The 72089-nt window shown below is 38.7% G+C and overlaps 2 protein-coding genes across 2 annotated transcripts; both read left to right on the forward strand.

The window, feature by feature from the left end:
- Positions 1 to 7568: 7568 nt before the first annotated feature.
- Positions 7569 to 13209, forward strand: LOC128861435 (protein bride of sevenless). Its single transcript, XM_054099575.1, has 6 exons — positions 7569 to 7920; positions 10020 to 10120; positions 10189 to 10617; positions 10699 to 11148; positions 11230 to 12692; positions 12763 to 13209. Exons 2-6 carry the CDS (start codon positions 10072 to 10074, stop codon positions 13018 to 13020), a joined length of 2649 nt encoding a protein of 882 aa, XP_053955550.1. The 5' UTR covers positions 7569 to 7920; positions 10020 to 10071; the 3' UTR covers positions 13021 to 13209.
- A 3010-nt stretch (positions 13210 to 16219) lies between these two features.
- LOC128861445 (uncharacterized) lies at positions 16220 to 26562 on the forward strand. The gene is made up of 5 exons (XM_054099586.1): positions 16220 to 16481; positions 18764 to 18929; positions 19007 to 19629; positions 21281 to 21691; positions 21747 to 26562. The coding sequence occupies exons 2-5, from the start codon at positions 18836 to 18838 to the stop codon at positions 25209 to 25211; spliced, it is 4593 nt and encodes a 1530-aa protein (XP_053955561.1). The 5' UTR covers positions 16220 to 16481; positions 18764 to 18835; the 3' UTR covers positions 25212 to 26562.
- The last annotated feature ends 45527 nt before the right edge of the window (positions 26563 to 72089 follow it).

Genomic DNA, 72089 nt, shown 5'->3' on the forward strand with positions numbered 1-72089 from the left:
GACCGCTACCAAGCTGCTTGAAGCAAACAAAATCCGAATAGGCCTTGTAATTTGTCGCATACGAGAGAAAATAGAACCAAAAAGATGCTTCAAATGTATGGAATATGGGCATGTGGCAGGAAGTTGTAAAAGCCCAGCTGACTACTCTAGCGTCTGCTTTAAATGCGGCAACAAAGATCATCAGGCCAAAAATTGCACACAAGCAGCAAACTGCATAATATGCAAGAAGAAAAATGTATGTGACACAGGACATGCGATGACCAGCAGTAAGTGCCCAGAAAACCAGAGAGCTCTGAAAGAAATACGACGGAAATGAAGATCCTACAACTAAACCTTAACCACTGCGAAAGCGCGCAAGACCTACTCACGCAGTCTATACGGGAAAACAAAATAGACATTGCTGTACTCAGTGAACCCTATAAACATCAAGAAGGCAGTGGCTGGGCCTCTGATATTACTGGCAAGTCGTCAATCTGGAACTGTGGGACACATAGCTCCTGACTTATGAGCGTGAAGGCAGAACGCGGATTTGTACGAGCGCGTATTGGGGAAACATACGTCTATAGCTGCTACCTACCACCCAGCTTAACTCTGACTGCAGCTACCAGCATCCTAGAGAATCTCGCCCAAGATATTAAAGACCATAGACCTGTGGTCGTAGCTGGTGATTTTAACGCTTGGGCTGTGAACTGGGGATGCCCGCGAACAAGTCCAAGAGGTCAAGCCCTTTTGGAAACCTTCGCCATGTTAGATATAGTCCTTATGAACACAGGAAACCAGCAGACATTCCAGAAGGCAGGAACGGGATCGATAATAGACCTTACCTTCATGAGTCCCAACCTTGCTCGCTCCACGAAATGGTTTGTTAGCCAGCATTATACCCGGAGTGACCATCTCGCGATAATTTGCGAAATAAAGGAACATGGCGAACCAAAGGTGCCATATACATACGACGCGAGATACAGGGTCGACTCAATGGAGGCGGAGGTAATTGAAGTCATGCAGGCAGATGTAACACTCACTGGTGATGCAACTGAGAAGGATACGCAAGCTATGAAACACCTAACTAAAGCATGCGACGCAGCCATGCCTAAAACAAGGCATAACAGTGAACCCGTTTACTGGTGGACAGCGGACATTGCGGAATTGCGTAGCGAGTGCAACAGAGCAAGGCGAGTTTATCAACGTTCTAGGGGCACGCACAGTTTCCAAGGGAACCAGCTTCAGTATAAGCAAAAAAGGAAGGCCCTGAAAAAGGCAATAAAAGGGAGTAAACGACAATGTTTCCTCCAACTACACTGTGGAACAAATTCAGGTTAGCAAAAATTAGGTCCATTCTGAGAGTGGCAGGTGAAAATAGAGGCGAAATTAGAAGACCCGTATCGCGCCGTTTGTTTATGTTAGTTCGATTTTTTTTTAATCGGCCTTCGAAGTTTGCAGTCAAATGCCGATTTTCAGTATATTGTTTATATGGTTTTTTGGCTATAACTCGTCGACTAATTGATATTTTTCAATCTGTAAAAGCCAAATTATTGCTAGAGACCTGTGCAACAATTACAATTTTTGAAAAAATTGATTTCGAAAATTTTTATGGTACTTATGAGGCAAAATGTTGGAAAAATTATTTTTTTTCATGTTTTTTGAAAATATTTTCCACAAAACTAAGTGTTTTTTTACTTTTTTTGTGGTCTATAATATGCTTCTCAGTTTCTTTATTGAATTTCATTTGAAAAAAAATTGTCTTAGTCGATAATTTGCGCTTTAGGCATACAGTCATAATACAAAACTTGCGTTTTTTGAGCTTAATATTAATTTATTTCTCATTTTTTATTTACCAATTTTGTTCAGTGTTGGTTTTGAAGAAACATAGGAAAAGGAAATATAAAAATATGGAAAAAAATATAATTTTGAAATGTTAATAATGAAAAGTTTTAAGTAGAAAAATAAAATAAATTAAATTAATAATTTGGCCAGCTGCCGTTTAGCAGGCGGCTGTGGATCAACATCACTGCTCTCTCTAATGTCTTGGTCATCGTCATCATCATCAGAGAGATCGATTATTTCGTCCAACAGATATTCTGGATTTTCATCTGTGTCTTCCCCTTCTTCCTCTGTTTCCTCGTCTTCCTCTTCTTCAAAGGTGTTTTTATACCACCAACAAATTTCAGCGAGTATCGCATCTGGAGATTTCTTTCCTCTGTACCTGAAACGAAAATAGTTTTCAATCGTTAACATGTTTAAATTGTGCACTCTGACCAAGATATTAGAAAAATCTAGGAATTCAAAATATGCACACCCTATAGTTACCTTATTTCAAATGGAAGCGCAGTTTGGTGATGACGTTCGCCTTGCTCTTCAGATTCAGTTGGCAACTGTTGAGCGAGTTTTTCAAGATGCTGATGCAAGAGATGAATTTTGTATGACATATTAACCCCAATTTCAGCGAAAGCTGCCAACATGTTTGCAACAGATTGCCTGTAGTTTTCTTCGCGTTCTTTACCCAAAAGTCCTTTGATGACTGCTTTCAATGCGAGCCATGCATTTAATTCTCGGTCTGTCAGAACTTGCTCAAAATCTTGACGACTCATTAGTTTCCGTATGTCGGGACCATTAACAACCCCTTCCTGAATTTGGGCCTTACTTAGTCTTGGGAAAATATCTTTCAAGCGGTTGAATACTGCTGGTCTTTTTGCGATACATTTCAAAAAATGTTTAGCAATGCCAAGTTTAATGTGGAGCAACGGCAACAAAATTTTCATTTCAGGAACAAGACTTTCGTGTAGCCTATTGTCATTAGGCCATTTTCGCCCAATTCGACTACTCCAGTTATGTTGTTTGTACTGGTTTCTTCCTTTAATACCTTCTCCGTATCGTGAATCCCAATCGCACAAAAAACACGGATATTTTGGACGGCCAGATGCTGTTAAGCCTGTAATCAAGGAAACTACTTTGAGGTTGCAGCAAATGCGTCATTGGTGTTCGTTATATTTGACTACTTCCAGAATGTCTTTCAATTTATCGAAAGTTTCACTAGTGTCAGTGCTATACGCAATCGGAACAGAAGGCATTCTATTTGTCTTGTGCAAAAGCACAACTTTTAAGCTGATTAGTTAACTATCGATAAAGATAGTAAGTAGTACATCCTATAAAACATCAAAGGACCCAATTCTAATAACACAAAACCCATTGGATGGAATTATTGCAAATTTGTGTTTGACTCAGAAAAAATCAGAACGACTGGCTTCATTTTTGAAAGGAAATAATTTGCTGACGAAAGGTACAAAAGTAACAGCATATCGAAAACGCCAAAAAGAGTTACAAAAGTTCTTCAATGTCAATGATGCAAAAAATTTCGCTTATTGCAACGATATTGAAAAGTTAATGGAGGCGATAGGGTTAACCTATAAAAAAGATGATTGGCGTCTCTTTATCGATAGTTAACTAATCAGCTTAAAAGTTGTGCTTTTGCACAAGGCAAATAGAATGCCTTCTGTTCCGATTGCGTATAGCACTGACACTAGTGAAACTTTCGATAAATTGAAAGACATTCTGGAAGTAGTCACATATAACGAACACCAATGACGCATTTGCTGCGACCTCAAAGTAGTTTCCTTGATTACAGGCTTAACAGCATCTGCCCGTCCAAAATATCCGTGTTTTTTGTGCGATTGGGATTCACGATACGGAGAAGGTATTAAAGGAAGAAACCAGTACAAACAACATAACTGGAGTAGTCGAATTGGGCGAAAATGGCCTAATGACAATAGGCTACACGAAAGTCTTGTTCCTGAAATGAAAATTTTGTTGCCGTTGCTCCACATTAAACTTGGCATTGCTAAACATTTTTTGAAATGTATCGCAAAAAGACCAGCAGTATTCAACCGCTTGAAAGATATTTTCCCAAGACTAAGTAAGGCCCAAATTCAGGAAGGGGTTGTTAATGGTCCCGACATACGGAAACTAATGAGTCGTCAAGATTTTGAGCAAGTTCTGACAGACCGAGAATTAAATGCATGGCTCGCATTGAAAGCAGTCATCAAAGGACTTTTGGGTAAAGAACGCGAAGAAAACTACAGACAATCTGTTGCAAACATGTTGGCAGCTTTCGCTGAAATTGGGGTTAATATGTCATACAAAATTCATCTCTTGCATCAGCATCTTGAAAAACTCGCTCAACAGTTGCCAACTGAATCTGAAGAGCAAGGCGAACGTCATCACCAAACTGCGCTTCCATTTGAAATAAGGTAACTATAGAGTGTGCATATTTTAAATTCCTAGATTTTTCTAATATCTTGGTCAGAGTGCACAATTTAAACATGTTAACGATTGAAAACTATTTTCGTTTCAGGTACAGAGGAAAGAAATCTCCAGATGCGATACTCGCTGAAATTTGTTGGATGTATAAAAACACCTTTGAAGAAGAGGAAGACGAGGAAACAGAGGAAGAAGGGGAAGACACAGATGAAAATCCAGAATATCTGTTGGACGAAATAATCGATCTCTCTGATGATGATGACGATGACCAAGACATTAGAGAGAGCAGTGATGTTGATCCACAGCCGCCTGCTAAACGGCAGCTGGCCAAATTATTAATTTAATTTATTTTATTTTTCTACTTAAAACTTTTCATTATTAACATTTCAAAATTATATTTTTTTCCATATTTTTATATTTCCTTTTCCTATGTTTCTTCAAAACCAACACTGAACAAAATTGGTAAATAAAAAATGAGAAATAAATTAATATTAAGCTCAAAAAACGCAAGTTTTGTATTATGACTGTATGCCTAAAGCGCAAATTATCGACTAAGACAATTTTTTTCAAATGAAATTCAATAAAGAAACTGAGAAGCATATTATAGACCACAAAAAAAGTAAAAAAACACTTAGTTTTGTGGAAAATATTTTCAAAAAACATGAAAAAAAAATAATTTTTCCAACATTTTGCCTCATAAGTACCATAAAAATTTTCGAAATCAATTTTTTCAAAAATTGTAATTGTTGCACAGGTCTCTAGCAATAATTTGGCTTTTACAGATTGAAAAATATCAATTAGTCGACGAGTTATAGCCAAAAAACCATATAAACAATATACTGAAAATCGGCATTTGACTGCAAACTTCGAAGGCCGATTAAAAAAAAATCGAACTAACATAAACAAACGGCGCGATACGGGTCTTCTAATTTCGCCTCTATTTTCACCTGCCACTCTCAGAATGGACCTAATTTTTTCTAACCTGAATTTGTTCCACAGTGCTATGTGACGAAGTCGATAGTAACCCTTGGGGACTCGGGTATAGGCTAGTCATGAAAAAACTGAAAGTTTTCAAGCCACTCCCAACAACGTGCCCGGCCACACTGCGTAATGTAGTTGAAACATTGTTCCCAGCACAAGATGTTCTCCGAGCCAACAATTTGGAAAAATGTTGTGAGGGGGACCAAAATATGCAGTTGACTGACAAAGACGAGCTCCTGATGATCACTAAACGGATCAAAACCAATAAAGCTCCTGGCCCAGACGGAGTCCCCAACGAGGCACTAAAAGTGGCAATTCGAAGCCATACCGACATTTTTGTAGATCTCTACAATACATGTCTAAAAGAAGGCGCATTTCCAACTCAGTGGAAGTTACAGAAACTTGTGCTGATTCCAAAAGGATCTAAACCAGCGGAGGATCCTACAGGCTACCGCCCCCTTTGCATGCTCGATACCGCAGGTAAAATTCTAGAACGGTTGATCGCTAATCGTCTAGAGACTGCCATTGATGACGCAAGCGGTCTATCATCCTCGCAATTCGGATTCCGCAAGGCTCGCTCAACCACAGATGCTGTAGCTGCGGTTAAAACCATTGCGCAGAAGGCAATCGGAGGAACTCGGTGGTTATATGGTGGCAAGGAATACTGCCTAATGGCAACGCTAGACGTAAAGAATGCCTTCAATACCGCGAACTGGAACCAGATCCTGATGGCGCTTGATTGCTTCCAGGTTCCAAGGTATATACGAAAGATTATCCTCAGTTATTTCACTGACAGAACCCTTCGCTATAATACCGATGTTGGCGGAGTTCCACCATAGCTAAAGTACTACACCAAGCCGAAGCAACCTGCAACCAGGCTGTCGGCATGGTGAAAGAATGGCTGTGCAAGAACGGTCTAACTCTTGCGGATCATAAGACGGAAGCAGTGCTCATTAGCAGCAGGAAGAAGGTGGAGTCGGCAAATATAATGGTGGGCGAAAATACCATAGAATCGAAACCGTTCATTAAATACCTGGGCGTATTAATCGACCATAGGCTGAACTTCAGAGATCACCTATCATACGCAAGCAGAAAAGCGGCAGAGGCAGTAACAGCACTGACGCGCATAATGATGAACACTAGAGGCCCTAGGCAAAACAGTAGGAGACTACTTAATACCGTGGTCTCATCGATTTTGCTGTATGCAGCTCCAGCATGGGCGGAAGCAACTAATTGCAACTCATATGTGAGTTGTATGAAATCAGTGTATCGCCTGAGTGCCCTCAGAGTGTGCTGCGCGTTTCGAACGGTATCCGAAGACGTCATTATGGTTATTGCAGGACTACTCCCAATAAATTTAATGGCAAAAGAGTACGCTGAAGTTTACCAAAACAAAGCTACTTCAGAACGACAGACAATACGCAAGGAAGCACGAGAGCGTAGCTTGCGTTCATGGCAGGGAAAATGGAGTTCGTCCCTGAACGGACGCTGGACATACCGTCTGATTCCCTTAATAGCCAAATGGGTTAACCGTAAGCATGGACAGTTAGACTATTATCTGACCCAAATACTGACGGGACATGGGTGTTTTAAATCCTATCTATATAGGTTTAAACACGAAGACGACCCGTACTGCTCTCATTGTGCACCAGCTGTAGAAAACGCAGAACATGTTTTGTTTGTCTGTCCGCGATTTGTGTTCGAAAGGGAGGAATTAAGCACTAGGGTGGGGAAGCCAATTTCGGCTGATAACCTAGTGGATATTATGATAGAGTCAGAAGAACACTGGTCCGCTGTATGTAATATGGCAAAAATAGTAATCTCCAAACTGCGTCGCGCTGAGCAACAGCCCAGATCTTCATGAAGAGGCAATAGGCCGCTCCCCTTCCCGTCAAGTGATACTTGACGGTTGACGTCGCTGAACAACACAGCGCAAATTTTCAAGAATTGGCAATAGGCCGCTCCCCCTCCCGCGACGTCATGCCTAACGGTTGTCCCGCGGTGGGAGGGAAACGGAGCTGGGGTGGGTTTTTAGTGGGTGAGTCGAAAGGCAAGTCCCACACATTTCGGCTTTCAATGCTTTGTGCCACCTCAACAAAAAAAAAAAAAACAAAATACCCATGGCAACACTTAACCAAATCAAACATTGTCACCCACGCAACGAAAGTACTGGGCACTTAACGCTAGAAACTGAAACAGGTGCATACGGCCCGCTTAAAACTACCCAGTCACCATTGAAAACTGTTGTGTTTGGCCACGAAGAGACTGCTACCTATTTAAGCGACAAGCCATATCAGTTCGCGTGGTGAATTCGATGAAGTAACATAAGTTAATATTGACCATCGCTTTCGATGCCGGCTAACCCTTCTAGCCACATTCTAGTTGTGCGCACTTAGTAATTGTTATTTCCATATTTTTTCTGTGTGTTTTGTTTCGAATTTTGTTTTTTAACAAACGACCTTACAAAGGGTAAGGGAGCATGCGCTGTAACCTGTGCCCACACTTTTTAATTGAGCTTGAATTCGTTGAAGCGTTAAGTCCGACTCACTCAAAAAGTACAAATTAGTTGGCAAATACAGCGCAGAGTGATAATGGAAGCATGCCGTACAACAGTTAAATTTTTACTCCCGCTGAAATAGTACTTCATAGCACCTGGAGGTCCAGTTCGGTTGAAAAACAGTGAAGGTAACTACTTGGTGCTGATGTACACAGGGCTGTAGTTATGTGCTAATTTGTAAATATGTACATATACATATGTACGTGCATATATTCACATAATAAAAAAGTAACTTCAACGCACATCAGATTTAAAATTGATACATTCAGAATTGTCATTATTGCATTAAAATACTACTGACCCCCTCCCTAACCACGAAAATTATTGGATTGTGACTCAAGGGCTACCGACATTACAAACAGTAACCACATATTACTGAAATGAATGCTATCTATTGATTTTTAAATGTAACCAGAGACAAGTGGCCTACAAAATGAGGCAAATGTGAAAAAGTGCAAAAAAGAATTCTGAAAAATAAAACAGATTGGAAAAGTTCCTGTTGCAGTCTTATTTACGACATACAATTGAAAAAAATGTATATCTAAGTGCAAGTATACACACACCTACATACGCACATACACACGTACATACACATGCATGAACATGCAGGTGAAATTCATTAAATGCATGGACAAACCATGTCCGTTGGAGCAAAAAATTATCAGCTACTTGCGACTACGAATTGTAAATATGTACATACATACATATGCAAGTGTATTAACAGCAGCATAGAAAAATATGATTTACTTGAAGTACAAACATTTACTGAAAACCACCTACACCTCTTATTTCCGCCTTTTAGTTAAAAGTTAGTTTTGTCCGAAACTGCATTAATTACATCCGCGCAAAATATTTATTACTGTTAAAAATACGAGGGTAGATTTGCTGACTTAAGAAGTATTTTTAACAGAAATGTCTGATGGTCTGGTCTTTGTTTGATTAAAAATACAAGCATTGTCATACTAGGGCAGTAAAATGCAAACGCCAATCCTAAATGCTACCAATAATTTTATGCTTTATTAAGCAGGTGAAAGCATCTGCCCCTATGTGAGTGAGCCCATTTATGTATACATATATCTGCATGTAAGTCGTTACGTACTTGATCCACAAGTAGTTATTCCAATACTATAGACACTGAAAAGCCATATCAAAAAGTGACTAAATCCACTACTAAAATATATACAAAGAGATTATTTATGATCGGAAGCCTGTTTGGAGAGCAAAATGAACACGAGTAGGCACGATTTCTTCCACTTATAACAAAAATTGTTACTATCAGTATTGTTATTGTTTTATAATATATTCACATGCACATCAGTGGTGCCGCGAGGGAAAGGAAAATTACAAAGCTTTGGGGAAAAAGTCACACAATTTTCAGTCGCGAATTAACATTTCATTTATACTCGTTAAGGGTAATTAATTTTGCGTCACCTTGTATAAACGACGAGGAAGCACAAAGCAGCCACTAATACAGACTTTGTTGCAACGAAAAACCAAACAGAGGCCGTCGTAATTTGAATAAAACCCGACGGGTGGGCTGGACATATTTAAATTATAAATACTTATAAAATAAAATAAATAAATAAATAATGGGAAAATCCTAGAGTTTTTCATTTTACACGACGTGGAACATATCCCCAAAAATTACCACATGTCGCATGTCAGGCTTTTCTAAGGAACATATCTACCCCGTAAAAATAGAGTTGAGCGTACATATAATATATATTACAAATTTTATAAAGTTAAGTTTTGTCGTTATTTTTAAGTTGAAGGCAAATATCTTTAACTAAATTCGAACGCTCTGTGTATTTGACGCGTATGAACATATGTATGTAAGTATGTACAGTTTTATTTGTGTGCATTTGGCTTTGCACTTCCAATTGCTGTACTTCTAATGCGATTACAGTGAACAGTAAATCTGCAAAAAAACACGCATACACACGCTTTCATACATAGATATGCAGTAAACAAGGAAATAAAAAGAACCTACCTACGTATGTATGTTTACAAACGTTATTTAAAACAAAAAAATGCATGCTTTGGAGGGAGAAAGGTTCCGCACTAATAGAAAGAAAATACGCAAAGTAGGAAAGGTCCAAATGGGAAAACAAAAATTACAGAATAACCAGCACAATTTGCATAATTTAGTTAGTTGTGTCCCAGATCTATGTCGCACTAGTTGCTAGCAATATGAAAAGTTATTAAATGCTGTTCTTTACGTCCGTAGTGCCTTTCTTGAATGAAACAGTGACTAAATTTTCAACAAAGAAACATTACAAATGAGCTGGAAGTTCCGGGAGAAAAAAATTATGTTGGAACGAAAAGTTGGTAAGTGATCAAATTCATGCTTTACTAGGAAATCGATTTCTTTCGGTTGTCTGTACACATATTTTCAGTTTGGGTGTACCCCCTGCTGCTGGCCTCCATATTTTCTCTTCATCCAATTGGCGTTTGCGCGCAAGGTTCTACCCTGAAGGCTGGCCTATTGAAAATAACGAGACCAACACCCAGGACTATATACAATGGCACCTCAACAAGGGTAGTAGCAACAGCAACTAGCACTACCCCACTGCCGACTTCAATCACCACAGAGGCGAATGAGAACAGCTCATCGACTCCTATAATTCCGGGAATTTGCATACATGGACTAAAAATAGTGTCTTCTGACAAGGATCAGGCGCAGAGTGTGCGCCACGAAAGGGATTTTGTACATGTGATTGAAGGCGACGCGATGCTCAGCATACTGACAACGGACGTTGCCTCTGCCCTTTTTGTTGTAAATCGTATAAACCTAGTCAATCTGTTGGATGCAGATTTTGAAATTGGTAAGTCAAGCTCGCCACAAGCGCGAAAATGTGATATTTGTGGTATTTGTGGTGGTAGATGTCTGATTTGAACTTTTTCAGGAGCCCGTGCCATTCTAGTCGAAGATGAGGCTGTAGCTGAGAATTTACTTATGCAAGAGGTGCAATATCTGCAGCAGTGCATAACCCACGCAATTGGAATTTTTGTCGACTACGATGTCTACAAGAGCTCCGAACAGATCATCAAAGATTTGGAGTACAATATTTGGCCAATGCTTTCGCCGCATGGATATCTGTTTCCGAAGGTGGCGCATCTGCTACATCAAATGCCTTGGGGGGAAAATATAGCATCAGTGGAAATTCTCACTGAAAACCTGGAAACTTATAATGAGTTCATGGAGGCTGTACGCCATGAACAAATGTGTCTTATGCATTTTAAGAGCGAAAAGAATATCTACATCCTCTTCGGAAATAAGATGGCAAATCATTTTGAAGAAAATGGCACGATTTTCGCAGTTCCCACCGATCGCGCTGATCGTACATTTATATCAGGTAAATTGCACATAGTAAAATCTACGTTCTTTCTTCTACACAACGCGAATACTAATTTTCTGGAACTTTCTTTAATTTAAGATCTCCCGGATAAGTCCTATGTACTTATGGAACGCGAAATACATGCTGACGCAATTGATGGAAATTCCACTTTGTCTACAGTAGAGGAGGCACTGACGGGCAAATCGGTCCAACCATCACGTGTTTTTGCTTTTGCTCGACCTATGCTGGAGTTGGTGCGTTGGCTTAAAGGCTCATTAGCTCGTAACTGCAAGCGGGAGCAAAACATTTTCATATTAGAGTCATGCTTCAATTTTCTCACATTCATCGCCGACTGGCAAACGCCTGAGTATCGTCAGTATTACGAACCCTCAAAGATTCTAGAGTTATTGCATATGCATCGCTTTGCTTCTCTAATGAACTTTCAAATGTATCAAAAATTCAACGAAAACGGCCATGGAACCACGACCATTTCATCTGGCGAGGATCATATAGAACTTCGGGAGATTGCGTCGCAAAACTTCGTTACGAACATAACTACTTTCTATCACTACAATCGTGCCAATAGCACTAGCCTAGAGCTGAAACCGAAATTTGGCCAGGTTTTCAATTGCCAGTATAGTGCGGGGGAGAATGCCCGATATCCATTTCTGTTTGATGGCGAATCAGTGATGTTTTGGCGCATTAAACCAGATGCATGGGTAGCCACCGGAATGACTGCTGCAATTCTTGGTCTAATAATTACATTGGCCATATTGGTGTTTATTGTCGTGCGCATCTCCTTGGGCGATGTGTTTGAAGGCAATCCCGTTACTTCAATTCTACTGCTACTTTCTTTAATTTTGTTATTCATTTCGTTCGTGCCCTTCTCTTTGGAGTACATTGGTGAGCATCGTAACTCGCATGTGACTTTCGAAGATGCCGCCACACTCAACACCCTCTGCGCTGTGCGCGTTTTCGTTATGACGCTCGTCTATTGCTTTTCATTCTCGCTTATGCTTTGCCGGGCCGTTATGCTCGCCTCTATCGGTTCAGAGGGTGGATTTTTATCCCATGTCAACGGCTGTATTCAGGCGGTAATTTGCATATTCAGTATTTTCGTGCAGTTAGGTATGTCTATTCAGTTGTTGGTGATCATGCAAGTGGCCACAGAGAGCATATCATGTGAGAATATGTACTATGGCCACTGGTTGTGGGTTTTGGTGGCGTACGACTTCATCTTGCTCGTGGGTATTGTCGGTCTGGTTCCTTTCATTTATCGCTCACAACGGAATTATCGCGAAGGAATTCTCATTGTTATTGGTGCAGTGCTGACTTTTGTTATTTGGATCGTTTGGATTGGAATGTCATTCTTCGGCGATGAGATGCGTGATGCAGCTATACCTTTGGGGCTCCAGGCTACCGGTTGGGCTATATTGGTAGGAGTGCTTATCCCACGCACGTTCCTCATAGTGCGCGGTATTGAGCGTTCGGATATTGCTCAAGCTTTGCCCTCGCTTACTTCTTTGGCCTTCGCGCAGAATAATCAGTACTCTTCCGAACAGGTAAATAGTGATAGCTAAAGAGATTTTTTTTTTAATTTAGAGCGCTGATTATGCTATTTATTTACACTAGAGCGTTTACGAGTGTGTTAATCCAGCTATGCGTAGTTGTTCGCAGGCCGAAATGGCTCAATCGCCCAGTGAAATTCCAACACTTCCATTACGTGGTGGTGGACCCCGACGTCAACAATTTTTTGCCAACCTGCGCCAGGCCAATGCTAATATAAACCCTCAACGACCTCCTCCGCGCCCACAACGGGGAAGTCCCACACGTTCAGAGTGCTCTTCCTTGCCTGACTCCCCAGAGAGTAGTAAGATAACTCGATTCTAAACGGAACGAAAAATGTGGAAGAAAGAGTTTTTATATTACATAGAAAGTATTTTTAACTCTCCATCATCTTTGTATCTAGTCATTGTCTTTCGAAGACTGTTATTTTTATTACATTAAAACCAAACATACCTTATACTTTAGTATATTGTATTAAATAAACTATGCCTATACATACAAAAAATTATTATTATTTTAACCGTGGGATATTGAATTGATCTACCTACATAAGCACATAGGCAAACCACCGAAGTAAAATCATAAATTTCGAGGAGTTCGGCTGGCGCAATTATTTCATCTTCTAGGTGCTGAAGTTTACTCAGTTGAGCCTGTGTCTAGGATTACGCGAATGACGGCAATGAGAGGCTGTGCCACAAGATTTCCGCAAACTCCATGTGCTATGTATTTTGGATATTTATACATTTGCGACCAATTATGTAAATACTTCTAATGTACGCAAGTAATCAGCTAAGTGCTAATTATTTACTTTTTGTTCTTCCTTTGCGAGCCTTTCAACCAAAGTTTTTGCAGATGTTATATAGCATAGGGTAAAACAATTAAAATCTGGACGCAGGGTGAACAAGTGAATGTATCCTTCTTAGGACGCCGTCTTGGACCTCTACTTCGATACAATGCGGAAGCAGGCCCGGGGTTGAGGAAAAAATCCAAAAGAAGAGGAAAGGTGTTTCTAGTGGAATAATCACGACGGTTACTATCTGGTGCGAAGGCATTGAAAACCCAACCTCACTGTCTAAATAAACAAAATATTTTAAAACAATTACAACTAGTAGATGATGCTAACCAAACACTACACGACATAAATTAAAATATACAAAAACCATTAACCTCGCGAACAATATTGCTTAAGTAGTGCGATGGCCGCTGGGTTTGTTTCAAGACTTTGCTTTAGAGCTACCCCACAGAAAAAAGTCCATAGAGGTAAGATCGAGCGATATGTCTCATCGCCTTGCTAGGGAAGAAACCACGGAGCATTACCATGGTTTCTCTGGCCGAGTGAGGCGTAGCGCCAACTTGCTGAACCCATTTGTATATACTGAAGAAAGGATTTTGTTTTCATTATTGGCAGGAAACAATCGTTCATCAAGCAGCGATAAGAGACACCGTCCACAGAAATTGCTTGCCCTCGTTGTTTAAAAAAAGATGGTCCAATTATTCCATAGCTTGACATGCACACCAAACCGGTACTTTGTGGGTTTAATATCTCATCCACAATAGTTTTTGGAAGCCTCAGGGCAGTTGCTCTCTTGCGCACGAACTGACGCGGATTATCGCGCAAACTTGTAGTGACGAGTTCAATATTTCCATTTGTTCTCGATGCGCGGCTGGGCCCCGGTAGTTGTTGACTCGTCCACTGTGACATCGTGACTAAATAACCCGACGGAAAAACGAAGCTAATGTGGTACCTTCTCCATTTAAATGTTCAGCGGTTAGAGAGGCTTTAAATTTAAAACCGAATTCTGGCTTACACACCCATTATTTGACGGCGGAAAGTGTTTTGATTTTGTCGAAATTGACAAACAATTGTATTTGTTCATAATACTTAGATAAACGATGGAGAGATGTTTCTAACATTATTGAGTTAGACTTATTGAATTTTTGAGTTTTGATTGCAGTTTGGCTTCGTTCGAAAAAAAAACTTCCTATTTATTCAAAGTTTAAGGAAGCAGCAGCTATTCCTGCAACATTAGAACTAAATGCGAAAGTCTTTGTGGAGGCTGGAAAATGAATTTAAATAAGCTTTAAATAAGTCGAGAGCAGCAACTTTAACCCCTCAAACTATTCCAGTCTTTTCCTTTTGGGTTTTTTTTTATAATGAGTATCAATTTACAAACGAATTTATTATTAAAAAATATTAATATTATATTATATATTCATTGAAAATTTCGTTGTTTTGTTTTTGTTTTGTGTATTTGATTTTCATTTCATTTCTGTTTCTTGTTCTTTCGCTTTCACGACGTTTCATTTCTGATTGAACAGGTTTACTTATCTCATTAACCAGACTTCACAGAGTTGCATAGAGATACCACAAATTTATAGTCAATTAAGTATTAATTGGTAATTAATAATTTGAATTCCTGTATGGTAAATTAAGTAGGTGCTATTTGTACGTAGTATTAGAGTGCAGTATGCATTTTCTCAGTAAAAAAAATTGCTTTATCAAATGTTTATCGTAGATGAAACCAGTGGCTAATCAAAGATGTAATGAAATCATATTCCCTAGAAAGCCATAAGTCAAAATAAAAAAACTTAGTTGGTTTTCCAAAAGCCGGAAGCCAATCAGGTCTAGTAGGAAACAGTTATGCCAATAACAGTTTCCTACCCAAAGACGCGCCTTGACATTTTCTGTATTTGTTTAAAATACAACTATTTTGCAAGTCGACCAAATATTAGAACATATTTTTGCTAATAACAGTCGCTTCTCGCAGGCAATGACAAATCCCTGTGTGCACCTCTACTATGAAAAACCTTCTTATAAAAGCCATTAATCTTGCCCGAGAATGACGCAAAAAATTCGAGAAGCTGGGCCAAATTTCTAACTAGGATGCATGCCTAACTACATTTACGTATACAAATGCATTTACAAAATACCAGTAACGTACATGTTATGGTTTTTCTGTGAAAACGTTTTTTCTTAAGGGGATTTTGGTAAAAGGAAAAACGAATCTCGAAAGGGTTGTAGACGCAAAGAATTTTCAATTTTGTAATTGCTTACGAGATATCCAACTGAAATGAACAACAAAAGCATTCGTTAAGAAGCGACGCCATGTAAGCTTCATATGCCTGAACAAATTGCTTTTTAACGAAAGCTTTTTTGCAACTGGCAATACGCCAAAAAAGCTACCTCGTTTTTGTTCAGAATTGAAGATATTGCAACAATTTTAGTTGAAAGTGACTTTTTCACACATTTTAATTATAATAAAAACATTTTTGTGTAGGTATGTATGTATATATGGATAATAATATGTATATGTATGCACATCCTTCGCAGTTTGGTGTAATATTTACAAACGAGCTTTGGTGATAACCCTCAGGTTCGGAATCGAATTAAAAGTAACCTGGTAGCACCATTTTTCATTTCAGCTGAGCTCTTTTGGGTTCAATGCTGTTTGACTCACTTCGTCCAGTTTAGTTTTTGACGCCAACCCGAACAACTTGGACATAATTCCACTTCGGTGTCAGTGATTGTCGTTGCTGTCAAAAAATTTCTATATATGGAATGTAAAAAGAAAATGAAATCTTAATAAGAATGAAAACGTTTTGTGAATAACGCTTGAGTGGTGAAGTTTTGAAACTTGAATTGTATGAGTGATTTAAATTTAAATATTTCTGAATTAAATACAAAATAAAGTGCATCATGTAATTTGCAACTGACGTATGAAAAACTTTTTCATATGCAGAAAACTTTCAGTTCGGTGGACTTAAATTAAATTCCATTATCAGAGGTATACGAAATATTTGAACAACTTTAAAAGCTGGCAAAAAATAAACATTTGAGTAAATATTTTTAGAAAATTTTAATGAAGAAAATTGCCTCTTCTCCCTTCTGCTCCCGTTTCCCTCAGCTTTTACACTTTGTCCTCGTGACCCACCACCTTCCAACCCTCCGCACCCTCACACGAATTGACACATTTCAAAGAATAAGTTTAGTGCATATCCTGTATGCTTTGTCGCTCTTTGATTTTATCCTTTTACGCTCCCTGTGTTCGTTAAGTAGTCCAGATGACAGCGAGTACATATTTACATACAGATATACATCTGTACACTTATGTGAATGCAAAACGTGCGCCGAGTTTCCAAAGCGACTATCGCACACCAAACACACAGATTTAAAAATAGAATAGAGAATAGATGTAATAAAATTATTGCATTGAATTGGGTTTGCAATTTTGTTTTTTTCATAACGGCTATATATAAGTACGGTTATATTATTAATCCACCAAATTTGGCATCCCTCGATGCTACTTCGGTGAAGTATTAAATGCTTTCCAAGTGCCCAGCTCAATTAATTGATTATCTCACCAGTTATTTTGTACGTGGGACAGACGTGATTAGGACTATGAATGTGCTAAAAAATACAGGAACGGTGATATGATTCATGGTAGAAATACAACAAGAATAAAATCCACTTTTCATGTAACGGAAATGTCCCTTTATATCTTTCAAACATTATGAACGGAATGTGTTTGAAGACTTAAAGTTTTAGGAAAACTCTCCGCAAGGAGTTGGTATTTAATCTCCGCCAAATTAAAATAGTATCTGATATGGGAATGCTCGAAGTTTTCGCTGAGGATGGGCGAAAAAATGCTACACAAACTTCATGCAGATTAGCAAAATAATGTAACAAGCGTTGTAACTTTATATAATATGCATCCCTACATTTGCTTGTACGCCAGTATACCGAACCTAATTAACGTGAAATATTCAATATTGTTTTTATTTTTTCTATTTTTAAGAAATGCGGACAAAGTATGTCGCAGGATATGATTATACTCGTAACTTTTGATAGTTTGATGCGTACACTCTTACTTCACTTTTTCTATTGACTAATTCCAGCCCTTTTTTCGTCAAATATTTTTCGCAATATTTATTTCAGTACCCATTGTTATATCTTCTTAAATTTTTAAACAAGCCGAGATTTAAACAGTGCGTGCCACCCTCCCCAATCATCTAACTATAAATTAACCGAACATTTTAACTTAATAAATTTTTTAATTTAAATTGTGAGCGTAAAATGTTGAATGCCCCTCACAACACTTTACATTGGACATACATATTGAGGAAGAACCGTGCAATTTCCATGATTCTACTCGTACAAGACACTCCGTTTCAAAATGTGGAGTTAATCGGCGTTAAACTATTTATAACCTTCTTTATGCAAATAGATAATTATAGCTATTTTCATTTCAACGTCCAAAAACCTTTATCACTTATGCTTGTAATGTTGTTGGTTTGTACTTGCAAAATATCCATAGCAATAGCCGAGAGATATAATACGCAGAAATCGAAAGTGTAATGAATTTTAGGCGGTGCTTAGTTAAAAATGGACAATTAGCAGCAAATATTCGGAATTATTATTATGAGTATTATAATATTATTCAAATTCCACCAGCCAACCCCAGGTCAACGAAACCAGCACAACGACCCCACTCTGGGTTCCTAAAATGTGCTGAATTTTCTATATCTGCGTGTGTTTACGACACAACTTCCATTCATAAAATTCCTAAGCGTGCGTACGGCAAAAGGGCGACAGGCTGTGCGGCGCTCAAGTGTGTGTGAGTAGTAGTCATGTAATGAGGACGCATATTTACGGGTATGACGTGGAGCGTTCTGTTGCTGCGCGTAGATAAAATGAGAGCCAAGTGATTTTTGTTTACATAAACCTAACGAAACTAACCATTCACAAAGAACAACTCCGTTATGTGCTATTTATTTCGTTATTTTGAGCTTTGGCATATGCTCGGACGCATCTGTATAGACATACGTAGTTATGTATGTATTCATACTCAATGCTATCGCTAAATACAAGGACGGAAAAGTTTAGCAATTCCACAAAATTTTGTAAATTGTGATTGAAATATTTGGAGAAAACATTAAAAAAACTTTTATATAATATATTAGATTTCGTGGTTCCTGAACTGTTTTAGTAATTTGTCACAAACAGCTGATAACAAAAAATACAAAAAATGGTGCTAATTAGTTGTACTTACTTGTCTATGTATTTCAGTGTGTAACAGATTGATATATAAAATCTGAGCTCGGAAGCGAATCAATTCAACTGAAATACAACTTACTTTAGATGTTAACAAGCTGCTTAGCGATTGCCTCAACAGTGGAGATCTCGATTAAGTCCCCAAGTGATGTTTTCGCCGCCATCAATGGAAATCTAAATGGTATACCATACACACCACCGCACGCATGCATTTGCATGCTCGAATATGTGTTAATAATTAAAACTACTATCTTTCAGATGAGAGCTGTGCCACTTCACCAATTGCCGACGCATTGGATACGAAATCATATACATCGATGACAAAACAATTGACTTCCAGCTCCTCTACAACGAATCCCAACTGCGCCCTTCTACCCAGTGCAGCCAATTCAGCCGGATCTGTTGGCACGCTTATCCTATCGCCTCTTTCTTCGCCAGCATCAAATGTCGGTTTGGCACATACCCAACCCGATGTGAATGTCGTTGAGACGGATGGTTGTAAGGATGCAAAAATATTGCAGAAGAGTACCAGTAATTGCAACACGTTAGTGCCAAATTCTCTTACCGCTGGCACTTTGGGCGCTATTGGTTCGGTAAATGATGTGGCATCTTCAGCAAAGGCAGGCAGTGATGCCAGTGGGCGTTCGGCAGCGCTGGAGCGCGCCTATGTCCACGACGTTTATGAGCACTGTGAGGAGCCCACTGGGCCTATTCGACCACGAATAGCACAATTTCTCAACAACTTAGAGCCGGGGGCTGTCGTCTGTGATGTGGGCTGCGGCAGCGGTCGTTATCTTACTCATGGAAACCCAGCCATATGTACAGTGGGAGTAGATCGGTGTCATCGCTTGAGCAAAGTGGCGCGAGAAAAAGGTGGTGAGGTTAGTTCCCCTTTTATTTATATAATCCAATACCCAACTATTAAAATTTTAAGATGGATAACTAATGTTGGGAGTAAAGTGTAAACAACGTCAACAACATTATATTGTTTTCAAGTATCGGGCGTATTTAAGAGCTTGAGAACTTAAAATGATAGGTTAAGTTAGCCAGGTTGCTTGTATAAGACAAGACACTCGGTGACACTAAGACCCATTGTGATGTCTGATTTTGATTTCCTTCCTCTAACTAAGTTGCTTAAATCACTTGGATCTTTTCAAGAAGGTGACTAGTCTCGCCATTGATACATCTTGCAAAGTTCCCAGGTCGTCAAAGTAATAATCGACAAGAAAGTGTCAAAATAATAATACAAACAGAAATATTGTTGGTATGACTTACGGCGACAATGATCACTTGAATATTGTGCCGTCTTGCTGGAATCAAATGCCTTCGATGTTTAGCTGATTAATATTTGGAAACAAAAGTTCAGAAAGCATGCCTCTATAGCGCTCGTAATTTACTGTAACGGCAGCTTCTTCTTCATTTCGAAAGAAATAAAGACCAATGATGCCGCCAATGCTGTATGAACTTCGCGTTCAGATTTATTTTTTCCAAAGTAAATGATTCATGATGACTTGCCTAACCTTACTGAACGCAAATTGCAACACAGTTTGCCATTATCAGTTATCATGAAGCTAAAAAATCACCCGACACATTAACAACACTTTAAGATTTTCTCTCCCATGCTTATGCATCCATAGATAATCTTCATGAATGATTTGACTCGAAGTTTCAGTGGTATATGCCATGGATTTCGGAATTCACAGAGAGGTCGTTGGTTCGAATCTCGGTGAAAGCAAAATTAATAAAAACATTTTTCCAATAGCGGTTGCCCCTCGGCAGGCAATGGCAAACCTCCGAGCGTATTTCTGCCATGAAAAAGCTCCTCATAAAAATATCTGCCGTTCGGAGTCGGCTTGAAACTCTAGGTCCCTCCATTTGCGGAACAACATCAAGACGCACACCACAAATAGGAGGAGGAGCTCGGCCAAACACCTAACAGAAGTGTACGCGCCAATTATTTATTTATTTTTTTTATTGTAAACAAGTATTGACTTCTCCTTGGTGATTACGAAATACATATATGGAACCAGTTTAAGAGTAAAAAATAGATAATTTAACGAATAATATTTGGCGATGAAAAACGCTAACTTTATTTCGGATTAGAATAGGAATCTGGACCAAGCCAAAAAACAGTGCTGCGTAAAAGTATAGTGAATTGGTCCGCGGAGGGTTATTTGGAAGTGCAACAAAAGGTTGCCTGTTGAAATACTTTTTTTAACCACCCTGAAGTGGTCCCCTATTTTATGTTTTAAGGAATATCTGGACGTTAGCCTCCATCTGTCAGTGGAGGTGACTGATATTAGTCTGGATAGACAGGCAAACAAAAATGTAAAAATATCTTTCTGGTATATGAGTAATCTTATGCGCCTAAAGAGTTCCTTTTATTTCAAAATCCCAGGCATCCACTTCAATTGTATTTAAATTATTTAAATAAATACGAGTAGATGCGATTTTGTAATTTTATACAGAAGCACACAAATGTGAACGTAAGCATAAGAAACCAGTTTTTATCGATTATTATTTTCTTTTAAGGTTATGATGGGTGACAATTTGGAACTGCCATTCCGTGATGAATCATTTGATGCGGTCCTTTCGTTGGCTGTTGTCCATCACTTTGCTACCACTGAGCGCCGTGTGAGTGCTCTCCGAGAGTTGGCGCGGATATTGCGCATTGGTGGCCGTGTAATTATAACAGTGTGGGCACTTGAGCAAAGACATCGCCGTTTTGAGTCACAAGATGTACTCATTCCATGGCAGCCTCCTAAGATTCGTAATCTAAGCTGTTCGGATGAGGAGGATGATGATAGCTTCCTTCCACCGTATCATGCCTACACCGAGGATTCAACAAATTCAAGTCGATCAGCTGGTGATGGAGATAGCTCCAGTTTGTCTTCATCGTCGCCTGGTGAGTCGTGCTATAGCTTTGTCCGGCGTGCTATTCAAGTAAGTTTCTCAAAACAGTGAGTGCAGCAGAATTAAATGATTTTGATACTTTCAGAAACTGGCTAGTGGCCGAAGACACCCTTGGTTTCTGGACTCATGGACGTCCAAAGAAACAAAAAATGACAGCAGTCTTGATTTTGAAGATGTGAAAGACCTACCTATTGAACTTCGGCGTCTCGAAGACTCTGAAGATTTTCACGATCCACCACTTTCAGCGGGTCTGAAATCACGGAGTCTTGGTAGTATACTTAATCCGCCACCGCGCCAAATAGTGCGCTCCCGATCCAGCGTCCCAAGTCTAGGAGGAACTATTCTTCATGTAGACGTTAGCCAAAAGCCGGGAACGTCGGCTGCAACTTACTCCTTACAAAATGCTCTTCAAGCAATGGACAATTGCAATGCCGCTACAGGTATTGGCACCACAAACAACGTTTCACCAACGAAGTTAATTAAGGCATCCAATGTAAAAAGCTTGAACAGCAACACTTCATTAGGACGACGCCCAAAGTTAATCAAACAGAAAAAATCCCTTTGTGATGAAGAATATCAACTGCCAGAAAATCCATTTCATATGATAAGTACCTGTAATAGTAATAATAATAGCGTCAGCAGCAATTTGTACCTACGCAGCGGCTGTTATTATAACAGCAATAATGGCAACGTTAACAGCCAGACGGGAGGAGCAGCAGCAAACCTCCAGAATTTCCAACATCAATCGAGTTTTACCGCGCGGCAAATGGTGCAAGCAAGTATCTTTTTGCGAAAACAAAGTTCATTAAATGAAGAACTCATGGCCGTCAATCGATTGCGTGAAAAGGAAAGGGTTCGCAAACGTATTCAGAAACAGACTTCTTTAAATGAGGCCTTTCTTTGCCGATCCGCAATGTTCTCTAAGAAGTTACATGTCATACGTGAGAGTTTCACAAAGAAAATGAAAACTTCTACGGGCAGTTTTGAAAGAGCCACTAAAACGGGATTGAACAAGCTGGTGCAAAACCTAACCTCTTACATAACACCAGAAGCAACAAGTTCGGGTCCGTCAGAAAGAACAGTCGGTGAAACAGGGCTAAACAGTACCGCTCAACAGCCTGCGAACGCCCCAAAATGCAATAAGTATCACCATCATCACCATCACCACCATCACTACGTGCAACAGCAACTTCAACAGCAACAATCCCTTAATCTTCAAAATTACCATCGCCAACAAGGTGCTTCCATGCATGCCCTTGAAAAAGGTTCGCCCTCAACCAACTTGCAAAAGCAATTGTCACTTGGAGGCAACGTTAATAAATACGCTGGCCCGGTAACATATTGCAACAGTGCTGACTGCACCACCTCGGTTTGCTATTGCAGCACATACCACTATACAGGTTGCAACACGTTTTGCACCACTAACGATTGCCATGAAAATAAGGAGGAAAAGGCACGCCGACACTCGCGGGAGTCCGGTTCGGACTCCTCTAAAGACAGCAGCCTACAGTCGGATACCAGTATCGAGTCTGAAGATAGTTTCGCCTCGGTTATTTTCATTCCGAAACCTGAACAGCATCAGCAGCAACTTAACTACCAGCAACAGCATCAAAGTTCTAATTCGAGTTCGAGCAATTCGTCTTCAATCAATGGTGGTGACAGCGGAAGCGGAGGCGGCTGTCATGCATATGGAAATTGTTGCCAACAAAATAACGGTAATTGCAAAATACAATCCAATGGCAACCCTGTCAGTTGTATTACATGCCTTAAACATCAACCACATTCACACCAGCAGCGATTGCCCTCTGTGCCTACATCCCCTTTGATTATGCCATGCCCACCCACTCCCGCGCATTCTCCAGCAGCCATACAAGCGGTGGTTACTTCACCTCCTCGAACAGTAGCGGCCGTAACCGCCGCAATGGCTATACTGACTCCACCTTCAAACAATGTATGTGACGCGAAAGAAAGTCTAAATTCCAAAATTTACGCTAAAAATACCGAATATGCCGAAACCGCTGAGAATCGATTCAACTTCGATGAAGCGCACATCAAAAAACACGAAAATGACAAAGAGGAACAAAAAGAGAAAAATGACAAAGTTGAACGAAAGAACGAAATCGCTGCTAAAATAACCAAGCAGATTATCAAGAACCTGCCTCCTATCCCTAAATTTCGTAAGCAGCAATCCCTGCAAGCAATCCGTCAAAACTTTCCGATAGTACGACGTTGTTCAGCCACCTCCACCTCATCCATACCTAGCATACCGAAACTTATGTCTCTTGAGCTTTTCAACCCCGCCACCGACGATTTAGACAGCGACTCTAGCGAGGCGTCTACTCCAAACTCCATTGATAGCGTGATTAGTACTGGTAAATCGAATACGACAGCAATTTCCTCGGAACAAACCCATATGAAAACATCACCAACATCCGATCAATGTGAAGAATTGGACCTCAATAAAAGCGAAGAACCTGAATCCGAGCAAATAGCCAAAGGCAAAAAGCAACAGTATTGCCCTGCCGAGCTGCAAATTGACAGTGCGTTTCCTCATAACATATTTTTGAATGAAGAAGACAGTTGTCCTATACCTCCAGCTCAGGGAGGCGTGAATGCAAATGTGATTTCTGTTGCTAAAAAGGAGCAGGACTTTGCTGAGTTTGCTGAACAACTAAACGTGCAGTTATTACGAAAAATCGAGGACAAAAACGGCTCTGATGAGTGTGCAACTTCAGAAGTTAATAGCGAAACTGGTGATAATTTAGACTCGCATATCAGCGCGTCGGCAGAAAGCCTAAATAAAAAGCGCAACAATGAGTTGCGAGACTTGTCGTCAATCCGTGAGGAACTGCGAGAACGACGCTTAATGTTGGCGAATCTTTCTACACAACCAAGTCTGCAGCAATCTCCAACCTCTTCGACATCATCCTTGTCCTCGCAAACTAGAAGTTTCACTATCCACGAGGAAAACGAAGAAGAAAGTGATGAACGGAGTTACTCCCTGCAGCTGTATGAAAATTGCAAAATATCGAAAATTAATTACAAACGAAACCGGCCATACAATTTAAATCCAGAAACAGCTTATCTACTGCAAGATGAAGGGGACATATTTGAAGAAGAAGAAGAACTCGATGTCTTGCCAGTGCAAGCAGAACACCAGGAAACTCGATCTCAATTGAAATATCAAAGCCAAATCAATGCTCGGCCTAGCAAAAATACAATTAGGGTCGATTCGGGCGAATCTGGGATAGCCGCAGAGAAGGAAGAAAATACCAATAAAGAGAAAGATAAAGACATGGAAAAACAAAAATCACTCCACAATCGACAATCAACAGAATCGTGGGGTAATTCCAACAGCTCAACTGGATCTCTCGAAAGCCCCTCGCAAGGGGGCGCCACAACACACCACCGCTATTATCACGTTTTCCGCGAAGGAGAGCTCGATGCATTGATCAACCATCACGTAACCAGTCTACACATAGTATCTTCGTACTACGAACGGGCCAGTTGGTGTGTGGTTGCGGAAAAGGTTCAAGTCTGGACCATATAAACCAAATTACTGAACTACAACAATAATTTATTTAAAAATTACCAAAACTACTGAACTATGAGAGTCCCGGCTCAATATTTATCCACGCAATATCGAAAAGAAATTGCCAGTGTTGCCACACGTCGTAGCTCTAATTTAGTTATAATTCTAAGGGTAAACTCGATTTATCCTTTTCGCTTAGTGCAAAACTCGACGCGTACATACATACACTTGAATTCCTAAGCTTTTTACATCGAACCGAATACTTAGTCGCAACGAAAAATCAAACAAGTGGATTGTACTTTACAATAAATAGCTGCTTTTAAACCACCTTGCTTTCATATATACAAACATACATACGAATCCCTTGCTATTTTAGACGTTTTCCAAAGGCAAGCGCGCATACATGCAACGATTTTTTCTTAAAATATTTGGAATATAAATTATTGCATTGTACGATTATTGGTAATTAACTGTAAATATTCACACACATACTTATATACGCGTGATTTCAACTACGAACTAAGAAAATACATTAAATATGAATACAAATGTACACCATTTAATCACCTAGTTTTTCGACACTTCTGAATTAAAATAATTTTTGCATTAATAAGTGTATAGAAATACATATGAATGTACATTCGGAAAGCATTCATATACTCTTATAAATATTAACTGAAATACGTGTGATTATGCATACTCGTATTCGTCATACGTACAGGTATATCTTTCGAATAGGCCAATTAATTAGGTTAGATAGGTTTAACTGATGACTTCAATAGAACTCATATGTAAGTACATTTTAAGTGGTATTGGTAGGTTTAAGTGTGGATTTACATACATATACGAGTGGGATTAAAATGAAACATATTGAAACGTATTTGAGTCTTTCTTATCTACAATAAGCGAAGCGGCCAACGGCTATGTACTAACTCCACAAACCTACGCGCATGCATATATCTATATCATATGCATGCACTCGCCTATACATACATACATACATACATACATACACACCTACATGTTGATAGATTATTTTGAGATTTATAACAATGCCATATAAATTTTGTTTTACTGATTTGTGCTTGAAGCGATTAGGCAGAATACTTGAATGCAGTGTTATACAAATACATGTAGCACAAAGCTTATATTAAATGAAAACCAATGTTGTACATACCTATTTAAGTACACAAATACACGCATACATACGTAAGAAGTTCATAGCTAAAATATGATATCATATATTAACTTACGTCGCTCGATTAGAAGACATTAACGACCAGAAGTTCTTTCTTCGAATTTAATTCTATGAGAAACATACATATATATAAAATACCTAAGAACAATAATTAATAAATTGTAAATACATATTAATGTACCATATATATATATTGTTTTTGCCGAATAAATTCTTTCTTCAGTAATTCCGACTAAGTTTCTTATAGCTTTCGGTCTTATGGCTCGAATAAAAGTGATGGAAAATGCAATTAGGGGCAGCAAACCATTGGTCACATAGATCATAATTCGCCGTTTGTAAGACAAGGAAACTCAGTTCTACATTTTTTTATTTTTATTCCAAGCCGTTTTATTCTATGAGAGTTTTATACATACCTAAAGGGTGATCAATTTAGAGGTATCGGATTTTAATTCGAATTAAAGCAACGAAAATTCAAATTGATTGTGCAATCTTTACTGTTTTTGTGTAGAATCATTCATGACATTTATTTTTAACTAGCAACCCGCCCAGCTTCGCACGGGTATAAAATATATACCCTATGTCACTCACTGAAAAAATGATTAAAATCGATCCAGTAGTTTTGGCTTATTCATTACTGCCCGTGGCCCGCACGCGTTAAATTTGGAGTAAAACAATTCCCCTTTCTTTATAGCATGAAGATTTCCTGCTATCTTTGGGATATCTAAATTCATACCCTACATTTTTGCATATTAACTTTTTGCATTTTTACATATGTATTTATTTTATTTTTACAACAATTACTATATTACAGAATGTCTTTATATACAACGTTCATAGCCTTCTTGTCATTAGACAATACAAACATGTTTTCTCTAGAGGTTACTCTTGAAAGAGCGACATACAGTTGGCCATGTGAAAAACAGTCAACACTCAAATCTAAGCCTGCAACGTTGAAGGTTTGACCCTGAGATTTATTAATGGTCATTGTAAAAGATGTCTTTACCGGAAATTGTAAGCGTTTAAATCGGAATGGTAGATCCGATGGTATCAGAGGGATTCGGGGAATCAATACATCTTCGCCGGTACCACATCCTGTGAGTATTGTGCACTCTATTATGAAAGTTTTCAGTGATTTTACCAGCAAATGCGTGCCATTGCAAAGTTTAGGTGGATTTAGGTTTCTTAATAAAATAACAGGACAACCTATTTTCAGCTCCATTTTGTGAGGAGGGAGTCCAGACGGGTTCAAAGAATTTAGAAATTCTGTAGGAAATAGAACAGCTTCTTCCAAATCGAGAACAGTATCGACCGAGTAGTATATTTTCGTCGGCGCATCAATCTTTGAAATAATCAAGTTATTTACTTTATCTACTTGTTCGTTAGTTGGTGACAGAATAGCTCTTTCTTTAAACCAAGATATTGTCTTATAACTTATGTTATCAATGTCTGGATAGACATTGTTGACTAACTCTTGGATGTTGTCTATCAAAACACAAAGGTTTTCTAGGTTAATCCTTCCCTCACTTTGTGTTAATTCTCCATTGCCAACTTTTAGCAGCATCTCTGGAAATAGCCTGTTCTCACGTGAAGATGACGAAATCCTCATATTAGTTTTAAGCTCTAATTTATTGACATACGACTAAAGGTGGGATCTTTTTAGCGAAGCATTTATTTCGTCAGCACGTGTTCCTCGAGTCACAACTGGTAGGATTTGACGGAAATCTCCTGAGAACAGAATTGTACATCCACCCATAGGTGCATTTTTGTTGCGCAAATCGCGCATTGTCCTATCCAGTGCTTCCACAGACGTCTTGTTTGACATGGTAGCTTCGTCCCAGACTATTAATGAGCAGTCACGCATCAATTTTCCTGTATTGCTCTGTCTAGAAACACTACAGACGCTGTTATCCTCATCGGTGGCGATTTTCAGCGGGTGCTTCATTGTAGAGTGTGTGGTTCGGCCTCTTTCCAAAAGAGTAGCGGCAATGCCGGATGACGCAACAGCTAACGCAATTTTTCCGGTAGATCTCAATTACTAATTACTGTTGTAATATCTTGAAAAATATTGTTTTTAATTATATGCTGTAAAGAGCCATATACATAGATCTATATGAAAACAACAATGTATTTAAGGTATTTAATTGGATAAGGATTAATGTTGTACCCATTTCTTGAAATCGCTTCGAAAATAAGCTATTAGTTGTCGTAAAAAGTAAATGATAAAAAATGTTATTGTATGGAATTGATAGCAAACTAAACGCGCTCCGAATTAATAAAAACTATTCAAAAACTGTATTTTAATTACGTGCGATTTACTAATATAGAACCTGAAAATAGCGTTTTATTTCGCTGTAAAATTGTATGTACATATAATTACATGGAATTCAGTACATACATAGATACATATGTATGTACATATGTCCGAAATGAAATAATGCGAGCGATTCGTAAATACATACATACATACGTCACCATACGATGTAATTCAACATTAATGAGGTGTGGTGAGATTATCGCTTAATGCCTGTTGCTTCATTCGGTTGACAGCGAACACACACACAAACAGCTTTTTTTGGAAAAAGAGCTGCTTTTGTTTAAACAATTTTGGTTAAATAACAAATAAATCAATTATTTTTTTGATGCAGAACGAAAGTAAATATTTCAAAGTTAAACTTCAAGAAAGTTTCATTTTAATTGGTTGTTTCGTTTATGATTTATGGCCGTGAAAACAAAAAAATTATGTTTTTTTGCCACATTTTGACCGATTGCCACGCCCCCTTTATATATTTCTTCACATTATATAGATATGAACCTTCCTCTTCAATCAATCTATCTTTAAAAAAAACCGCATCAAAATCCGTCGCGTAGTTTTAAAGATTTAAGCGTATAAAGGGACATAGGGACAGAAAAAGCGACTTTGTTTTATAATATGTAGTGATGTAAATCTTATTTTTAATTTAACTGCGGCGTAATTCGGTCATCCGTAAATATCAATTTTGAATGACCCGCTGGAGGACTTCGGTCAGTATCTCGCGAATAACTTTAGTAATGTTGGCTTCCAATGCCTCAATTGAAGTTGGTTTATTCATAACGCATTTAGACTTTACTTACCCACGTAAATAAATATGCAAAGGTGTGATATTACATGATCTCTGATCCACTGATCCGAGACGAGAGAAAAATTCTTCACTGAAACGACGATCCAGTAAATCCATTGTTTCACAAGCTGTACTGCAAGTAGCGCCGTCTGGTTGGAGCCAAATGTTATGGAGGTCACTGGTTTCAATTGACGCTATTAGAAAGTTATTTATCATGAACCGATAGCGTTGACCATTCACTGCTGCACTGGCACCAGCCTGGTCTTTGAAGAAATATGGGCCGATAATTCCTTCAGCCCATAGGCCGCACCAAATGGTTGTTTTCGATGGATGTAAAGGCTGTTTTTGTGTGGCTTTGGGCTGCTCTTCAGCTCAAATACGGCAATCAGTAGCCATAAAGCCAACGCTGAACACTATATGTTGGGGTCCGACTTTCTGAACTAGTATTCTTCTCGGCAAGCTTGGTCTGGGAGACATCCGCTTTCATAATTATTATAATTAATTCGAGTTGCGTAAGCACTGTTGGACAGTTTAATCTAAAAAATTCACATCAATAGTCTCATTTGATTCAGAAATTTTAAATGATCAAGTAGAGGATGTAGCTTAGAGTTCCGAAAAAAAGCACGGAAAAAATTAAATTTGAAAATAGTTTTCTTAAAAATATATATGTATTTATAACTATAACAATTAAATACTGAAACGAGTAAATGTATTTCGAATGAGTTCGGGAATAACAGGACAAAAACAATATTCACAACCATTCGTATACTCTTACTTCTCCGAATTCAAACACTATTGAGCAACAGCTACCGAGGACAAACCAGTTGAACAGGTGGCTTGAAAATATATTTTATTGAATCAGTAAAATTAAAATTGCTACCGGATAATATTTAGCTTTCGATATACCTACATATCAATAATTGCATGTTTGGGCCGAAGAAATGTTTTCAATTGATTGCCGAATGAAATCCAACAGATAGGGGCAATTTTTCTATAAGTTTGATGGTTCAGTCGGCTTGGCCTACATGCATTAAGAGCTGGCTACCGCAGCCGTCTTAAAAAAGGTGAGCTTTATAGTATAAGGTGAAGCCCATCTCTCATATCAGTTAAATAGTTGTGAACGTTAATTTTTTTCCCAAGAATATTGGTGCTACAGGCTTTGGTGAACTTAGCATGGAGCGAGAATCAGTTGAACAACGCTTAGAAATTATGGAAAGGTGTATGAAAATGGTCGTTCTGCATATGGCGTATTGCGGTACATTTTAACCTAAGCGGATAAGTAAGCAAAACTGTCGCTGAAGATCCACATGCGATTCAAGAAGAAACTTAGAAGCAAAAACCTTATGATTGGGAATGGTGAACATTCCATGAGAGGGGCTTGCAAGAAAGCTCATGAAATTATTACCCTATTGCGAATAAAGTTCCCAGGGCGTGTTATCTGATGAAAGCACGATGTTAAATGACCGCCGAGCTCGTGCGATTTGACACCACTGGACTATTTTGTCTGAAGCAAAGTGAACTCCAGAGCTGAAGAAAAAAATCATAGAAGTTATAAATGATGTACAGCCCGAGTTATGCTAAAAAGTGAAGAAAGACCCTGTGTTTCCAGAGAAGTTATGGTGAAAATTTAACGGATATTGCACTCTTTACATAAATACTATAGACTGGAATAAAAAAATCAACAATTTCCAAAATGTTTTTATTTGTGAAAGAAAATCTGCGGTCTCATTGGATCACCCTAGGTTCTTGGCCAGGCTCCTCCTCCTACAAAGTTGTGGCGTGCGTTGACATTGCCGCTATTAGAAAAAACTTTTTTTTGCATCATTTTGCTGTTTCCTGCCCGGTTCGAACCTACGCATCCCGAAAAGTAGTCACGCACGAGCCTATTCGGCTAGGGCGGCGGTATATCTATTGCTATGTAAATTTGCATTTCCAAATGGCTAATAAACCTTACTTTTTACATAAGTCCTTTACTACCTTATACGAGTAAAAATTGGTTATTGGTGAAGTAAATAATTCAAATTCGTAGCATCAACTTCGTATATTTAAAATCTGAGAACAAGCGGAAAATGCCAGATGAAGTCAGCTAGTGATTCGTCCAGGTGATTCAAAAGACGTTATACTACGCATAATGCGCATATTCGCAGACGGGGACCTCTAATGTACCTTCTGCTCAAATATCAACGAGACGTTATCAATAAAACGGTCCGCGGATGACATATGGCAAAAATAAATTTTTTGTTTTTTGGTAGGACTGTTATAAGCTTACATGGCAAATTTCAGCGTGATATGTCACATAGTTTGTTTTCTGTGCTACTGTAAACAAGTCAAGCTCGAGTGTGTTCTGCGAATTCTCTTTTATGACTTCAATTGTCTCAAAATGGTATATGTTGGAAGAAGTTGTCTCCAGCCATTCGTAGCATAAATCAATGCTCTCCGCTTTCCGCCTCGAACCGCCGCCTCACTTTCTGCCACAGCCGCTCTTGCGTCTGTTGTTATGGTGGTTAAATGTTCTTTATTAAATTATTGCTGGAGTAGCATTGCAAGCAACAGCTGTGGGGCATTTGCAATTTTTCTACAACAATTGACCGCTTTCCTACGCTGCTGGGCTCTGCCGGAGGAGCGCAGCAGCAACTGTTGTTTCCGATGAAAACAGCGGTTGTGTGCAAGATGATTGGTTGTTCATGATATGGTTTATTCTCTGCACGCAAATTTGGTATTACAAACTCTCTTCGTCAATCAAATTTCTACCAAGTGCAAACAGTGATGAAGCACCTGCAACTGGCGTGAGTTTCGGGATATAAATGCCTATACAATTCTATGCGTTTGCATGGGTGAATGCCAGGTACAAGTGGCTCTGAATGCTCTTTAGGAAATTCGGAGGAATGTTAATGAATTGGTTGTTGTAACTTGCCTTCTCAGTCAGGAAGTGCTTTTCATTCATTACAATTTCTTGTATTTTGCGTGTTCGTTGAATTACAAGACCTGCAGTTTTAATGTATGCGTGCACGATTAACAAACCTTATATGTACACATGTGTTCACAATAATAGCAGTGCCGCATTTTGAAAAGTTTTGACTATCTATGTTTTTCTTATACAATATATAGTATAGTCCATACCGCAAAAAACGCATATCTTAAAGTTTGCACCTTTGTGAAATATTGTAAAATAATGTTAAGATTTTTTATTAAAGTTTTAAACTATTTAATTACAATCCTTACAAAAATTTCCCGTTTACAGTTTTATAATAATAAGAATATTTGGGGCATACACTCTTCTCGGAGGCTCGGAACTTAACCTTCAGCGTTCCTCTAAGTGAATGACCTGAGCGTAATCGGGGAAACCAATAGAAGGTGGGCTTTTATTACTAATTACAGGGTCATCAAAGCGATCTGGCCAAAGCTGAATCTTAAAAGGACAAAATGCCTGCTTGGATTCAACAGATCAACTACCAGCGCCCTCGCAGGTGTTATAACGGGTCGCTGTACTATTGGCGTCCTAGCCAAATACTATTTATTTGAACACCTGGGAAGTTTGCAAATGCCTTACTGGAGGGACTAGTTACCTTCTTAAAAAGATCTAAGTGGTTTAAGCGACTTAGTTGCGGGATGCAAATCAAATACAGGTATCACAAAGGGTCTTAGGACCAACGAGTGTCTAGTCTTAGACAAGCAACCTTGAGCTACTTTAAACTTTGCTAAATTCCTAATATTGCAAAAGAAGTCTTGGATCTTTGAGTTATATGATTTTTATTGTAGCATAAAATATTGTTTATGAAAAATAAGAAACAATTAAATAAATAATCAAACATTGTAATATGTCGCGCTGCTTTTATTGTGAGCACGAGTGCATTAATAGTATAACATACTTTAATTAACTTAGCTTTAACTTATAATAACGTAACAAAGGCTACGACTTGAAAAGTGGGAACAGTGTCGAAGCTATCGTAGTTTCGGCCTACCTACCCTACGGCTCTTTACAGCCACCTCCTTCGAGGGAGCTAAGAGAAGTGGTTAAGTACGCATAATCCAATAATCTGGGGCTAATACTGGGCTGTGATGCAAATTCACAGAACATTGTGTGGGGAAGCAGCAAATGCAACCCCAGAGGTCTCAAGTTACTGGATTTTATCCTGTCATCCGATTTGGTCATTCAAAACACTGGTAACAAGCCAACTTTTGTGACCAGAAGGAGACAAGAGGTGATTGATTTAACACTTACCAATAGGTCAGTTGGAAATCAAATCAACCGATGGCGAGTTTTGGAAGAGGACTCTCTTTCTGATCATCGTCTTATCGAATTCCGACTGGGAATTGACACAATATCAATACCTTCCGGTAGGAATCCTCGAAATGTGGACTGAGACAGGTATAGTGAACTTGTAATAGAGCGATTACCAAACCTGAAAAAACTCAAATCAGCAGAAATGATTGAAGATGCTACTAAGAAATTAGAAGGTACTTTAATCAATTGCTTTGAGGAACTGTGCCCACTCAGGCAAAGCAGACAGGGTAAAGCTGTTCCTTGGTGGAACCCTGAACTGTCGAATCTTCGTGTACGGTTCAGGAAACTTCTTAAAAAGGCCTTGAAGACCAAAACAGAAGAGGTCTGGGCTAATCATCGACTTACACAGAGAGAATATAAGAAAAAAGTACGGAAAGCCAAACTTGAATCCTATAGAAATTTCTGCAGTAACGTCGAAGAAATGAGGGAAACAGCGAGACTTTGTAAGGTCCTTCATTTAGACCGCTCAGTAAGGCTGGATTCCATTCGAAAACCTGATGGTTCATACACCATTTTCAAATCGGAAACGTTTAATACTCTACTCGAAACCCATTTTCCGGGTAGTAGAACTCTCTCTGAAGTTGAGAGTGGCATGAACAATAACGGTAGCAACGGTGGAACCTCTAGGTACAGCTGGTATATTGCTAGTCGGATAGTGACAAGGGAATCGATACGGTTTTCCTTGTCTTCCTTTGAGAACTTTAAGTCCCCTGGACCTGGCGGAATATATCCAGTAATGCTTAAAAAAGGAGGAGACAGGCTGATTGAGGCCCTGAAAAGGATCTTCACAGCCTGTCTTGCATTTGGTTATATACCATCCCAATGGCGACGCGTAAGAGTAGTATTTATTCCAAAACCAGGAAAAGATGACTATTCCCTAGCAAAACGTTTTAGACCAATCAGTTTGACATCGTTCATGTTGAAAAGTCTGGAACGAGTGGTGGAGAAACATATTCGAGTGGGGGTATTGCCGAGAAGTCCACTTAGTAGAAATCAACACGCTTACCAGAGTGGAAAATCATGTGAATCAGCCTTACACGATCTTGTCAGCAAGATTGAAGCCGGGCTGGAAGCTGACGAATACACAATGGGCGTGTTCGTGGACATTGAGGGGGCTTTTGATAATGCCACTTTCGGCTCGATATGTTCTTCTGCCAAACGACACGGAGTTAATCAAGCCATTATAAAATGGATATATTCCATGCTCTCTGAGAGACTGTTAACCGCTGGTGGGAGCAGTGACGAACAAATCGTCTGGTACGAAGATGGAACTTCGGGACACAGAGAAATCTTTAAGTTGCTGTCGGAGCAGTATCCACTGTTTTTGGCCTCTAAAGATGACCTGATACCCACAGTTTCATTTGGAAGGAAATTTGATGTCAGATTTCCATTGCGTGAGCAATGGAGCAATCCAGAATGCATGCAGGGAGGTTTGACGGATATTTTCTTTACCGATGGGTCCAAGACCGAAATAGGGACCGGATAGTAATAAGTATCACTATGCTATGGGGAGAATGGCAACTGTTTTCCAAACAGAAGTTTTTGCCATCCTAAAAGTAGCCGAATGGATAATCGAGAGGAGATGGAGCGGGAAACAGATTGGAGCCTTCAGTGACAGTCAGGCTGCATTGAAGGCCCTGGAGAACGCGAACCAAACCTCAAAGATTGTTCAAGAATGTAAGAAGAAGCTTAATTCTGTCGCAAGACAAAACAGGCTTGTACTTATATGGGTTCCGGGACACTCCGGTGTTCAAGGAAACGAAATTGCCGACGAATTGGCCAACCGTGGATCAGCGGTGCCTCCACAGGGGCCAGAGCCAATAATCGGAATCAGTCCCGCAGGAATCAAGAATTGGATCAGCGATTATGTAGGCAATCTACATAAAGAGCGATGGTCCGGTCTAGAATGCTGCAGAACTGCAAAGTGTTTTGTGACAAGTCCGAACAGAAAACTGTCAAACTTTCTACTAAAACTTAGAAGGAAAGACATTCGGTTGGTGGTCGGCATCATTACAGGACACAACCCATGGGGTCAGCATATGACCACCATTGGAATCATCGAGGACCCGGTATGCCTGTCATGCTTGGAGGAAGCGGATAGCACTGAGCACTTTCTCTGTGAGTGTCCTGCCTTTGCTAGAGCACGACTACGAGTATTGGGTTCCGATGTTATCAGAATGAGTAATATTCGTTCTCTAAAACTGGAGGATATTTACAGATTTGCCAAAGAATCTGGAAAATTCTCACAGGACTAACTATCTCTATCTCTGTTTATTCTTTTCTATCTCTTTCTCTGATACTTTTCTCCCTCCCTCCTTAACTATCTACCCCCTTTCCAGAGCTTTAAATACAATGGGCTCTTTAGCCTGAGTGTTTTAGGAGCCACCAAATCTCCTGGTGCTCCTTGGCTCGACCTTTTCAAATTCAATTCATTCAACAAAGGCTAACATTCTTTTAAAACGGTGTATAAAAATAACTATTTTCAATCTACGCGATCTGTGAAGCAACCCTATTGGAAATGTACCTCCAATCTGATCACCCTTTACTAATGGAAATACGGAGAGAGAGTACTGGCCAAGTGTATTGGGATTTTCTGTTTACTACTGGATCGTACAGCAAAAATAGTGCTAAAATATAAAATTATGATAAGCATTTAACTAACGACAATCAATTTCATCAATTCAATATAAACAGGTGATGCCAACTTTATTATATACACACATCTACATAAACATTTTTAAATTGCTTGGCAATTGCAGGAATCTGCAGATTACGTTGGAATTGCAATTACTCGATGCACCTCCGTACTGCGTTTGAACTGAAAACAACTTTTTCTTTGTTTGACGTTAATTAAAAAAGTCAACTTTTTTACACCAATCTCAAGCCTTACTGACTTTCTGCTGATTCCTTTTGAAATATTTGCTATTTGGCTTATGATGGAGAATGGCGAATTTCTGGCTTTGCTCTTTTATGTATGCGTATTACGTTCCATGTATTGGTGTGTTTGTATTTACGAATAGACCCTGCTACTGTTGGCAACTGCCTGTCGACGTCTGTGGTTTGCTGTTTCTATTAGTTTAGCAGCTTAAAAGTAAAAGTTTAACTACGAGCGGATGCAATGGATTCGTGCGACAGTGCTTCTGTTGGGCATGCTGGAAGTTCGCTATTGTGTACGACGAAATGGGTTCGGCCACTTCCGAAGATTGTAACCGAAAAGCCGTTTTATTCTTATTGAAGTTACGTGGCTACGCTGAGTTTAGCCGGCCAACCTGATATTCATATTTCTCGACGAAGACAGAGGTGGGCTGCAAGCACTTAAAATTTCCGTTTATAACGAACTTATGCTTCTGCCATTTACTGGTATGAGGTTGGTGGTAAATACTGAAAGTAATTATTTTTATAGCTCATTAATGTCTCGTTAATATTTCGTACATTCCTTTTTGTATTTGATTGTTTTATTTTTTATTGTATTGCCATTTATTCGTTGTTATGGTCAATTCTGGTGGAGATAAACAGTAACTGCCAGATATGTATTAAAAGCAAATTATACCATTTCTTACTTTAGGCAAATTTGATTTTAATTTGCTCATTTCACCTATTTTATCACAAATTTCATTTCAATACAATTTTGCTTCAGTTACTATTACATAGCAACTAAAGTAGAGCTGCAATTTTAATTTGTGGCTTTTTATATTTGTGTTTCTCGTATTGACTACAAGTATGGATAGTCTCTTGGGGATTCCTGTAATGAGTTTAAGTATACGTGGCTACTGCAATCCTTGGTGATGTCTAGCGAATTTTCTTGGTTTAATTAAGGTCATTAAAATTTTAAGCTCGTAAAGTTTATTTCAAATATTTTATATTTATTTTCAGTTTATTTTCAAAAATATTAACCAAAAAACCGCATTTACCTTTCCCCAACCTCTCACTTTCATTTTCAACGTTTAAAAAAGTGATAAGTTGAGGTCCCAAAACCGGGACTAGTAAAATACATATTTACAAACATACGCAGCTTTGGTCACTTAGTGGTACAGTCGTCTGATGAAATACTCAAATCAATATTTTATTGACTTCCCGTCCCATTTCCTGTTTGATTTCTTTTTGCATTTCTTCGCATCAGTTGTCGCCAATTGCTTTTACTTTAGGAAAGTTTCTCTCAATCAAAGCCAAAAGAACAGATATTAAATTGAGCAGAGTAAGTTACATTTATTTAATTTACCACTCAGTCAACTAAATAATAACGATAAATTTGACGTTGTTGATGTGTACTGATGGCATCGTCAACTATGGTAACGGTGATGGGGATGATGGCTGGTTAAATCGACCGACTGTTAAAGTATCATGACGGGCCATCAGACAGATCATTTATAGGCCTTAAATTGACTGATGTACGAGTATTCCAAGGACAAGTTGCCATAGGGGAGACGGTTAATATATGCAGAATACTTTTGTGAATATTTAATTCACGTCATCAATGCCAATACTTTTTCAATATTTAATAATGCCATGACAGAGGGATTTGTAACATGCATTGACATTCAAACTGACGTCCTTCAGAATTTGATTGTGTACAACAAAGTGATTTAACCGGAACAAATGCTTTTTTCTGCATTGCTATGGTACTGTAGGACCAACTCTTTAATTACACTTTGAAGCGAGATCGAAGCTTGGAAAAAATCTTCTTTTTTGCGAATTCTAAACTCTGGTGTGCTTGTGCGAGGCACACATATGTACATATATCATGCATACAACCAAGGAGAAGGGGCTTTGTGGTTCAACAAAAAAACATAGACTTGCGATTTCTGAACCACCAAGACTTGTAGCTCCTTAACATTCACTCGCACTACTGGAGATTTTTAAAGCCTAAATATATAGTCCACGGATGTGAAACACGTTTTCCATTAATAACTCAAGTCTTAAATTTAAATTATATTTGAAAATATATTTTAAAAAATTTATATATTCCATATTGATTACATAGAAAGCAATCAAAGAAGTTCAGACAGAAGCTTGAAGAGATTTTTGTAGTTCCATCGAATCAACCAAAGATACGGTCAGACTAGGTAAGCTTTTTCCAAAGAACACTCTTGTCGTTCCTTCTTGAAGAAAGATAACGGGGAATGGGCAAAACCCTCGGCCGTTACATTAGAATATCTTACAAATTCACATTTCCCAGGTAACACAGAATATATTGAGAACAATAGTAACAGTGTTCAAACGTCCGACCTGTCATCCTATACAATCAACCACATCGTATCCCCAGATAGAGTTCTAGGCAGGATATATCTTGCCATGCTGTGGAAAACTCGAGAAACGTCAATTCCTTGGCTGGAGGTCTTTTTTAGAAAAAGACTTATGCTAGTGCATATTCCAAAAAGCTGGAGGAGGGTTTAGGTGATTTGTATCCCCAGAGGGAAGATTACAAACATAACAATTTCATCATCCCATCATGTCTACCTCAAAGGAAAATCTGCAGAGACAGCTTTTCATGATGTTGTAAGTACGATTGAGAGGAGCATAGAATACAAAAAATACTCACTAGTCGCTTTTCTCGACATAAAAGGGGCGTTTAACAATGTTAGCGCAAGATCCATAATCGAGACTCTTAATGTGTTAGGCACAGACGTAGGTCTCAACGAATGGCTAGCAAACATGCTTGAAACTAGAATAATCATCGGTGAGGTAGGCAGCAGCACGGTTAAATGCTCTGTCAACAGGGGAACCCCTCAGGGAGGGGTTTTATCTCTTTTCCTGTGGTTATTAGTTGTCAACAATATTCTTACCAAATTCAACCGAAAGGGAATTAAAGTAGTGGCGTACGCCGATGACATAGTGCTTATGGTTTTAGGAATGTTTCCAACCACAATTGGATTACTCAGCAATTGGATCACGGACTGTGGTTTAAGTGTAAACCCGAACAAAACTGAACTGATGTTAAGTACTAAGAAAACCAAGGTACCAAACTTTAATCCCCCAAAATTAAACGGCGATAGTCTTATTAAAACCCAACAAGCAAAATACCTAGGTGTTATCTGAGATCCCAAGCTCAGCTGGAGGCCCAACGTAGAGTACAGGGTAAAGAAAGCGAATATAGTACTTTACACGTATAAGATAATGTTGGGTAAAAAATGGGATCTCCAACCAAAACTATCAAATTGGTCCTACACAGCCATTGTAAGGCGAATACTAACATATGCGTCACTAGTCTGGTGGCCCTCAGTAGAAAAGAAATACAACCAAACCAAGCTGAACAAGATACAGCGCGTACAGGAGCGCTTAGCCCTAGCTAGCGCTGGATATTCACACAAGTAGGGGGAAAGACTCCCTTTCAATCCCATCTTCAGAAGCTGTCAAGCGGAAGGGGTGCAGGAAAGTCTTTTCCACTACTTGTGTGAATGTCCAGGGCTAGCTAGGGCACGAGAGATTTTAGACATCGGGATAAAGAATTTTGCTGCACAAAAAAAAACAAGACATCATCACACGAGGATAGTGATAGTAAAATGGTGCTTGTCGTTAATTAGGTTTATTTCAGTAGAAATACTCAACAACAAGAACATTGAACTGCGCCGAAGATAAAAATAGCGGTCATAAATTTTTATTGGTCAAGCGACCAAGGACGTATAATCCAATGCTTCATTATTAAGTGAACAAAAAAGTGTTATGAAACAGCAGTTGGAACCTAACAGTCCGTGATTTCAGGATCCCTTTATTACGGCTTTATATGACTTTTGCAGTTCCTCTATTATTTTATTACACGTAGTGAATTTAACGTCGCTTTTCTCAACTTAACTCGCAAGCATCTGCATATCGTACTAGTACTGGAGACCAAGTCCTCCGCTTTCCATCATCGTTCCATGGCGTGTTGACTTATACTCAAAAAAATATTCAAAATCATACAAAATGCATAACTTTATTATTCTCAGTTTCTAAATACGAGGTCTGTCAGAAAAGTATCCGACTTTGTTTTTTGATTCTAACGCCTGACAAATTTTAATTACGCGCGCTTGCATAAGCAGACCTGTAACCTTCCTGCACATGTGTGAATTTTACCCCCCTGTCGCTAGCGTCGGTTGCTGTCAAACAGTGTGAACGTAACATGGTATTTAGTACTCTCGTCGGTTTTTGAATACGTCTTGGTGACGTGGAATTAGCTCCCGTCCGAGCTCGTTCAGCTTGCCTAATATTTGCCTTGCGGTATGAGGCCTTGCGTTGTCGTAGTGAAACAAACCTTTGCGCCTATTCACTAAAGACGGTCGATGATTTACTACTGTGGGCAAAAACTAAGGTGAATTTGTTTGTCAAACTTCGCGGGATTGAAATTTCGCTCTAGTTATTTTTTTCATGAGTTGGCAGCACTGTTAATCACATCTGGGCCAACTTTCATGTGAATGTCATTATCAGTAATATATTTACGCTTGTGTTTACCAAACGACCAAGAGTGCATTTTTCGATTTTTACAATGTCTGATTTGATTGAGCAGAGAAGTGCCATCAAATTTTGTTTGCGGAATGAAATTTCGGCTGCGGAAACGTTTAGCATGTTGCAGAAGTCATTTGGTGATTCGACCATGTCGCAGAAAAATGTTTATAAGTGGTACAATGACTTCAAAGAGGGTCGAGAACGTGTTGATGACTTGGAGCGCTCCGGACGACCATCGACGTCAACAGATGACCAACACGTCAATAAAGTGAAGGAGTTAGTGCTCAAAAATCGTCGGTTGACTGTTAAAAATCTTACTGATATGATCGGAATATCAGAAGGATCTGTGAAAACCATTTTGAAAGACCACTTGGGCCTACGAAAAGTCAAATCTCGTTTGGTACTGAAAACTCTCAATTTCTTGGAAAAAAGTCGTCGCGTTGATGTGTGCGAAACAATGCTTTCAGACTATCAGGAAAAGCTCAAATGCATCACTACGGGAGATGAGACTTGGATTTATGCTTACGACCCTGAATCAACCGACCAATCAAGCAAATATCGTGCTAAAGGCGAGGCCAGACCGAAAAGAGCACGTCAAAGTCGTTCAAAAATAAATGTCATGATGACAGTTTTTTTCGATTTTCGTGGTGTGGTGCACTATGAATTCCTTCCACCTGGCCAAACTGTTAATAAGGAGTATTATTTGAGCGTTGGGCGTCGTTTACGTGACGCAATTCGTCTAAAAAGACCAGAATTATGGGCCAACAACTCTTGGTTTTTGCATCACGATAATGCACCGTCTCACACTGCACTCGTTCTTCGTGACCATTTCGCCAACAATTCCACGCATATCGTTCCGCAACCACCGTATTCGCCTGATTTGGCTCCGTGTGACTTCTGGCTATTCCCAAAACTCAAGAGACCACTCCGCGGAACGCGTTTCGAGTCGATTGAGGAGATAAAAGCCGAACCGAAGAAGGTGCTGATGGATGTACCGGAAATGGACTATTTGGAATGTTTCGGCGATTGGAAAAATCGTTGGCATAAGTGTATTTCATCGAGAGGGTATTATTTTGAAGGCGGATGAAATTGATTTACGAGAATAATAAAGTAAATAGTAAAGGCCTCATTCAGGTTTGATAGCTGATGGGAATAATAATCAGCAGTTATCGACTGGTTTGGTTCCAGAAGTTTATAATAAACAATACCGACCGTATCTCACCAAATAGACAGGAGAATCTACTTGGGGTGAACGTCATCTCTAGGGGTCAATTCTGGTGTTTCATCATTATCATTATCAAGTTGAGTATTTGCGAACAGAATTATTATAAAGGACCTATTTTTCATCACCAGTAACTATACGGTTCAAAAAACTTTAATTTTCAAGCCGTTGCAGCAGCTGAGAGCACACATTCACTCTCTGCTGAAGGTTGGCGACGGAAAGTCTATGTGGAACCCATTTTCCCAGCTTTGAAACCTTTCCCAACTGATCCAGGTGCCTGTGAACTGTTCCATCCGATGAATTTAACCTCTGAGCTATCATATCGGCTGTCAAATTTGGCTCAGCTTCCACGAGGTAAAGACTTAAGGACGACCAACGTTCGGGGCATCCTCCACGTCATAGTTACCACTTCGGAAATTTGAAAACCATTTTTGCGCAGTCCTTACACACACGGTATCATCTCCGTGAACAGTGTTTATTTCTGCAGCAGCAGTTGTAGCATTTTTACCATTTTTATAAAAAATATACAAAATATGCCTCTTATACGCCTTCGAATATGCCATTTTATTTTTTGGAAAATATTATATTTACTGGGATTGTATATTAAGCCTGGATCTAGCAAAACAAAATCGTTGCCTTTGAGTTAAAGGCGTTTAGTTGACCACGTTCGCCAACTTCTAAGCTCTCAAAGTCTGATAAATAATTCAACTGTCATTTATGTATATAATTAATCAATCTCCACGAATCTGCAACAGAACATGTAATAATATTCAGTGGCGGTTGTTCACTACTTCCTTGAATTAACTTGAGATTAGAAATGAAATCAAGTCGTTGCTACACTTCTCCAATATGTATAGAAGTATGTAATGCATACTCGTTGTTTAGTTCAAGAGATAGAGATAAGACGAATTCAACAAAATCTTTACTTAATAAAGATGTTTTAGACAGTAAAATGAAATCTGAGGTCTGCCGGCGAATATAAACTGAACTGTATACATATTTATATATGCACTTGGAGGCAATGAAAGGATTTGCAAATGATTTACTGAATATACTGTTATTATTATTTTCCTTAAGCCCTTTTATGCAATCAACTGGAATAATAAATTGTTTCGCAAAAAATTGGCCCACGTGTCCTAAGGGTGGGCACATCGACCGGCCGGCGGAATATATAAGCGCGATGTCGCAAAGTTATATTACTTGTATGTATATGTGGATATATATTATATCGCACGCATACCCCATACTTGACTGCCTCGCCCGCAAAATCACTACGGTCTTTACAAATTTTCGATCTAGATTTCCAATTATTACAAACTTGCAGATAAACTTACATATCGCATATGATTTTTGATGTGATGATAAACAGGGTCTTGGCATAAGCTTTATTGAAATTTAAAAACAATAAATTGCACACATTTTTATTGCATATATTTCGACTTAGCTCACTTATAGTTTAACTTATGTCCGATTCGAAACAAAATAAAGCCTTAAATGCCAACTTTATAGTTATTATAGAGGCGGTGGACGAGTATTATAAGTGGACAAGGCAAACAAATGTCTCCAGTATAACCTTTTGAAATTTCTGAAATTGATATCAGCTATATAATTAGGACTTGGATCCTTTGTTGGGTATTTGGCCGAGCTCCTCCTCCTATTTGAAGCAATAATACAAAAATGTCCAAATGTCGTTTCATTGGCTGTATGTTTAAAAAGGTATCTGATAGCGAAAATTATTCCGCATTTACTGCTGGTATTTTAGCAACGCGCAAATTCTTGTTCTGCGCAATACGAAATAATTATAAGGTCAAAGTCGTTTGCTGTGAGCTTAAAAGTCTACAATGCAAGTTATTACGTTAAAATTATTTTATGATAGGTGCTTTTGATAGCTATCATATCAAACAAAAAATATGCGACGTGGAAAACTTTGTCCACATTTGAGCAGAGCTAAGTTTTACCATGGAGCGAGAGGCCTTACAATGCGAGAGAGTGCAGCAAAAGAAAAACTCTGAAAAACTGCAGCTGAAATTAAATACACTCTTTATTTGGAAGTTACTACCCGTCGTACGCAACAAACTTTCCAAGGGGATTCTAGACTAGAATATGTCAAACGAGTATTAAAACCTAAGTTAACCTCACGACACAAACAGATCAGATTGACCTGTTGTAAAAAGTACCAATTTTTCCCGATGAAATATTGACGGACCAGATGGTTCCAAATGTATTGTCATGATAACTAAAGAAAAAGAAGGAGTAAATGGCTTGTAATTTCGGAGGGGTTCTGCCATTGCGCAGCCATTAGTGTCAAACACAGCGAATAGTGTCAAATATATAGAACTTCTAGACGAAGTACTTATGCATTTTTTCATGATAATTTCGATGAGGTTTCGGTTTCCCATAATAACAACGCAGCCGTTCACACTTCCTAAGCAACAAAAGAGTTTTTTGGCAGCGAAAAAAATACCTATTATGGAAAAGCATGCTTACAGCCCTGACCTTAACCCAATCGAAAATGTTTGGGCAATACTCGGTTTTCAAAAATGGAAGACAGTTTGATAGCGCTAAAAGCCTTAGAAGTGGGATTAATGTCGAAAGGTCAAAAATGTATCAAAATATTATAAAACCCTTAATCAAATCGAAGCCTTGACGACTTCAACAAGTTGTAATCAAAGCAAGATCCAGCACAAATTACGATGCTCCCAATTATAAACTAACCCCAAGAATTCTATTTGTTTATTTTAAATGAACTTTTCTCGTTCAATAGATTTTACTTTTCCATATAATTAATTTAAGCTTGCCATTAAAAGTTTAAATATTAAAATCGTAAATTGTTAACCCTCCACTGATAATAAAAATAAAAGGAATTTGTTTGTTCTTATAATTCTTTCGTGTGGTGTTATGACGCCACTTTACCGTGTCGTCAGGTACCTGCACAGCACATTCTCAACCGCTAATGAGCCCTGGGCATAACTTTTTAAATTTCTGGATGTGTTTAATAATGAAGTTTTATTCACCACCCTGTATACCTTCGGGTGTTTGTGTTGTGTCGTGCGAGAATATAGTATATCTCAGTTGGCCAGACTATTGAGAATGGGAGACGCAATGTAGCTGATAAGCGATATTTTATTGCCGCTTGGTGTCTTTTAACAAATTTAAGTCAGTAAATAAAGGTACTTGACACGTTACAAACACACACCAAGGCCTATACACGTACTTGCCCCTCTACTGGTAGGTAATGCGCACTAAATAGAATAACGCTATCGTATGCGAAGCTATGTAATTTGTACCATTTAAAGTTAATAGACAAGAATGTAGGCCTTCGCACAGCAAAGAGTGTTTTATACATTCTTTTTCTTCTTGGAGCTGCTGTGCCATCTCATCTTGTGATGTACCGAAAGCCATCGGCAACAATGCAGCAGCGGAAATGATAATGGCAACTTCATTACGAGCCTTGGCATGCCAGCATCAGGCCAGCCCCACTTCTGCCTGAACGCGTATCCGCATCTGCAGTTTGCTATAGGATCGCACAGCATTTGTTTCCTTTCATTCTTTTATTAATTTTCTGATATTTTCCAGTCATTTAACGTTTTTGTAGCGCTTTTGTTTGCTGTCTGTTGGTGTGCATGTTTGTTGTTGTGAAATTCCTTCGCCTTTGCTACTTTTTCAAACTCGGGTTCCAGTCCGTCCGGTTCGCCATTGTACGGTGCTTAGCATAATCTCTTATACTTTATTATAGCAATTTGATGCTATTGTGAACACATTGATGGCAAAGAGTTTGTGTACATGAATGTGTGTGTGGCAAAATCTTGCACTTATACACAAATATTGTTTGCCTTGATTTGATAATTAGAGTGTAAGGAAACAATAATGAAGTGGCGGCCCATTGTCCTCCAGATTCCCATTGTCCTGCAGCTAATACTTTCACGGGCCCTACTGTTGCTTCTGTGGATTTTACTGTTTGCGCGAAGATGCTTTTAATTTCTTCAAATTTAAGAATAAATGTGTGCGTAAAGCTTTCGAGCATCTACACGCACTAATAAAAATGAGAAACGGGAAGCGAAATATATTTAGTGCAGCTATGAGCCGTTTGATAGCCGGACTTTAATAAGCACTTACTAAAATTGTAAATATGTCTGTGCCAGCAAGCATTCTTGGAAGTTTAGACAGTTCATGCCACAAATATGCTACACTATTTCTTTACTTTAAGGTAAGATGCTAGATATTTGAAAGAACGAAACCGTCCTTTTGATTCTGATATTTTAGTAATCTCAGCTGTGGTGCAAGGAAAATTAAAGTCAAAGTTTTCAGCTTTAAAAATTCAACGCAGTCAACAGAAAGTCGTGTCTATAGTGTCCGCTGTACAGGTACATATGCAAGTGTGTGTGCAAATACTTCTAACAGTTATGTCAGCAAGGCAACCGTGAAACTTTCGGGGAGAGCAAAGTGACGGGCTGTGCTTGAAAGAAAGTTTGCGAGTAAGTGATGCCGCAACCTGCCATATCCTCTTCCTTTCTTCCTTTCTGCTTATTTTTCCTTAGTCTTAAGTCAAAAAAGTGTGTGGGATGTTGGAGTTGCGTGACTTAATAAAACTACAAGTGCGCTTGATTGGGGTACAAGAGTGGGGAGAAACACACACACACACACAAATATGAATTGCCTCTCCAGTAAACAATAGTGATTTGCTTTCTTGCTCGTATATTTGTGCATGCTGAGCATAACACGAGTAGCCCATACCCGACCTCCACAATCGAGGTGTAATGGCATAATTAAAAAATAGTTACGACACGTACGAAAACCTATTCAAATTCATAAGTGAACTTAATATTAATTAATTACAAATGCATTCCCTCCTCCATTGCGTTATTCAGTTCAAATAATTTCGAAACAGATACGTTTAATGAAGTTAGTGAATAATGATTCAAGTTCTATTTGTAGTTTAAAAGCTGACTGTTGCATCAAAAAGATTAAAAGTAACCTACTGATGGTAGTATTAAGATAATGCTCCACATACCGGCGTTGACCCCACCTTTAATAATGTTTCCGACATTTTGCACTATCAAATGTTGTGCAGAGAGCGGTTATCAGTTTTATTCACTCTCATATTATTTTGCTTTTGCTTGCCTTTTCTATCAGTCCTTATCAATCTTTGATGTTAGTTTTGCGCTCTTTCAGTTCCTCAAACAATTTGACGCCAAATTGGCAGAGGAAGAACCAGCGAGACATAAAACGCCGGAAGCTTAGCGGCGGAACTACCTACTCAAGTCTCTAACAATCAAGTTGCAGTGATAAGCATATTTTTTAGAATAGCATCGTAATAGCATACTTTTGGATGTATCCATGTACTTAGATTCGTGTGTGCATACAGCTCGCCACGAGTGGTTTATATTCATTCAAAGTTTTTGCACCAAAAGTTTGTGCTGCTGTAATTGTGCAAGTTTCGCGCGTAAATTTGATACGAACCCTGCCTTGCCGGTTGCTGCTCGAGGTTGAGGAAGATCGAGAAGCTGAGGGCGCAGTTATATGAACTCGTGCTCGCACCATAAATATTGGAAGCCGCCACACACTGTCTTACATACGAGGTGTGTTCAAAAAGTATAGCGAATTTTGAATTTTCGCTGGTTACGTATATTCGAATTTCAATTTTTTTTTAGCAATATGTTGGTACTCATGTCTGTCACTCATGCCGACGAGTTTGGCCATTTTGAATATTCAGTTAATTACTGACAGCTTGCTTGCACGTGTTTCGGCTCGTCTTCGATTTTTACCTATTCAAAAAGATGGATCAAAGAATCTGTATTAAATTTTGTGTGAAAAACGAAATTAAGTGCGCGGATGCATTCTGAATGTTGACTTTGGGCCAAAGCAACGTTTATCGGTGGCACAAAATGTTCTCAGAAGGCCGAGAACGACGAGATGTGAACGACGGGATGCGAACGACGAGCACTTCAACAACAGACAAAAAAATTGATGAAGTGAAGAAAATGGTACTGTCCAATCGTTGAATCACCGTTAGAGAAGCTGCTGAGGACCTAAAAATATCGATTGGCTCGTGCCATTCAATTTTTTTCAATTATTTGGGCCTGAGACGGGCCGCCGCAAAATTCGTACCAAAACTGCTCAATTTCGACCAAAAGCAGCATCTCTTCCTTGTCATGTCGGTCTCCTTGCCGCGGGGATGAGGCTTAAGTAGTGAGTTAACCCCATGCTATGGAGATTAACTTACCACGAACAAAGAGGGCAGCTCCATATAGGAATTGGGTATTCGGTCATCTGCGGAACGGGGGAATTGGTGGCCGCTCAAGTACTATGTGGAGAGTACCGTACCGACAACCTGGCAGGAGGTATAAAATGCATTTTATCACAATGTGGAGGCTAACAAAGGATCTCTCTGCACGAGGTAACCCACTTTCGGGAAATCCACCCGTCGAGCAATCGACGGCTCGGCCATCGAATGTGCAGGCCCGAACCCCACTCTCCCCTATGACCGGAACTGATACCCAGGGTTCCGGAGGAAGCGCACTACTAGTGGTGAAACATGGCACATTGGATATGCCAATGGAGAGCCGAGTGAGTGTGAGCGATATACCGTCGTCGAAACGATCTGAAGCAACTGAACAAGTTATGGAGGATGTGGAGATGGCGGACAATCTCTCAGTAGACTCAGACGGATCTCTGGTACCGAGTAAGTCTTTGACAACGGCTAAACCTGGTACGAATCAGGTAAGTACCGGTAAAAAGACTGAAGTTACCGGAGAGTCGAACGCAGGTGTTGGTCTAACCGCAAGGCAGATCAAACGAAGAAGACAGAAGGCGAGGCAAGCCGAAGCACTAGCTAAGGCAAGGACTCAAGCTCCGTCAACTTCGACACCTGTAACGGAAACGAGAAAGCGTGGCAGAACAGAGGATTCCTCAGTAGCGCTGCGCTCTTCCGGAAACGAAACGGGGTCTGTGCCAACGACCGAGAAGAGAAAGGCAAAGAAGAGGAAAGTCCAGAGACGGAATTCGGAAATGCCGACAAACAAGACGGTCTACTGTCCAAAGGGCAACAAGACTATCTTGACAGCTATCTTTGGAAAGCTATCGGTGAGTCGATAGATGCGCCGACTTTCGAGGGGAAAAGCATGGTGGACGGCATCGTAAAGGCACACTGTTCCAATGCTTTTTCCCGAGAATGGCCGGAAAAAGCGATAGCAAAGATTTCAGCCTGCGAAAAAAGCAAGTTCATTCTTGTTGAGAGTGGCAAAGAAAGCAAGTCTCTGGATTCCGGGTCCTTACTGTAATCTAGCAGAACTTCTCACACGCATCCGTGTTCAGAACAAGGATCTTGACACGACTCTCTGGAGAGTATACTCGTGCACCAGGCAGAAATCCGCTACCATTTCGAAGGCGGGTTCCCACCTAGTACTGAGTATCGATCTTGGGTCCCTTAAGGTTCTTAAGTCGAAGTACGGGTGCCGTCCTCACCTTTATCTGGCGCGAATCCACTTCCGTGTCCAGGATAAGGTGGAGGACAAAGCATAAATATACTCAGTCTCATGACTGAAGTAATATTTACACAGATAAATCTGCAGCATTGCAAAGCCTCTACAGCTCTCTGGTGCCGTAGGCATGCAAAACTGCAAACAAACCCACACATAATACTAATACAAGAACCATGGGTATGTAACAAGCGTGTCTGTGGTCTAGGTGCTATGTCGTGGGGACAAATACTTCTTTGTGAAGGGAATGTGAGACCTCGAGCATGTATTATCATGCCGAGGTTGATCGATCACACGATGTTAAAAAAGCTATGCGCTGGAGATATCGTTGCTGCAAAAATAAAGTAAATAAGACACAATATCAATACCTTCCGGTAGGAATCCTCGAAATGTGGACTGGGCCCGGTATGGTGAGCTTGTAACAGAGCGATTACCAAACCTGAAAAAAGTCAAATCAGCAGAAATGATTGAAGATGCTACTAAGAAATTAGAAGGTACTTTAATCAATTGCTTTGAGGAACTGTGCCCACTCAGGCAAAGCAGACAGGGGAAAGCGGTTCCTTGGTGGAACCCTGAACTGTCGAAGCTTCGTGTACGGTTCAGGAAACTTCTTAATAAGGCCATGATCATCGACTTACACAGAGAGAATATAAGAAAAAAGTACGGAAAGCCAAACTTGAATCCTATAGAAATTTCTGCAGTAATGTCGAAGAAATGAGGGAAACAGCGAGACTTTGTAAGGTCCTTTAGACCGCTCAGTAAGGCTGGATTTCATTCGAAAACCTGATGGTTCATACACCATTTCCAAATCGGAAACGTTTAATTCTCTACTCGAAACCCATTTTCCGTGTAGTAGAACTCTCTCTGAAGTTGAGAGTGGCATGAACAATAACGGTAGCAACGGTGGAACCTCTAGGTACAGCTGGTATATTGCTAGTCGGATAGTGACAAGGGAATCGATACGGTTTTCCCTATCTTCCTTTGAGAACTTTAAGCCCCCTGGACCTGGCGGAATATATCCAGTAATGCTTAAAAAAGGAGGAGACAGGCTGATTGAGGCCCTGAAAAGGATCTTCACAGCCTGTCTTGCATTTGGTTATATACCATCCCAATGGCGACGCGTAAGAGTAGTATTTATTCCAAAACCAGGAAAAGATGACTATTCCCTAGCAAAACGTTTTAGACCAATCAGTTTGACATCGTTCATGTTGAAAAGTCTGGAACGAGTGGTGGAGAAACATATTCGAGTGGGGGTATTGCCGAGAAGTCCACTTAGTAGAAATCAACACGCTTACCAGAGTGGAAAATCATGTGAATCAGCCTTACACGATCTTGTCAGCAAGATTGAAGCCGGGCTGGAAGCTGACGAATACACAATGGGCGTGTTCGTGGACATTGAGGGGGCTTTTGATAATGCCACTTTCGGCTCGATATGTTCTTCTGCCAAACGACACGGAGTTAATCAAGCCATTATAAAATGGATATATTCCATGCTCTTTGAGAGACTGTTAACCGCTGGTGGGAGCAGCGACGAACAAATCACAGTCAGGCCCAAGCAAGGATGTCCCCAAGGGAGTGTTCTTTCTCCGCTGCTGTGGTGCTTCGTCGTAGACTCTCTATTAGTGGAGATGCAGGAACTCGGTTTTCACGTCCAAGCATATGCGGACGACGTCTGTGCGCTAACATCAGATAAATCCTTAAGAAGGCTTTGCAGGAACTATACAGGCTGCAAAGAAGTGCATGTTTATGCATCACGGGTGCCATGAGTACAACCTCTGGTGATGCCCTAAATGCTACGCCTGATTTGTTCCCCCTGGATCTTAAGATACAGCAGGAAGCAATAAAAGCAATATGTAGACTCCATAAATATGGTTTCTGGCACGAAGATGGAACTTCGGGACACAGAGAAATCTTTAAGTTGCTGTCGGAGCAGTATCCACTGTTTTTGGCACCTAAAGATGACCTGATACCCACAGTTTCATTTGGAAGGAAATTTGATGTCAGATTTCCATTGCGTGAGCAATGGAGCAATCCAGAATGCATGCAAGGAGGTTTGACGGATATTTTCTTTACCGATGGGTCCAAGACTGGAATAGGGTCTGGAGCCGGATGGTACTTAAACGATAGTAATAAGTATCACTATGCTATGGGGGCATTGGCAACTGTTTTCCAAATAGAAGCTTTTGCCATCCTAAAAGTAGCCGAATGGATAATCGAGAGGAGATGGAGCGGGAAACAGATTGGAGCCTTCAGTGACAGTCAGGCTGCATTGAAGGCCCTGGAGAACGCGAAGCAAACCTCAAGAATGTAAGAAGAAGCTTAATTCTGTCGCAAGACAAAACAGGCTTATACTTATATGGGTTCCGAGACACTCCGGTGTTCAAGGAAACGAAATTGCCGACGAATTGGCCAACCGTGGATCAGCGGTGCCCCCACAGGGGCCAGAGCCAATAATCGGAATCAGTCCCGCAGGAATCAAGAATTGGATCAGCGATTATGTAGGCAATCTACATAAAGAGCAATGGTCCGGTCTGGAACGCTGCAGAACTGCAAAGTGTTTTGTGACAAGTCCGAACAGAAAACTGTCAAACTTTCTACTTAAACTTAGAAGGAAAGATATTCGGTTGATGGTCGGCTTGGAAGAGGCGGCTAGCACCGAGCACTTTCTCTGTGAGTGTCCTGCCTTTGCTAGAGCAAGGCTACGAGTATTGGGCTCCGATGTCATGAGAGTGAGTAATATTCGTTCTCTAAAACTGGAGGATATTTACAGATTTGCCAAAGAATTCTAACTATCTCTATCTCTGTCTCTATTCTTTTCTATCTCTTTCTCTGATACTTTTCTCCTTCCCTCCTTGACTATCTACCCCCTTTCCAGAGCTTTAAAATCAATGGGCTCTTTAGCCTGGGTGTTTTAGGAGCCACCAAATCTCCTGGTGCTCCTTGGCTCGACCTTTTCAAATTCAAATTGAGCATCGGAGGAAAATTACTAATGAGATATTGCACTCTGTTCGCGACGACCCAAATTTGCTCCAGAGGGTCATAGCTGGTGACGAATCGTGGGTTTATGGTTATGACGTGGAAACCAAAGCTCAGTCATCTCAATGGAAGGTGTCGCACGAACCAAGACCGAAAAAAGCGCGCCAAGTTCGGTCGAATGTAAAAGTTTTGCTTACCGTTTTCTTTGCTTGCAGTTCGTTGTGCATCATGAGTTCTTGCCACAGGGTAAATCGGTCAATAAGGAATATTACCTGCAAGTTATGCGCAATTTGCCAGAAACGCCCAGATTTGTGGAAGAACAAAAATTGGCTCTTGCATCACGATAACGCCCCTGCTCACACATCGTTGCTTGTACGCGACTGTTTGGCCAAAAGCAACGCACTGATGATGCCGCAGCCACCGTATTCCCCAGATCTGGTCCCCTGTGACTTTTTCTTCTTCCCGAAACTGAAGACGCCCATGAAAGGACGACGCTACGCTACGATTGACGAGATAAAGACGGCATCGAAGGAGGAGCTGAGCAAGATAAAAAAATGATTTTTTGAAGTTCTTCGAAGATTGGAAAAAACGTGGCACAAGTGCGTAATATCTCATAGCTATTAATGAATAAATAAATAATTTTTGAAAAAACGCAAAATTCGCGAACAAAATTGTTGAACACACCTCGTATTTATTAGATAACTTGTTACAGAGGAGAACAACCGAACATCGATTTTTAAGGCAGAACCACACTGAAGTTCAGCCAACGGAAGCTGAAGCAACACCGATCCGAATATTTTAAAGGGCCCAAATAATAAAAATGCAATGAATCTTTAAAATTTCCAAATGTTTATTAATAAAATAGTATATAACAATATTTTGCAATATTTTCATTTCGAAATATTTCTTATTAATGAAAAAAAGAATAAAGTACACAAGAATTTGCAGTGTTCGCAATATTTTCAAGCTAAAATTTCAAACAATTTTGATCAAAATTTTCAACTTTCTTTAGAAAATTTCTTGGTGTGCAGTTTTATAATTTTATGTTAAGTTGCTCAAAAATTGCGTAGATTTCTATATATTTTTCTTTTTTATACAATGTAGAGAATTTTGTTCCATATAAAGTACACGTTCGAAAGTCTTTTAATTTAAAAAAATCCGCGCCATTTTCGAGCGACTGTGAACTTATACTTTTTTAAACTTTAGTGAACTACATTTGCATAAAAAAGTTACGAAAAAAGTTTAGCACGAAAAATATTGCGAATATTGTAAAAGAGTGACTTCATTTTGTAAACAGAAGTGTATACTTGCTAATGTTAAAAATAATAAGAAATACAAACCTATTTTATATGTGGACATTTAGTAATTATTTAATACTAATAGCTCAATAATTTTCTTTTACATCGTAATGTGAAAGGATTAGCTTATTTTAATCGTCTATCGGTATAGAGTTGACTTGCAGTACTGAACTATTGGTCACTAGCGTCACTCGATTATGGAGCGTATGATATTTCAAAACAATTAAAAACAAATGTGGGTTTTGATATTTTTTGAGTACTCAAGAAATGTTACAATAATTACAAATACATACAATTTTGGAACAAAAAATTTTGCAGAAATGTTCGGCCGAGGTTCCAAATATTTTCCAACACACGCTTTCAAACCATTATAATAATAATAATAGTATAATTTTTACGACAAACTTTTCTAATGTCCACAGTAGTCATATTTGTGGTATAATTGAATCTATTGTAAGGACGAATACAAAAATATATTTCAATATTAGATTATGCTATTATGAAAACCAACTAGTGTTTTTTACCCAATCTCTGTTTGAGATTTTAAATTTAATAAATTCTCTAAGAAACTCGGGTGCATCTGGAAATGATATCTCAAGCCGAACTTCAATAAATGTTGCACTTTTTGCAGTACACATTTAAAAAAATGTATTATTCTTCTCTTTCTTAGCATTACAGTACTTGGTAAGCCATTGCTTCATTTATAACCTTGCGCCATCTGTCTCTACCTAAGGCTACCTCCTTCCACCGCCGCACATTTAGCCATCTCTTTTTTGGGTGTTCTCTTCTTCGGCCTCCAACAGGGCGTACAAAATTTATTTAGTTGTAGTTCAGTTACAGGAATTTTACGAATAGAAGCCAAATAAAAGCCAGTCAGTCTTATAGTCTGGGTGTCCTCAAGGTTAAGTTCTTGGACCAATTTTGTTTTTGGTTTATACTCATTCACTAGTTTCGTGGCCTTTCATGGGAAAAGTTACAGTATTTGCTGACGAATTGGCGGTTGCTTAATGAATTTTCTTGTATAATTAGTTTCTTTACGCTACTACCACTTAACTTCTTATACATCTCTTTATTTGATTCCGTAATGCGTCTCACAGTATTCAACATCTAATGTTACATATTTACCTAGGGGGTCCCGGTAGTCTAGAGCTCGAAAATTTTGGGTATTTTCATTTTTTTTTTAATAAAAAAAAAAGATTTAAGATATTTAAATATCTAAGTAATTTTAGGCTTTTTACTTAACTTCTTTTACATACAAAAATGAACATTGTTTTTTATATTAATAATTTTAAAAATGGCGCTGAAGTTGACTTTCCCGAAAAATTAAACCTGGACGGTGTTGTCCATTTTGGCTCTTCTATTTATCTGAAACACGAAAACCAAAAAAATTGTTAATCAGTATGACTGTACCTATGTTCCATACTAGAATAAAAAAGTAAAAATTTGACAAAATGGCGAGGTTTTGAAGTCGACCCTCCAAAAATCGGGTTTTTTCAGTTTTTTAATAAAAAAATACAAAATAATTCAAATAATAACGGGCGACAGCCATTGCCATTAAAATTTCAGACAATTCGGTTGAATAGTTTTTTTTTTTTGACAACGCCAGCCCGAAAAAGTCGCTTCGAGATAAATGAGTTTAGAGTTTGTGGTACAAGAGCGCGGGGACCGCTCTCCACCTAGGTAATGGCCTTTAGAAGCTATAATATTGGGAATTTCCACATGAAAATTTCACAGTATATTCTAAAGATACTATACTTTCGGAATATCGAAAAAACAAAAAATCGAGTTTGTGAAATTTCTAGACCACGGGGTCTCCTGAAGGAAATGGCATTACCACTCTTCTCTTTTTCGAATTCTGGTATGTAAGTGTACTCGTATACTTATTATTTAATATTATTATCATAATGTGTATCTTTTATAAGATAGTAAAGAATTGTAAACAAAAAAAACACCAAAATGTATTATAGCTATTTAAAATATATGTGAAATTTGTGAGAGGAGTGATAACAAATTTCACTGTGGCAGAAAAACTTTTAATATATTTTTGTTTAGGCTTATAGCTCCCGTATGTATAGCCAAGTAGGAAAAAACTGTATACTAAGAATTATGAATTGACCCTCATACCCTCTTAGGTACGAAAAACCATACTTCTTTATTCCGAGATAAAGTTTTATATGCCATTCAAAATTAGACGGATTCATTCTCCTTCACGGATGTTGTTATCGTCTAAGATTCTGTAGTATAGGGTGGGCCATGTAAAATTTGCTTTTTGAATCGGCTATAAAAAAAAAAACTAATCAATATTTTTTCAAACCTTTTTGTTTATTTTGAAGATTGAACATTGTCATTTATGTATGAAAAATAATATCGTTCAAATGACTGCCACGACTGGCTTTACAGTAGGCCATTCGATCAATCCAATTTTTAAGCACGTTTTCGATTGTTTAGGCTCCAATTTCATGAATGGCAACTTCGCATAGCATTTGTCCTTAACGGTTCCGCACAAAAAATAGTCCAACGGGCTTAAATCATAGCTCCGAGGCGGCCAATTGATATCGGAATTTCCGCTGATTATTCGGTTTTCAAAAATTCGAGTGTAACTTTGGCAGTGTGATAAGTTGCCCCGTCCTGTTGAAACCAAATGTGGTCCATGTTATCCTCTTCAATTTTTGGAAACAACTCGTTGAGCATGTCACGGTAACGCATGCAGTAACGTGTGGATTTTCTGAGCCCCAAATCCGACAATTTTTCTTATTGACGTAGCCACCGATGTGAAAGTCAGAAGAAGAAGAAGACTCACCACTTTGGAAAAAGGTTTTCAATATTCCCCAATTTTGTTCAATCGTATAGCGTCCCATTTCGTAAATGTCAAACCTTTAAGTAAATTATGAACACATTTGACATGTCTTTTGTGTTACCATTCTCAAAAAAATAGGTGGTTCAAAAAGCAAACGCTATATGGCCCACCCTGTATAAAATAGGCTGCGCATTATGTGTGAGATATTGAGATTATGACAACATATTTAGATACCATGTATAGTACATACAAGTATGTGTATATATTGATAAGTAGAGGATTTTAGCTATGTACTAGTGTATGTGCTTGTTAATATATATTATAGAAGGGCGATAAAATGCGGTGCATGTTTAAATAAAAATGGTAATTCTTTGGAGCGCATTCCAATATTACTAGGCTTTAAAAGTGTCCTCCAGGTGGTATCTAATAAAACAGTTTTATTTCAGTGCTTTTATAGCATGTAACTACTCATAGCTTTGAAAATTCCTACAATATTTATTAAGTAAACCAAAACTCTTGCCGCATTGGCATTGACGCTTCAATTTCGAATGACAGGGTATCAATTAGTCCTCAATAGATTTTTTATTATGTAAATGGAAGTTATTGATAAGAAAATATAATAACATAAAACAGAATCGGCCGCCATAGCTGAATGGGTTGGTGCGTGACTACCATTCGGAATTCACAGAGAGAACGTAGGTTCGAATCTCGGTGAAACACCAAAATTAAGAAAAACATTTTTCTAATAGCGGTCGCCCCTTGGCAGGCAATGGCAAACTTCCGAGTGTATTTCTGCCATGAAAAGGCTCCTCATAAAAATATCTGCCGTTCGGAGTCGGCTTGAAACTGTAGGTCCCTCCATTTGTGAAACAACATCAAGACGCACACCACAAATAGGAGGAGGAACTAATTATACATATATATATATATATATATATAACAGAAAAAATCTAACTTAGTATTTGAAAAAAGTGGACAACGAACAAAAACAGTATTGTTGCTTAGATAAACTTTGAAATCGGTTAAATTTATATATCACGACAAATAACCAAAACCTTCATAAGTATCTAGGACGACTTTCTTGGGAAGCCTCGACAGTTGCCTCCACGTAAAAGTCAAACAAGAAGATTAATCGAGATTAGCGGATTCATTTTGCATACAGTAACCATCTCGGTAGAATATTTCTATTAAAATATTACGGAAAACCCCGCTTGAATGCCCAATCAAAGCAAGAGAAATGAGGGTAGCGTCATTATGTCGACGAATTGGCTAGTTTAATTGAAGACTTTGGTCGAGTACAATTATAGCAACGGGCTACTGAACCCTTGGGCTCTTCGAACATTTATTGCCTATTTGCTATTTGCTAAAGTAGTAAAATGCATAGCAGTTGAAGATGGTGTATAAAATGTATTATTTGTTCAAAGGCACACTAAAGCATTCTAGATAAGAATTACATTTTTTGGCGGAAAGCAACTAAAAATGCGATAAAGTAATGTCCCAGCCGAAGAGTTCTGTCTTTTCTAAGGTTTTACTACTATCAATTTCATTTTAGTCGAAAGAGATATTTGATTGGTCTATATTAATTTGCCCTGCCTTCGTTGGAAAACTGAGACTGAAAACTGAGCCAGCCGGCTGTATACAGGTATTATCGCGCTGCGTAGGCAATACTGCACAATAATTCTCTTGCAAAGCCAAAGATACTATATATAAAACGGCAAAGTTATAAAATTACTAGGCGCAACGTAGACAGGAAATCAACAACAAGATACACAGAAGCAGAGAAAAGAGTTCGCAAAGTTTTATTACGCGATAAAGAGCTTCCTTGTGGTTGGGTGCCATACTGGAGTTGAAGTTAGTGTCTCGCTATCCTAGTGATGGGGTGGTTTGCTGAGGATTGCTCTAGTAGTTACTGGTACAAGCTGCTGTAGGCAGGGCGTTTATCGAAAGCTTCTTAAGTGGCGCTTTAAGTGGAGGCAGTCACTTGCAGCCGACGGTAGCTTAAAATAAACAACAGGCTAACGCTCGCCGCTGGGGGATCAGCAAGTTAAAGCAAATGTTTTTGCAAACAAAAATAAAAACAATGCAATGTATTCGGGTGAGCGGCGCCCCAATAAATGGTATCTGAAAAGGCATGAAGACTGAAATACAAATGAAATGGAATCTACTTGCGGTGGATAAGAGCAGTAGAAGTGTGCAGATACGGCAATCAGGCATTGGAATTTGTTCGCATTAGTAGCGCCAGGTGTATTTTAAATTCGTATGGCGCGATGTCATAAAAAGCAGATTTATTATTTCACACGTGAATGCTTTAAGCTCTAACTGAAGTAGCAGTGAAAGTGGCGAACAGTTTTTAAAATTTGCAGGAAGGAAGGCACGGCGCACACAAAAGTGATAGACCTGTCCCAATGGGCCCGCTGCAAAATAGATTACGTGTTATGTGTGAATATGTGTGACTCTATGTACGGCACGTAAGTAGCGCCTTTGACTCAAATACACATAATCTACATATTTTGCTCTCAGTGAAATTCGTTGCCCCAACGGACCCGTTGTGACAGGCCTATGCGACAGGCCACTGCTCACTGCAGTGTCAGTGTTTTTTCCTGCGGGTAAATTAGTTGCATGAGTTTGATATTTAATTGTTCATTTGACCAAAGATGAACTGCATTCAAATTTAACACATTGAAATTGCCTTGAATTTATAGTAAACTAAGGTACTTGATTTTGTTTAGTTGATTCGAAGGATATAAATGCCCCGAGAAATCTTCCATCTCATACCCTAAAAATGGCTAATATCAAAGCTGCCAAGAAGTAAATGATTTAGATATAAATTTTGAATACGTAATTGCTTCTGCAATTTTGGCTAAATGTACTTTTATTAGAATTTGTGTGTCTTACAACTGATTTTTTATATTTTGAAAATTTATGAGACTCGCTCACCGGTTGTAATAAAAGAACGAAGAAAATTTGAAAGCAGTAATATATATTATAATATAATTTCAATGTCTACAAAATCTAATATAACATGGCAATATGTTTAATTTATGGTCAATACTTGCAGGCGGCCAACAGCGGCCTAGGCTGTTGTCCCGCTAACCAATGAGTCCAGCCATTTGTGCAGTCAGCAGAGAAAGTATTATTGCCAGGAATTTTTATTGTAGCACAGCGTGTTGCCACAAATGATCCACACTGTCATCTTGCGTATTCGTGTATATGTATATGTGCGAGCTCATCCGAATACGTGCTTTTACATGTAGCAACTGATTGCTGCCACGCGAATGAATTGGCTACAGCTCGACAATGCACACGCACTTGTACTTGTACCATATAAGCACCTCTATGGCAAGGCTACTGCAGTCTGAGTGCGTCGCAGTGTAATGGCCTGAAAATAAATCCTCTCAAATCACGGCATTATGCCGAAGTAACACAGTGGGGGCAAACACGTTGAAGTGCGCCCGCACACATGCGCTCACAAAGCACATAAATCGATAAATAGCAAATAATCAAAAATTTATAAGCAGACATATCTGGCCACGGCAGCGAAAAACATCGGAAAAACAAAAACAACCATTGCGCTTTAGCGCAAACTTTTTTTGCTTAGTTCAGCCTTCTGAGCCTTGATAGCATTACAAAAATTCGATTTAAGACAAATTTGGCAAAAAACCCATACCACCACTTATTTTTGCCATTTGTTTAGGGTTTTTAAAGCTAACAGCAAAAGAAAAATAGATACATTTATTTGCACCAATGGGCGCGTTTACGTTAGCATTCTACTTAATAGTAATAAACTGACGCATACGAATTCCTCCACGAAAGCTTTTCCTCTTATTTATGGTGTCCCCTTGATGCCCGATAAAGCAGTTTTATGTTGCCTGGTTTAAATTTATTTATGGTCTACACGCATAGTGGATGGGAAACGCCCATTTGGAAAATTATGAAGCTGGACTTAGCTTCTCATATTAATTCAGTTTACTAGGTTGATCAAAATGTTTCGCTGTTGGATAAGATCGACACAATTTTGTGATTTGAAGTACACTTCGATTTGATTTGAAGTACACATCATTATTCGGTATAGACTCCCTGAACATCCTTGAGCGTCAATATATTTGTTCCAACGAGATTCCGATTTATGAATTCCATCATCCATAGTAGTTCGGACGTTATCATATAAATCCTAAGGTCTTTTTGAGCCAAAATATTCCTATATTAAACAATTCACATTTGTAAAATATCCTAGTTGGTGATATTTTGCTAAGCGATTTCAAATTATTGAAAAAATCATAAAAATAAATCAAACCAGTAGGGTTTTAATTTTATTCTTTTATCGATTTATATTCCATTTATTGTCACTAGCAGAGTTCGTATACTGCATTTGCAGAATGTCTACAAAGCACAGCAGGCTTCACACAGATTTCTCCAATTCGATTTACTTGCGAATCGTGAGAAGGCTGAAAGTAAAGTGATATACAATTCGCACTAGAATTTCTTTCACAAATGTGAAATGGGAAATTTTTGTTATTTTGAAGGAGCCAGATCGAATCCGCATATTGAAAAATGTTGTACCATATTTCAAAAATTAAAGGCAAGTAGTAGCATGAAAATATTTGCTTGTGAAATTAACAACAAACACTTCAGGAAACGTGCGTTGGATTTCATTAAAGTCAGCATTTCGTGAGTCGTCGAGAGAACAAGAAGTCGTGGGACATTTACAATGCCTGCAAACGAATATAATTTCTCAACCGGTGACGGAAAGTCAACGGTATGTTTCGCTTTGTCTAGCAGCGACAATTTCTTAAATTTGTTTAAGTTTTTAAAGAAGTAATCGTCAAGGCCCAAGTTGACCTCCAGTTCGATGGATAAAACATTCCTAGTTTACTCTTTTTTCAGAGATTTTTGGCTAAATTCAATTCATCAGTCAACAAGTTATTTAATATAATAAAAATTTTCCATTTACTTTTTAAACTACTTTGAGGAAGGAAAGAGGAATCTTAAATGGAATCGGCGGCGGCATTTTTTCAATTCCATTTAACGGAGTAAAAAAATGTATTGCTTTCTCTAAGTACTTGGTCAAAAATTATAAGTACATTTCTAGCAATTAATTTGGTGGAATTACGAAATGCTACTCCTGGTAATGGAAAAAAATTTTCTAGTAAATTGCTGTGGACTAAAGAAATTGATTATTGATTACAATTTCTTGTAACTGAGAGTAATTTTATTTCCAAAGTAATCATTACGACACAGGTCTGATGTTGAAGAATGAGCCTGTGAGGTATGGTAGTATGAAAAGATAGGTGGTTAATATGGCCATAGAAAACTGACAAAGCAAACACCTCTTTGCAATTTTTGGCAGAATGCAAAACAAGTAAGAATTATCAACAAGAAAGCTGCCGTTTAGATGAGGAGGCCATATGCGCAGTTGCTGAGGTTATTGACATGTGAACAACTAACGGCAGCGGCAGAAAAATGAATGGGAAAAGTAGGTGTGTATGTAAATGCGAAATGCGCGCAAAGGAAGTGGAGTAGTAACATCGGCGTTGTATGTGAAAGATCTGGTAGTCATAGCAACCTCTTGTATAAAACTGGCAAAGCGACCATGTGTCTTTATGGCACACCGGACATAGTTAACAGCACACATACAGACGCAAACAAGGCGCAACCGTCGAACCCTGTTCATCGGATGGGTGGTCAGTTGCAGCTCACTGTAGCATTGTGTAGGCAGCAAGTATTTTCCAATTTGGTGATTTTCGTTCACGCTATTGAAGCCAATGGTATGAACAGTGATGGGGTACAATGAAATGAATAAGCAATTCAATATCTTTCTCGAGCCAGAGTGCGTCCAATTGAAGGTTATTAAGTTCAGCAGTAAGTACTTAAGCACATTAAATGGATATTCAACACTTCGAGTGGCTGTTTTTGGCTGCTGCCTTTTTGGCTTTTAAGAGGAGGCATTTTTCGAATTTTTGGTCCACTTTTGGCCTTTGTGTTCCACCATTTTCTTAAACTCACTCCAACTGCCAATCTGGCGATGCATGAAATTAGCAGTGAAAGCGTAGCGGATGCTGAAATTTAAAAAATACAAAATATTATATTTCATTTTATAAAAAGAAAAACAAAATTAGGTTTTGAGCTTAAGACGGTTTGCTGCTCACATTTGTGCGTTTTGACTGTTTTTCATTTACAAGGGGTATATTCAAAATAACGGTGAAAGTAGCTCTCATCATGTTGCTATGTATGTTTTGGAAAAAATTATCAATCGACACACAGATAAAGTTCACGAAATATTCAAGTTACTCTAAAAGCGGTGCTTGGAAGGAGTCAGCGCGGTGGCATTCATAAAGAGAATAACTAACAAAAAAATGTATTATTTCTTTATTTAGGAACCTTCTATTTAATTCAAAAGGATCTTAGTTCATACGTATCACGTGCATATCTAGTATGTCCACATCGATTTGGTATTTTCGCCGCTCATACTTTCTAAGGCAACCTCGACTTGTTGTTTCATTGCTGGGATCAGTGTACTTTGGTGGATATATTGGTCCCATCATCGCCTCGAACATGGTGGTCTCCTTAGTCAATATTTACCGTAATTTTTCTCTAACTTACATTCCTCAAATTCTTAAGAGTCGGACAAAATGTTATGACTAATCGAATGGCGGGTATGCCGGTACCGATTACGAAGTGTTAAAAGAAAATCAAACAAATTAAAATTAAAGTGTGTTTTATTAACATACATAGATTTATCAGCATTACCACAATATTCTATGTTTGAATTCAATGATCTACTACAGGAAGACCAAGACTGGAATATGGTACGATTTTCGGAAGCCCGTAATACCAAATTTACATACATATATGAGCTAGAGCCCCTTCAAAAATTATTTTACGTTTTTACTTTTTACCTTAAGAGATTTTCGAAGGGACTCGTCACATGATCTTCTCCATACAACAATCGTCTAAACTTATCAACCCTGCCGCTCTTGCTAAGCGTAGAAGACTGCTGGGAATATTATTTATTATGACTGAACTGCTTACTGGGCCAATTTCTAGGACATTTCTTCCGGTAGAAGTTAACTCTAATACTCCGTCTTGTGTATCAAGGCACTTTAGGTTGCTTTTTTTTAATCGTGTAAAACAAATTAAGAACTGAATGAAACATTCCAGCACGTTCGTTCTATCGGCCCGCTTATTATAAAACGATACTATCTTTTTTTCAATAAGTAATTGACTTAGATTTTTCATTGACTTGTGATTCATTTTTCATTGAATAAGTGATTGACTTCAGATTTTTATTCAGCGGAGGAATTATTTTTCCTTTTAAAATTTCGTTTTTACTTGACAAATGTGTATGCAATTATTGAACTAAAAGTGTGAACAATAATTACCTGAAATATTGAGATAGAGCCTATTGATGAAATAGCAACCAATCTTAGCAAATTTGACCACATATCTCTTAGCATTTCAAATAATTTTCTATTATATTATCTATAGCTAACTCGGAAATATGGTAAGCAACTACCTGCCAAGTCAGCATTGGGACTCAGGGAACTTGCCCTCCTAAAAACATTCGACTATATTAGACACATTTTTTACTATTCCAGCAGCTTAATTTTAATAAATTCTTTACCACTATTCAAAAGGGGACTGTAATAGTGGTACTGTAGATGATGAAAATAGAGTCCGCATATTTTCTGACGGATCTAAGATTGATGAACAGGTAGGTGGAAGAGTTCACTCTGAAAGGCTGGGCATCATTGCATCCTTTCGCTTGCCTAATCACTGTATTGTCTTTCAAACAGAAGTTATCGCCTTAAAATAAGGCTTATTGCTCTTAAAGAGAGACCGATAACTACGAGGGAAGTATACCTATATCTACTCGGGTAGTTAGGCAGCTCTGACATCGTTGGAGTCAGTAAAATACTCATCAAAAACGATAGTTGTATGCCACAAATTATTACGCGAAGTATCACAATATTTTAAAACAAACATTATCTGGGTGCCAAGCGATAGAAATATAGAAGGGAATTGCAAATCAGATAAGCTTTCTAAGAAAGGTGCAACACTAAATAATCACCCAGATAATGTAATAGGACTATGAATAAGTTCGTGCGGTTTTTTTTCGAAATTTGAAACTTTATTGACGTAAAATGGTTACAAATTTAATATTCAAAATATTGTCCATCGCTTACTACTACTTTTTCCCATCTTTCTGGCAATTCACGGATTCCCTTTGTGAAAAATTCGGTCGGTTTTGCCGCAATCCACGAATCGATCCATTTTTTGACTTCATCGTAATTACGGAAGTGCTGGTCAGCCAGGCCATGTTGCATCGATCGGAAGAGATAGTAATCGGATGGCGCAAGGTCTGGACTATACGGCGGGTGGGGTAGGACATCCCATTTGAGCGTTTCTAAGTATGTTTTGACCACTTGTGCAACATGTGGCCGAGCATTGTCATGTTGCAAAATAACTTTGTCGTGTCTATCGGCGTATTGCGGCCGTTTTTCTCGCAGTGCTCGGCTCAAACGCATCAATTGTCGTCGGTAGACATCCCCCGTAATCGTTTCATTCGGTTTCAGTAGCTCATAATACACAACACCCAGCTGGTCCCACCAGATACACAGCATAACCTTCAGGCCATGAATATTCTGCGCCGACGTCGATGTTGAAGCATGGCCAGGGTATCCATACGTTGCCCGACGTTTTGGATTGTCGTAATGGACCCACTTTTCATCGCCAGTCACAATTCGATGCAAAAAACCCTTTCTTTTGTGCCGTTGAAGCAGTTGTTCGCATGCCATAAAACGGCGTTCAACGTCTCTTGGCTTCAATTCATACGGCACCCAATGGCCTACCTTTCGGATCATTCCCATGGCTTTTAAACGTTTGGAAATGGTTGATTGATCAACTCCCAAAGTTTTTGCAACCTCTTCTTGCGTTTGAGCCGGATCTTGATCGAGCAATTCCTCCAATTCGGTATCCATGAACTTTGGCGGCGCACCCTCGCGTTTTTCGTCTTCCAAGCCAAAATCACCACTTTTAAAGCGTGCAAACCACTTCTGGCACGTTCGCTCAGATAGAGCATGCTCACCATAAACTTCCACCAAGATACGATGACTTTCGGCTGCTATTAAAATAATGAAGAAGAATTCCCCGCAAAAACACATTATTTGGCACGAAATTCGACATTTTCAAGTGTGGTAAAAATATTGTTGTTTACGCTTCAAATAAAAAACTTATACTGACGTTTGTGCCTTACGACAGTAGCTCTCCAATGAATGTTTGGAAATGTGGATCGATGGAATAATAATCAAGTTACGCCATCTGTTGTAAAACCGCACGAACTTATTCATAGTCCTATTACTAATACTGATTCCCTTAGAACCGTGCAAATTATTAAAAGATAGATACTCTATCAATGCTGCTGATGCCCTTTGGAGGAAATCATCCTTTTGCCAAATAGGCAGGCAAGCTGGGCCAGAATGTAACCACGGGCGTACAAAATCAGTACTGAATTTTAGTAGACGGCATATGAGAAATACGATAAGCGTACCGACTATCAGGGCATTGTCTAATTAGAAGGCATACAAATAGACTGACTTTTGTCGTGGAACACCTCCTGTGTACGTACATTGCTCTATACAGAAAAAATTTTTCCAAGCTCAGATTCGTATTTCTTGACAACATTGAAGAAGTCCCACAAATAGGGTTGCCGAAATTAACAAAATTTATTAAATCCACAGGTTGGTTCAGAGAAGACCAGGAGTGTAAAGAATGAGATTCTAAGTGTGCCAGACGACAGCCATTCAGCTTGGAAGGACAAACTTAATGGGCTCTACACAACAAAACCATTCTTACACTTAAAACATCTTTTTGTAACTTTTGTGTACAGGTTCGAAACCTCGGGTACAAAACACCAATTTATAGAAAAGGTTTTTTCTAATGGCGATCGCTCCTTGGCAGATAATGGCAAACTTTCGATGTATTTGTATTTTTCCTCATAAAAAACAGTCTTCCTTTTCAAGGCGGTGTAAAACCCCTCCGTTATAGAAAAACGTCTCTTCGCACAAATAGCAGGAGTAGCTCGGCCAAGCATCCAAAAAGGGTGTAAGCGCAATAACTCTACAACAAAAATTCCTAAAAATTGCATACAATCATAATGTAAAGCTTAGATAAATAATTTTCAGTTCACCACAGTGTTGCCGCCTTCAGCGATGTTCACATAAGAGCCATTGATAAGTGTTCAATGGTAAATACGCCAATTGGAAATTATATTTATTTACTAGTTGGCGTAGCGGTGAGTTACTCTGGCTAAAGAAATTGTTAGTTGGCGGTGAGCTGATGACAATTAAAGATGCCAACGGCATTTGCTATCTATTTAACGATGCCATCAGAGATGTGATTGCGTATTGACGGTGGCCCTGGGGAAAATTACATGATGGCCACCACTTAGCCTCTGATTTCTCGGTGTTCACTTTGTCCTGCAATTACTTTGCCAAATTAAATGCTACCTTATTGGTCAACGTATTGTTATCATTGCCGGAGGCATCCGTGTTCCAATTCAACACTGCACATTACCGCTCATCATAGACCCAGCCCTCACAATTTCCCCTCGTCCACTTCCTCTTTATTTGCTTTGAGTGAAGTCGTGTATAATTTATTGTCATCGTAGTGTGAGGTAGAGCGCAGAGATTGTGAAGGTGACTGGCAAAATGCATAAAATCGTCCCACACGCAGTAACATTTGCGGCACCGCGCTCACCAATCTGCTCACAGCTCTGCAATTACTAAGCAGATGGCCAGTTGAGTGAATAAATATTTGTGCGACTGCCTCAATTTCTCGTTTCCCCAGTAACTGTGCGTCAGTTAATAATTAACACCAGCAGCTGTAGTCAGAAAAAACAAAAAAGTCGTTTTCTGTAACACCAAAACGGCAAAAATTCCAACCATCAAGAGGTTGAGGGAGTCGACGGCATATGCAATATATTTTGTGGGCTACTTTGCCTAAGACTACTTAAAAATTCATTGAGGTCCTGTTTGTATTGATGGTGTTAATTTACTTTTGGCTGTTGCTTTTACTTTTAGCTCTAGGCCATCCAAGGTTTGCGTTTGCGTTTCCATCGTGTTTTTGTTTTTCCTTTGCAAAGTTTTTCTATTTACGCACAGCACTGACAGTAGTGGCAACTTGAACGGGTTAATTTAGCCATGCTTTGTACTTTTTATTTCTGTTTTTATATGAAAAGTAACAAAGTGAAAAAGTTTTAGCTGGTGAGAATTTAATAAAGTCAAAGGATAGCAGCCTCAATGTCGGTAGAGAAAGCCAAAAATGGAGCTCGCATAGTTGTGCCTGCTTGTGACATTTCATTGCCTCGGAGCAGGTTTCGCATTGTTGCAATTATGCATCCATTGCTACACATATTGTTGGTTGCTTACTGCATCTAGAAAAAGTTTGCATATTTGAAATATTATAAGCAAAAGTTTCCGACATATGCTTGACAGCCGGCCCGTCAGCCCCGAAGTGTAAAGTTTGTAGCTTTGAGCGGGTTCTTGTAATTTATGATGATACGTTGTGTGTGCCATACCTCAGATGAGATTACACATGTCGACTGCCACACAACGAATTTTCTTATTGCCATGACAACAACGGCGTGCAAGAAAAGTTCGTAGCCTAAGAAACGAAATACTTTTATAAGAAACACTGTAAATGTGTTGGTGGAGAAATATGTAACAGCGGTTCCTTGGCCTTGTAAATACATATTTGAATACCCTTTACTTACTTTATCTTTCTCATTTTTATATACAGCATTTAACTTACCCCATAATCACATCCGCGGCTGCAGCGTCGATTTGGTAGTTGGTATAGTGACAATCTAAAGCACAGACATTCTGGACATTTTGATGGATTGACCAGAGCATATGCAGTCAAGCAAACAGACAAGTAAATAAATAAAATCATGATCTCAGCTGAATAATGTACGAGCACATACCAACCCACTTGTTTCCGCCGTCATTTTACATTCGAAAGCAGTACGCACTTGGGGCTCAGCTAAAGTAGCTCTTGCTGCTGTAGTCACTACGCTCGTCATCCATTAGCCATGCCTTCGGGTGTTAAACGGATTCGTCCATTCGTATTTATCTTATTTAAGGTCATTAATCGTTTCACCCCGTCTGTGCTGTTTGATCTGGCTTTGTGATTGGTCGGATTAAAAGTCACAGCCGTAAGTCGGCAACGATTTTGGATCATCCATATAAATTAGCATTTTCCCTCTTAGAGGTACGCTTTCTCACTTACATTTTATTCGGAGTCTTCTGATTGCTTTGATATACACTCATTAGTTAATTGGCTCTTAAATATGTTTGTGCGTAGCTGCTGAGTAGTATAAATAATGAGTCACTTAACAGCCAAGCTTCGTAGCGTATCAATAACTAACTATAAATTAGGTGATACTACCTATAAATAAGGTAATTCTACTTAAGTAAAGTTTGTGGAATTGAAGATAAGGCGAGTTTGCAATTAGTGTTGATTTTCTGGGGAGTCCCAATGTACTTATGAGTTAGATGTGTAGGGATGCTGGTGACCGCCGTAGTCGGAGGCGGCGTAAAACTGTAGTACCTTCCAATTGGGTTAATTGATATTCAGTTGTGAAAGCCAAAAGCACCCGCCCTGCTTTCTCAGCAAAATTAGTCTTGAAATTTTTAAAACTACATTGTCGCATATAATATCAAAAATAAAAATTAGTATTGCAAAATCTGTATTGAAAGTAAGTAGTGATTCACTTGAAAATAAAAATTTAAACGTTCTGGCAAAATAATATAAAAGTACACGAAATTATCCAGCTGAATCTTGGTTCAGAATTTAGTTCTTATTATTTTAGCAGGACTGAAAAAGTAGGTGTACAACAAACTGCATCAAAACACTTTGAAATTTCCTGTTGAGTAAAACAAGGCGACTCGTTTTCTGCATCTGATTTAAATACCTTCCGTCACTATGCATTAAGAAGTGAAGTCAAGTTTGGAAATCTTGTCAGCCGCTCAGGAATGACAATCGCGTATGCTCACAGTAGACATTAGAATAAATGAAGGAGGTTAAATATCTGGGAGTTCTAATAAAAAATGACAACAGCAGTCACGACGCAATACAAGACAGAATATTGACAACAAACAAAGCATTAAATGGCTGAAGTTTAAACTGCTACTTACGATCGCTACTTGATGATGATGACTATTATTTTAATATTTATCTACTATTTGTGGAAAACATCAAGGCGTATGCCACAAAACGAAAGAGAGGCTCGGCCGAATATTACCAAAAAATGTACAAGTAAATTATATACGAGAAAAAAAATGCCGTTGAAATTTCCAATAGTTTGAAATGCCAAAGTCACAGCTCTGTATAAGCTAAGGTGCCTTTTCTTGCACCCTAGTGTCAATAATCATTTAAATTGAAAAGTTGTTTAGCAATACGCTTCCCTTCCAATTGGTAGTTAAAAACGAAATGTCAATAAAATCATCTTCAGAAGTAGCGGCATAACGGAATGTGGAACAGCAGCCATAAGAAAGCTATACTGGTACCGTTATGCATGTTCCTAAAGCTTTTGCCAGCATTTCTCCATTTAATAACATTTTTTGCTGTTTTTTAAATAAAATGTGAAGCATTTCAATGACATCGACGCAACTGTACAACTAAAAAATTTCTTCGGTAGGCAGAGTACATAAAAGCAACTTCATTTGAATCAATGACGAAAATAGAAGCAAAAACATGGACGTGTGAAGGAAAGCAAATTTGCAGAAGATTGATTGTGAAAAAATTTGCATCCAATTTATACACAAAAATTTTTGCGTGTATGAGTGCATAATGATGAGTTACAAAATGATTAAGTGATTGCCGCCATGCTTCAATGCATAAACTGACCATTCACTCAAGAAAAGAAAACCTAATTAAAGAGCCAACCAAAATGGTTTTTGCAGGTATGTGGGCGTATGCAAGTTAACACATCATACATTAGCATTATGACAAATACAATATAATTATCAAATAACATAATGTGAAAATATTGCGAAATAGTGTCCCACGGGTAAACGACACCACACGCGCAGGAATAAAGCGCTGACCGTGCATTACCTAAACTAAGGAATTTTCCCAGCACATGCAGATGCAACGTGACCTGGCCAAAATATAGTTGTAATATAGAAGTAAGAATATTTTGTAAATTAAGTTTTTAAGTGGACAATAAAAGGTAAAGACGTTTACTCCTGTCCACGCAATATTTTTTAAAAACTTAAATTATAAAATAAAACTTTAACTGGCGCCCGAGCAGGGACCGGTTTAAAGTTCGCGTTCGTTCGAAGTTCAATCGAATGTTAGTACGCGCTAAAGAAAAATTTCTAAACAATAAAGAAAAAAAAACTTTAAACAGTGACGTTTAACTGGATTAACTTGTGATCGTGGCCAGACACCTTGGAATAAAATACAAAAAGCTGAAGTGCCAACGTGGAACAACGCGAAAAGCCGGTCAAGGAAAACGGAACAGTAAATGAGACCCCCCAGTAGCAGTAGCAACTAAAACAGCGACTGCAAAAAGGAAGTATCCGAGTACTAGCCGACTGGGTCCGAGAAAATGATACGACGCATATTAATATCGTAAGCAATAAAGATTATATACTAAGTATCTTTAAAAATAAAATAAAAGAAAGGAAAAGTGTTAAACGATTAAGAAACAATTTTTATTAAAAAAGATGAAAACTATTGTAATTAAATTGATTTTTTTGAAAAAAGAGTTATAGTGATTAAGTGAGAAAAATAAAATTTTATTAAATGGATTAACTTAACCTTTGAAATTAAGTTTTAAAAATAAAAAGTAGTTTAAAAAAACTAAAAAACACGCTTTTATTGCCAATCGAACTAAAAAGTATAAAATAAATTTTAATGACAAAGGGACCTATATGAAGTAATAGCAAATCGAACGATCAGTCATAGTCAACTACCTCAGAACAGAACTATAACAAAAATTAAGATACAAATAGAATAATTCAAATTAGAGTTAAAAGCGTGGGATGCATTTTGCTTCACTTTCATAGCCTTCTGTACATAGGTAGTTGCCAATAGAATGATTGTAATATTTACTATATCAA

The sequence above is a fragment of the Anastrepha ludens genome, chromosome 2 (assembly GCF_028408465.1).
Source record: "Anastrepha ludens isolate Willacy chromosome 2, idAnaLude1.1, whole genome shotgun sequence".
In the NCBI taxonomy this organism is placed as follows: domain Eukaryota; kingdom Metazoa; phylum Arthropoda; class Insecta; order Diptera; family Tephritidae; genus Anastrepha; species Anastrepha ludens.

Bases quoted from the DNA above. Each gene is read 5' to 3' on its own strand.
- LOC128861435 (XM_054099575.1), top strand. From the start codon at position 10,072: ATGAGCTGGAAGTTCCGGGAGAAAAAAATTATGTTGGAACGAAAAGTT. The intron at 10,121-10,188 runs GTAAGTGATCAA...ACATATTTTCAG, and splicing joins TATGTTGGAACGAAAAGTTG to TTTGGGTGTACCCCCTGCTG. The intron at 10,618-10,698 runs GTAAGTCAAGCT...GAACTTTTTCAG, and splicing joins GGATGCAGATTTTGAAATTG to GAGCCCGTGCCATTCTAGTC.
- LOC128861445 (XM_054099586.1), top strand. From the start codon at position 18,836: ATGTTAACAAGCTGCTTAGCGATTGCCTCAACAGTGGAGATCTCGATT. The intron at 19,630-21,280 runs GTTAGTTCCCCT...TTTTCTTTTAAG, and splicing joins CGCGAGAAAAAGGTGGTGAG to GTTATGATGGGTGACAATTT. The intron at 21,692-21,746 runs GTAAGTTTCTCA...TGATACTTTCAG, and splicing joins TTGTCCGGCGTGCTATTCAA to AAACTGGCTAGTGGCCGAAG.